This window comes from Lactuca virosa, chromosome 8 (assembly GCF_052849685.1).
Source record: "Lactuca virosa cultivar CGN04683 chromosome 8, Lactuca_virosa_CGN04683_v6, whole genome shotgun sequence".
In the NCBI taxonomy this organism is placed as follows: Eukaryota; Viridiplantae; Streptophyta; class Magnoliopsida; order Asterales; family Asteraceae; genus Lactuca; species Lactuca virosa.
Window position 1 is genome coordinate 205,500,551 of NC_136433.1, and position 72,089 is coordinate 205,572,639.

At 38.3% G+C, this 72,089-nt stretch overlaps 1 long non-coding RNA gene across 2 annotated transcripts; it reads left to right on the top strand.

Annotated features, from left to right (window-relative positions):
• The first annotated feature begins 19,861 nt into the window (after window positions 1–19,861).
• LOC145134235 (uncharacterized) lies at window positions 19,862–21,672 on the top strand. Of its 2 annotated transcripts, none has more exons than XR_013719022.1 (3): window positions 19,862–20,764; window positions 20,848–21,246; window positions 21,329–21,672. It is a non-coding gene; the product is annotated as an uncharacterized LOC145134235 (long non-coding RNA). The 2 variants fall into 2 exon arrangements; XR_013719021.1 differs by having other exon boundaries at window positions 19,862–20,532; window positions 20,700–20,764; window positions 20,848–21,672.
• Window positions 21,673–72,089: the final 50,417 nt, after the last annotated feature.

Genomic DNA, 72,089 nt, shown 5'->3' on the forward strand with positions numbered 1-72,089 from the left:
TCTACCCTTTGTACACATGAGTGTGCTGCCAGAAGAGGGTTGTGCAGCCGCACACCCATGTGTGCGGCCGTACACTCCTTGTGTTGGAGTGTAAGGCCCGGTTTTGATGCTAGAAGTGTACGCGATCCATTCCTATGTTCAATGCTTGAATGAACTGACCTTTGGACCTTTAAATGGACTCTAAACAAGGCTAAATGATAGAAGAAATGAGTTTGACACTCAGTCGAGTTGGCTGGCAGAGCTTTAGCAGGCAAAATTTTAAAATTTTTCAGGTTGTCACACAAATGCGGGTAGCGACTCATCATGTCACTCTCTGTTTCCCAGGTGAGATTTGGCCCATTCGTATGTTTCCAACGCACAAGCACTAAATCGACCATCTTGCGTCGCAACTTCTTAGTCTTACGGTCAACGATTGCCTCAGGTTCTTCAATTAACCTCTTGTTTTCATCCAACCTTAATTCAGAAATGGGAATTATGTCGGGCACATCTCCCGTGAACTTTCTCAAATAACACACATGAAAGGTATTATGAATACCCTCCAGTTCTTCCGGTAATTATAGCTTGTAAGCTTGATTCCCGATCCTCTGAAGAACTTTAAATGGTCCAATAAACCTTGGACTCAACTTTCCCCTTTTACCAAATCTTATAAGTCCCTTCCACGGCGAGACTTTAAGTAAAACCGAATCTCCAACTTCAAATGATATCGGTTGTCTTTTCTTGTCAGCATACTGTTTTGTCGATCTTGAGCTGCCAACATCCTTTCTCTAATCACTTTCAAATTTTCAGCAGTCTGATGGACTATTTCGGGTCCCACAAACTGCTTTTCCCCAGCCTCCAGCCAACATGATGGCGTTCGACACTTTGCTCCACACAAAGCGTGATAAGGTGCCATCTTGATGCTTGAGTGGAAACTGTTATTATAGGAAAATTCTACTAGAGGTAAGTGTTCATCCCAGTTACCTTGGAATTCCAGGGTACATGCTCTCAGCATATCCTCCAACGTTTGAATTGTTCGTTCGCTCTGACCATCAGTTTGCGGATGGTAAGCTGTACTCAAACACAACTTAGTACCCAATTCCTCTTGTAGACTTCTCCAAAACTTTGAGGTAAACGGCTGTCACGATCGGATACAATCGTTAACGGAACACCGTGAAGCCTCACAATTTCCTTCACGTAAGAATTCACAAGTTTATCCATAGACCATTTATCGTTGGCTGCTATGAAATGCGCACTCTTAGTGAAGCGAACAACGACCACCCAAATCATGTCGTGACCGTTCCTTGTTCTGGGCAGTTTAGTCACAAAATCCATAGTGATGTCTTCCCATTTACCCATGGGTACAGGTAAAGGTTCTAAACTCCCGTACGGTTTCTGATGTTGTGCCTTAACCCTAGCACAAGTTACACACTCGGCCACATACTTAGCAACATCGAGCTTCATCGTCGGCCACCAGTAATAGGGTTTTAGATCCTTATACATTTTTGTACTGCCGGGATGAATCGAGTACATGGTCTTGTGAGCTTCTTCCATCAGAATATCTCTTACTCCTCCCGTCATAGGTACCTAAATCCTATCTTTGAATACCTTCAGTCCTTGATCATTTGTATCAAACACCAACGTTTTACCGAAACGTTCTTCCTTTCAGTCATTTTTCTCTAAACCTTCCTCCTGAGCTTTCTTTATACTTTCCACAATTGTCGAGACAACTTCAATTCTCAACGCTCTTGGCCTTTTCTTTTCAAGATTCACCTTCCGACTGAGAGCATCAGCAACAACATTTGCTTTACTAGGGTGGTAAAGTATCTCACAGTCGTAGTCCTTGAGTAACTCTAGCCAGCGGCGTTGCCTCATGTTCAATTCCTTCTGATTAAAGAGATATTGAAGACTCTTATGATCAGTGAAAAGTTTGCATTTAGTACCATAAAGATAGTGTCTCCATATCTTTAAGGCGAATACTACCGCTGCCAACTCCAGATCATGAGTGGGGTAAATCTTTTCATGCTCTTTCAATTGCCTCGATGCATACGCTATCACTTTATCCCTTTGGGTCAGAACACAACCTAACCCAACTCTAGAGGCATCACTATAAACTGCGAAGTCATCAACTCCTTCAGGTAACGAAAGAATCGGTGCTTCACATAATTTCTTCAACTTCTCAAAGGCTTCCTTATGCTTTTCATTCCAAGTATAAGTAGCTCATTTGTGGGTCAAAGCTGTTAATGGAGTAGCGATCGAAGAAAAGCCTTGGATAAATCGGCGATAATATCCAGCTAATCCTAAAAAGCTTCGAGTCTCCGTAGGACTTTTTGGTTGTTCCCACTTCATCACAGCTTCAATATTTGCTGGGTCAACCATTATTCCTTCTTGGTTAACCACATGACCTAAAAATTGGACTTCTTGAATCCAAAATTCACATTTGGAGAACTTTGCATACAACTTCTCCTTTTTCAGAACTTCTAGCACTTCACGCAAATGCTTGTCATGCTCCTGCTTGCTTTTCGAATAAATCAAGATATCATCTATGAATACTATCACAGATTTATCAAGGTATGGTTTACAAACCCTGTTCATCAAATCCATGAATGTTGCTGGGGCATTGGTTAGTCTGAACGACATAACCAAAAATTCATAGTGTCCATATCTTGTTCTGAACGCAGTCTTTTCGATATCCTGCTCTCTCACCTTTAGTTGATGGTATCCTGACCTAAGATCGATCTTCGAAAAATAGCTCGAACCTTTCAACTGATCGAACAGGTCATCGATCCTCGGCAACGGGTACTTGTTCTTTATTGTCTCTTTATTTAGATCTCTGTAATCGATGCACATTCTCATGCTCCCGTCTTTCTTCTTTACAAATAACACCAGGGCTCCCTAGGGTGATGAACTAGGTCGAATGAAACCATTGTCCAATAATTCCTGAAGTTGTGTCATAATTTCTTTCATCTCTGTTGGTGCTAATCGATACGGTGCTTTTGCTATCGGTGTCGTTCCTGGTAACAAGTCGATACGGAATTCTACTTGTCGATCAGGGGGTAATCCGGGAAGATCTTCGGGAAAGACTTCCGGATAATCACACACCACCGGAATATTCTGCACCTCCTTCTTTTCCTTCTTAGAATCGATCATGAATGCTAGATATGATGTACATCCCTTGGCCAAACACTTTCTGGCTTTCATTAGGGAAATGATTCCAGAGTTTACTCTGTGTTTGTCTCCATACACCATAAACGTCTTTTTCCCTGGCGGGTTTACTTTTACTATCTTCTTCCTACACAATATTTCGGCATCATTGGCGCTAAGCCAATCCATTCCTAAAACTATGTCGAAACCATTTAACTCGATAGGTAATAATTCCTCGTGGAACTTATTCCCATTCAAGTCAATGAGGATGTTTTTCATACGATGGCTAACAGGTACAAACTTGCCACTAGCAATCTCGACTAATAAAGAATTAACTAGTCTATCAACAGGCAAAGCTAGTTTTCTACCAAATTCATGCAAAATAAAGGAGTAATTGGCTCCAGAATCAAACAAAATTTGGGCAGGCAATTCGTTTACGAGAAAGGTACCTAAAGCGACATTGGCTTCTTCTTTCGCAGCTTCAAGTGTCATTTGAAAGGCTCTCGCCTTCGGCTTTGGTGGAAGATTCGGCATTGCCACATCCTTCTTCTTCGGACAGTCTTTCAAAACGTGCCCTTATTCGTTACATCCAAATCATACCCTCTTGTTGGATGGACACTTGTTGGCATAATGCCCAGTCTTTCCACATTTGTAGCAAGTCACCCCCACTACATTTCCCAGAGTGCTTTTTCTTTCACTTCTCACACCATTTCACTTCGCCTCCTCCTCCTCCAAACTTCTTAGACTTTGAAAATTTGTTTTTCTTGTTGGAACCTGAACTTCCTTCAAACTTTCTCTTTTTTCCAACTTCTTCCCTCTCCAGACCCTTCTCTCTGATCTGAGTCTCAACGTTCTTAGCAGCCCAGATGGCGGCTTTCAAAGTGGTTGCCTGCTTGACCATCGGACCAAAGTCCGCTGGTAATCCGAGGGAAAACTTGTTAACCTTGAAGATTTCAGTTAGAACTAGATATGGAACAAGCTTCATCTTTTCCGTAAAACTAGCAGCGTATTCAGTAACGCTCATCTTTCCCTTCTTCAAGTTATGGAACTCATTATTGATTTCCAGAAGATCCTACTCAGAGCAGTATTGCAATTTCAGTTGTACCACAAAGTATTCCCAAGACATCTTGCTAGCTTCTCCCTTGGGCATCAAATCAGCTAGTAACTTCCACCAGCTCAATACACCAGATTTTAACAGAGGAATTGCAAGTGCGGTCTTTTGTTTGTTGCTGCACTCACAACTTTCAAACATCGTCTCCATTTCGAAGATCCAATTCATGACTTCCACCGGTTTCGGACTTCCAGATAGACACGGTGGTTTGGATGCCATGAAATCTTTGTATTTGCATCCACGTCCATCAACTCCTCCATCCTGGTTGTTTTCTCTAACTATCGGTGGGTTGGCTTGACCAAGAGTCTCACTGTAGTTCCCTCCTACTGATTGCCCTTCATTCAATTCGGGTTGTTCAACAGGTATCATAGTTTCTTCCTTATTATGTTGTAGTAATCGCCTTGTCTCCTCCATTTGGCGATCCAATATCATCCGCATCATTGGTTGTACCCCAGCCATCGTCATTGGCTCAGGTGCAGCTCCTACAACAGGTACTTGCTCAACTACTTGGGGTTGAGGTTGTTGATTCCTGTTTCCGTTTGCATTTGCAACTCCACTACGAGTTCTTGCCATTATAATCTATATACCGAATAAGGCGAATTTAGTTCTTTATCCTCGATAGGTATTTAAATTCCCTTATCACTCCGAAACGTTTACATGTTAGTTCTAATATCGTAATCGTACACTTAGAATCCTACACACATAAGGTTTCCAGATCCGGTCGGCAACAGACCATAGATCCGAACAAATAATGACATATATGGCAAACATATAACATTTAGCACATAAAAGCATTTTAGGCACGTTTCCTATAATAAACTAGTGCTCGTGTCTAAAATATGGTAGACACTCATCTCACAATCATCACTTGGCATTCTAAGTTTAAGTTTAGAAATCCTACAAATTCCTAGTTCGCTTAAACTAATGCTCTGATACCAACTGTGACATCCCCTATTTTCTTGGCCAGAAAAGACCGATTTAATTTTATGCTTTTTAAAATAAAGTCATAGAAATCCTTTTAAAAGATGTTGCGGAATTGGTCCCCAAAACAAAACATGATAAAAGTTTGTCAAAACCTTTCTTTAAGAAATATACAAATTCATTTCATATCAAAACCTCGGGATGTCATGTTCCGATACAGATTAAAAGCATAAACAAGACATTATAAGCCTTTCAACAGTTATTTACAACTACTGGCCTATAATGCAAAAATCTCTCATCATCCTCCGACTATGCTCGGGGTCCACTACCTGTAACATAAAAAGCTGAGTGGGTCAGGCTTGGGAGCCTGGTGAGCATATAGGGTTTTCAACCCACAATAATAATAAAGTTATTAAGTTCATCAATCAACAATAACCCTGATTACCCATTCCCGTTATCCTCACTTTACGTCCCTAAACACCTATCACAAGGGATCTAGCCTAAGGATTTTCATCGGGGCGACAACACTGCTTTGGGGGTTTCGCAGCAATTTATGTCAAATAAGGCAACCATGTGGGGGATGGAGTACAACAAATGGACACCCAAGCTCATTAACACCTATAGGTTGCGAACCTTCCAGCGTTCCACTGGACTGTCTAGAAAAGTCTGTGGTCGTCATCCATACTCCGCAAGATGACTGGATCACTATCACATCGTGGCCTCTCATCATTTTATTTCATCACACATCAACTATCTAACCATGTTTTACCCAACATATTTGTAGATAAAAATACATATACAGTTTAAAACTTGTATAAAACATCTATTCAACAGTCACCTCAATTAAACAGTTAATATAATTACACATAGCACGTATTTTATAGAAAATACTTCATATCAAGGTGTAAGATGAAGGTGACTACACACTCACATGATTTAATGATAATCGGGCAACACTTTGTTTCCTAAAACGATTGTTTCTAATAAAACTGGGAGTTTTATTGAGAAATCGGGCTCTGCGAAGGTTGGGCTTCAAAAACGAAAAGATAAATTTCTCGGGCTTCTCGGGCACTTCGAGGCGTATTTCGGGGGTTTGGTATAATACTGGAGCTTTGGAGGAAGTTGGAATGAAAGAAATATTGAAAAGGGGGTTAAAAATGACAAGTTTCCAAAATATACCGGGGAGGTCTCGCACCCTTCTATTTATAGGGGCGAGGCTCCTGATCCAAGGGCTGAGAAGTCTCCACGCGTCAGCAGATCCGAAGAGGGAGCACATGGCTCGCACGTGCGAGGGTCCTGGTGTCGCCTCCTGATTGGACCGAGGTCTATGGTCCGACGGTTCGATCGTGGCACTTGGTGCGAAGCTCGGACACCTAATAAGAAGGCACGCGTCGGATCGCTACTGGGTCGCACGTGGGCGAAGTCCCCCCATGCGAAATTTCTCGGATTTGGTATTTTTTTGTCGATTTTTGTGCAAAAACTTCTAAAATCCATAACTTTCGCATACGAACTCCGTTTTTGACGTTCTTTATATGCACGCGTAGGTAAAATTACGCTCTACAACTTTCGTTTAAACTTCGTCGGCTAATTTTGAACTTAATTTTTATATTATTATTTTTAACAGACCGGGACAGGAAATTTGTTAAAAATTCATAACTTCTTCATCCGACGTCCGTTTTCGTCTGTCTTTTTACCGTTGTACTACTATTGACGAGACCTTCGATTCTCGTTTAGGTTGTGTCGGCTAAAAATCACTCGATCTAAAATTCGAGTTTTTAGCTGTCTACCGCTAAGCTGAAACTTAGAAAAATCATAACTTCCTCATACGAAGTCAGATTTGGGCGTTCTGTTTATACATACTCTCGGTTTCACGAACACTACGACTTTCGTTTAGATCATTAAGGCTAAAAAGTAGTTTATCAAAAACTCACTTTTTACGACATTCGGCACCGTGCCGGTTTTTTCGCGAGACTTCGACAGGTCATAACTTCTTTGTTATAACTCGGATTTCGGTATTCTTTATATATTCGTAATCCTTATCACGCCCACTACAACTTTCTTAATAGATATCGGCTTTATCTAATATTTATTTTTGACGCTCATTTTTATTCTTAATTAATTAAACCCTAATCATTAAGCATAAAACACATAATTTTCACATAATATTCACATAATTCCTTTTCATTTCTTCAAAATGAGTTACAAAGGTTAACCTAGACTATAACGTCAATATTAATGCTTAGCCTAGAAACACGGGCGTTACAATTTTCATCGGCTACTCACAGAAATCCTTTGGATATCTCTTCTACAGACCGAGTGACAATGTTGTCTTCGTTGCAAGGAGAGTAGTCTTTCGAGAGAGAGAACTCATAGGCCAAGGAAACAGTGGGAGGAAAATTGACCTTGAAGAGCTTCAAGAGTCAAGCGGTGAAGGAACCTCAAACACAAGCAATCAGCCTGAGGAGGAAACTCCTGTTGAACCAAATAACCATTCCGTACCTCTGAGACATTCTAGTAGAGTTATTGTTCCACCTGTGGTATATGGTTTTCATATAACAGCTGAAGGTGATACATTTATTTGTGATAGCACACTGGTAAATCTGGATGAACCTAATAACTACAAGGAAGCCATGCCAGGCCCCGAGTCTGCAAAATGGAAAGAGGCTATGGATAACGAGATTCAGTCCATGTATGACAATCAAGTTTGGAACTTGGTTGACAATGTATCGAGTCGTAAAACAGTCGGGTGCAAATGGATCTTCAAGAAGAAGACCGACATGGATGGGAAAGTACACACATATAAAGCGCGACTGCTTGCGAAGTGATTCACTCAAACTCCAAGAGTTGACTATGATAAGACCTTCTCACTAGTAGCGAAGATTAAATCTATAAGGGTTATGTTGGCCATAGCTGCATTTCATGATTATAAAATATGGCAGATGGATGTCAAAACCGCTTTCCTTAATGGAAAGTTGGCTGAAGATGTTTACATGAGTCAGCCAGAGAGTTTTGTCAATGCAAAGTACCCTAATAGAGTGTGTAAGCTTGAGAAATCCATTTATGGATTGAAACAAGCATCTCGCAGATGGAATCTTTATTTTGATGGGAAAGTCAAAGAGTTTGGATTTTCGAGAAGCGAGGATGAGTCCTGTGTATATGTCAAAGCTAGTGGGAGTATAGTGAGCTTTCTAGTATTGTATGTAGATGACATACTGCTCATAAGAAAAGACATCCCAACCTTGCAGGAGGCTAAGTCCTATCTTGGAAAGTGTTTCGCTATGAAGGACCTCGTAGAAGCTGCTTATATTCTGGGGATAAGGATATTGAGAAAAAAAAAGTAAAAGACTGATAGGACTTAGTCAAACTACCTATTTGGACAAGGTGTTGAAATGTTTTAGCATGGAGGAGTCCAAGAAAGGTGACTTACCTATCTACAGCAATACCAAACTGAGTAAGACTCAGAGTACGAGTACAGAGGCTGAGATAGCAGAGATGAGTCATATAACATATGCATCCGCAGTTGGTTCGATCATGTATGCTATGACTTGTACTCGCCCTGATGTGGCCTTTGCTTTGAGCATGGTCAGCAGATATCAAGGGAATCCTGGTAAAAATCATTGGACTATAGTTAAGAACATTCTTAAGTACCTGCAGAAGACTAAGGACTGGGTCCTTACCCTCGGTGGGAGTGGTGACTTGAGAGTGACAGGGTATAGTGACGCGAGCTTTCAAACCGACATAGAGAATTTCCTTTCTCATTCGGGTTGGGTGTTTACCCTGAATGGAGGAGCAGTAAAATGGAAAAGTTCCAAGTAGGAGACAATATCTGATTCAACGTGTGAATCAGAGTACATAGTAGCAAGCGAAGCGGCGAAGGAGGCGATATGGTTGAAAAACTTCATCGGAGACCTTGGAGTCATTCCATCCATAAAGGATCATGTAGAAATGTTCTGCGATAATCAAGGGGCGGTTGCCTTAACCAAGGAACCGAGAGATCATGGTAGATGTAGGCATATCGACAGAAAGTACCACTTCATAAGATGTCAAGTAGTAGAAGGACACCTCGTGGTGAAGAGCATATTGTCAGAAGACAACCCAGCAGATCCCCTTACAAAGGGACTGACTAGGGTTAAGCACTTGCAGCATGCGAGGGGCATTGGGCTAACAGATGATATTAGTTTTAGTAATTAGATCAATCGAAACTTGTAATAGTTAAAAGGAGTTTTATTTATAAGTAAAGTTACTGTCTTGTGTCAATTATTTACTATTGTTTCACTTTTCATGTTTTCACTTCCAGAATAATAAGAATTATTCGAATTATCCATAGCCGATCATACGTTGGAAGTAAGTATGAAAAAAGACTGTCATGAGTTGCCTTGTAGATTGTCTAAGGAGTTAGACATAGCAAAAGTTTGCTACACCATTCATGAGTTCTCTTGAAATAAAATTTGAGTATTGGATTCAACCCGCGCTCACCTGTTACTTCATGGAATTTATCACGAGTAATTGTGAGACGATAATATCATATAATCTTCAAACCAAGATATATGAGTTGTTGACTACGAGTTGGTTGTGCATTGATGGCATGAAAACACATCAGTAACTTGATGTTATAAAATGTGTTGGTGTGCATGATTTGATGAGTAGTTAGTACAAGCATATAATGTCAAAGTTTATATGTACCTTTTATCCTAAGAGGATTAAAAGCGATATCTTGGGCCCCTTGATGATTCTGTTTTGACTATGTGCCGGGCCCGGGCAGAACTAAATTAATGTGTTCAGTTATGTTCTATGTCAGACGAATCGGAAATCGGGAAAGAAATTGCAGGAAAATAAGTATGACTATGTTGCATGTATTTGTCCGCATAGATGTCTTGAGAACAGAGGAGTATATGATCCCTTATTGAAGGACGCGTCACTGACTAGGTAAGAGTTCGACAGCGGCTTTTGAAAGCTTACGATTGTTTAGTCGGATCCTGAAGTCGCATTGGCAGCTGTAGTTATTAGACTTATCCAAGTGGAAGACTGTTGTATTTGGTGTCTAAGCCCATAACTATAACTGGGATGTACTTGACCCGATTGTAGCATGGTCCTTTTAGGTTGCCTTTACCACTTCAATTTGATAAGATGGACTTTTGAGAATAAGGTTATTTATGATTTATTAATATATTACAAGTATAATATATTCATATGAAATCATATTATTTAATTAGTAATGATCAAGAATTAATTTGGAATTAATTTTGTGATCAAAAGAGACTAATTAAATATATGGGGATTGATTGTGTAAATCAATGATTCTAATAGTGTGGGCTAATGATCCATGGTTATTTAGGATGGGCTAAACCAATGAGATAATCCATGGATATTTCATGGAGGTTAACCCATGGATCCTAAGTAATATGAAAGGTCATTAGGGTTTACAAAGTGTAACCCTAGCATTTGTCACACTATAAATAAACCCCCTAGAGCCAAAATCGGTTGCCACAACATTCTTGGAGAGTGATATTGATTTTGTGCAAGTAACTTATTCTCTCAAGTCTCCTCTTGCATATTGGTGTTTCTGAACCATGAGAGGCATCACACTTGGGGTGCTCAAGCTTTCAAAGGTCAAGAACTACAAGTCCTTCTAAGAGGTAAGTCATCTAACTATTTGTATTGTTCATTTGACAATTTGTATGCTAGTTAGGAGAATGCTTTGGAAAAATTGAAAATGAATGTATAATTAGAGAAAACATACATCCAAAGCATTTAGGGTTGCATGTGCACCATAGGAGTGTTATAATGCTTAAAACCCAACAGTTTTTGCATAAGTGTGACATTCACACTTGAAGAAGAGAATTTTGAAGAATTTCACTGTAACGACCCAATTTTTCCAATTAAAGTTTTCATTTTTAAATAACCAAAACATTCCCATAAAATATGAATTCTCAATAACAAATCTTTTCAAAATCCATAACATCAATATTTTATTTCAAATATCAGAGTGTCCCATATAAAATGTCGGAGAGTGCACGTCGCACCATCAAGCCTTGCCCTTGCCCTTGGGCTCAGAAGTACATGAAACAATCAACAAACTGTAAGCTATTGCTTAGTGAGTTCACCAGATCATACCCCACACAATCCACATAATCACATAATCCATACTAGCTATATCAGCTACATAAAACACATAATCCATGCATACAAAAATATAGGGATGCCGTGGAAACCCTCCAAGGTCTTACTCCAGGATACCGTGGGCTCCCCCTAAGGTTTTATACCTTCGTGTCATGGGCTCCCCCATGGTCTTTACCTGGAATGTCATGGGCTCCCCCATGGTCTGATATCCAACTGCCACGGGCTCCCCCCGGGGTCTTCCATGTAAATGACACAGAGTCACAAGAACACTACATATCACGGAAAATAACTATCCTACAACATAATTGTAACGCCTGTAGATTCGGGCTAGTCAATTTAGAGACAATGAGCGTCAAAAATGACTTTTTGATGGAAGATTGTTAAGAAGTATTAATATTAACCAATTTATAGTATACGTCACAAGGGTTCCGTACAAATAAATAACACCGAAATTCGAGTTATAACAAAGAAGTTATGACCCTTCGAAGTTTTACGGCAAAACCGGCACGACACCAGAAATCGTAAAAAGTGAATTTACGATAAAATACTTTCTAGCCTTAGTAATCTAAACGAAAGTTGTAGTATATGTTAAACCGATAGTGTGCATATAAAGAACGTCCAAATCTGACTTCGTATGAGGAAGTTATGATTTTTCTATGATTTAGCATAGCAGTGCACAGCCCGAAATTCGAATTTTAGATCGGTCGATTTTTAGCCAAAATAATCTAAACAAGAAATGAAGATATCATTAATACGAGTTAAATGATAAAAAGACAGTCGAAAACGGAGCTCGTATGCGAAAGATATGGACGAACACTACATATCACGAAATATAACTATCCTACAACATAATTGCAACGCCTGTAGATTCGGGCTAGTCAATTTAGAGACAATGAGTGTCAAAAATGACTTTTTGGTGGAAGATTGTTAAGAAGTATTAATATTAACCAATTTATAGTATACGTCACAAGGGTTCCGTACAAATAAATAACACCGAAATTTGAGTTATAACAAAGAAGTTATGACCCTTCGAAGTTTTACGGCAAAACCGGCACGACACCGGAAATCGTAAAAAGTGAATTTACAATAAAATTCTTTCTAGCCTTAGTAATCTAAACGAAAGTCATAGTATATGCTAAACCGATAGTGTGCATATAAAGAACGTCCAAATCTGACTTCGTATGAGGAAGTTGTGATTTTTCTATGATTTAGCACAGCAGTGCACAGCCTGAAATTCGAATTTTAGATCGGTCGATTTTTAGCCAAAATAATCTAAACGAGAAATGAAGATATCATTAATACGAGTTAAACGATAAAAAGACAGTCGAAAACGGAGCTCGTATGCGAAAGATATGGACGAAGCTTAGTCTCTACTCTTCATGCACGGCGAATTCGACGCAGTTTTGTAAATTTGAGATAGAATGAGAATTAGCCGACGTGGTCTAAATGAAAGTTGTAGTACTCGTAAATACCAACGTCTGGATATAAATAACGTCGAGAATAGAGCTCGTATGTTAAATATACGCCTACCATAATTTAAATATAGTTTATATATAAATATAATATCATTACTATGAACCTATAAATAAGATTTATCAGTGATTCAAAGTCGTTATACTGATTGATCTACTTACGGGAATGATGTCTAGGCTATGATTTAATGAGGTGTAACATCCGGAATCCCATGTATATTAATTATGTTTTTATTTTGATATTTATTGGGCGACTCGACGAGTTGTGAGTCTAACTCATCTAGTAGATTCGCGGATGGCCACATGGGATTAGTGGTCTACTCGACGAGTCCAAGAGTCGACTCGTCGAATAGACGCTGAGTGGTGAAACCCTAAGTCCCCGGGTCTTGGGGACTATTTAAGGGCACTTATAGCCTCCTTCTAGTCTCACCAGCAACCTTTCACCCTTCAGAGAAACTCTAAAGACCATTTGAGCTAGAGAGTGGGAAAGGAGCTAATTTTGTGGTCTTTTGGTGCATTTCTTTTGAAGAGGAGGAAAGGATTCATCAAGGAACAAGAAGGGGGCCAGTGGATCAGTATTATTATGTTCAAAAGCTTCTAGAGAAGGTAAAAAGTTCTCACCTTTCTCCTTGTGGTGATTAGATCTCATGTTTATGATGATTAGGGATTTCTACCACCTTTTGTTGAGATATGAGTACATGAAGTCCTTTTCTAGGTCTAGACTTCAGATCTGGACCTTGCGAGGTCTAGTTGGTCCAAACGCTATAGCTTTATTCAGTCTCTTAAGGAGTGGTTGTGTTCTAGGACCCTTATTGGAGTTGTATTGGCATTTAGAGCAATATATGCCATGTATGGTCATCAAGATCAAAGCTTTATGTGACTTGTGGGCCTTAAGCGACTAGATCTAGAGTTTGGAGTTGTGGATCTGCCTTAAAACGTCTGAATGAGAAAACAGGCTGAAGGGACTCATCGAGTCCATGAACTGACTCGACGAGTCGGTTAGGGTTTGTCCCGATGAGTTTGATCATGAGATAACTCGGCGAGTTGGGGGTCAACTAGACGAGCTGAGCTGGACTTTCTTGAGACTTCTGAGGAACAGAGGAGACTCGGCGAGTTGCATGAGTGCACTCGATGAGTCGAGTCAAACAAGGACTGTTGACTCGAGTTTGACTTCTAGTGGTCAAGCCTGAGTAATGGAGACCATTGAAGGGTAAAATGGTCTTTTACCCACTTCCGGAGTTAGAGAGAGAACGAGTAACCTTTGGTTTACCTAGAGTTGAGAATCGAGTATTAATTAGAGAATATTTACCCTATGTGTTAGGCGGTGGCTAGTTCGAGATTCGAGTACAGGTATAATTGCTTGCATGCATCAGGTGAGTCTTCTCACTATACATAATTGAGTGGTGATTTGTGTGACCGGAGGGTTTTATGTGCTTATATTGAGTATTGTGATATCCTGCATTATGTCTTTGTGATCTATGTTGTGTGTTATGATGAGCTTTATTGAGTTAGGACCGGAGGGTCCACCCGAGTTGTGGGACCGGAGGGTCCCACTGAGACACATTGACCGGAGGGTCTTATCTGAGTTATAGCCATGAGAGGCTAATGGGATATGTGTGGTATTTTGGGGAACTCACTAAGCTTCGTGCTTACCATGTTATGTGTTATGTGTTTCAGGTTATTATCAGGATCGCAGGAAGGCACCGGCGCGATTGTACACACGTCTGATTAGAGATATATTATTTGAGGATCCTGGATTTGTGATAAACAACTTTTGAATTATGTTGATAAATTGATACTTGTCATTTTTGAGAAAATATGGCATGTGTTTTATTGTGTTTTTAAATGAAAATTTTAGTTGAAAATTTACGGTGTTACATGAGGTGTTTAAAGTGGGATTTCCAAGCAGTATACTTCGTATTACAAACGGACCCTACCTCCGATATGATCCTACCTGGTTGTTCCTTACTTGATAGATCATGATAGTAGACTTTGAGTTAATGATTAATCTAGACTAATAATTAGTCGCAATAAAGATTAGACTAAAACTTAGCGATAATAATGTTAGGTTTCGTCGAAGGAAAATAGAATTGTTAGAAGTGAAGCGCTGCCCGAATTTGGATTCATCACTTTGACAAGTGAGTGCATAGTTACTTTCATCTTACACATAGATATGAAGTATTTTATATAAATTACGTGCTATGTGTGCATATTATTTGAATACTTTCTTTCTATGCTGGATGAACGATTTTATACATGTTTTAAATAATTTAAACTGTATACGTATTTTATATCTACGAATATGTTGGGTAAAACATGGGTAGATGAATGATAAGAGATGAAAGATGATATGAGTGAACATTGGCAGCTATAGACATAGTGCCTAACAAATAACATCAGCAACTATGGACTTAGTGCCTATCGAATAATCATTGGTAGCTATGAACTTAGTACCTGTTAGATAAACGTTGGTAGCTATGGACTTAGTACCTGTTAAATAAACGTTGGTAGCTATGGATTTAGTACCTATTAGCTGAACACTGGTAGTTATGGATTTAGTACCCAATGAATGAACTTTAGCATCTATGGAATTAGTGCTTTACGAACAAGCATTGGCAGCTATGGACTTAGTGCATATCATATAAACCATGGATGCAATGGGCTTCGAAATGAATGAATGCGGGATAGATGATTCTTAGGCTAGATCCTTAAGATTAAGGAAGATAATGGGGATAATTGGGTTGATTGTTTGATGTCTAAACATAATAATTAAATTATTGTAGGTTGAAAACCCTATGTACTCACCAGGTTTCCCAACCTGACCCACTCAAGCTTATTTGTATCACAGGTGTGGATATGAAGCTACTTTACACTGAGGGATTTAAAAAATATGTAGATGACTAGTGTAAATGAACGTAATTTCTGTTTATGCTTATGTTTCTGTATTGACGATGACATCCCAAGGTTTTAAAAGGAATAAAAATACATTTCTTCAGATATGCTTTGATAACATATTTATCATGTTTTACTGGGAATAAATTTTGCAACATATTTCTTTAAAAGATACTCTGATTTTCAAAATAAAGCATAAACAAATCGGTGTTTTCTGGCCGTGAAAATGGGATGTCACAGTTGGTATCAGAGCATTAGTTTAAGCGAACTAGGAATAAGGATTTATTTCTAGACTTAAACTTAGAATGCTAAGCGATGATCAAGAGGAGTGTGTCTAATATATTTTAGGAAGTACGCTTGAATAGACATAAGCACTAGCTTAATTAGGGAAGATGCCTAAGATGCTTTTATATGCTAAATAATTTGTGATGCTTTATGCTATCGTTTGATCGGATCTATGGTCTGTTGCTGACCGGATCTGGAAATTTTATGTGTTTAGATTTCTAAACGTTTAGTTATGATATTAGAATTGGCATATAATTTTTCGATGTAATAAGGAAAAATACGCGTCTAAACCTTCCTCTATTTATATTCTCGTCTCGATACACCAAACGACTGCTTTGGTGTGCAAAACATCATGGTCAAGACTCGTAGTGAATTGAGAAAATGGAGGAAATGAGAAGGCTTACGATACTTAGTGGTACCTATCGGAAGATATCGTAAGAGTGATATATTGCATTTAGAACGCGTCTAAGAAATAATACATCTAGGACGGGAGAAGTACACTTTCGATTAGCAGAAAGAAAGATTTTTTGTATAATCCATGAAGTTATCCCATCGTCTGACATTTCCATCACCAACCGAGTTGAAGCAGAATTGCTGATTGAAGATACGCATGGAAGAAGTCCTAGTAGAGTCTAGGGAAAATTATATGATTGTTTGGACACATTTGTATGTGTTAAAATTGTTTTTGTTATAATGACTTGGAGAACTGCGAGAAAATACTTGGGACGAGTATGAGTAGGTGTGAAAGGTGGTAGAGGCCTATACTACCGGAAGCACAGGACTCACGCTTGGATCAAGGAAAGTCACAAGGTTACCAAGGCGCTAGTAATGGATTCCGTTTTGTTCATGTGTCTTGTTACCATCGTTTCGGTAATGACTAGAAGATGATTATTATTCTGACCCTAATGGTCATATCATGTCGAGTCTGACTAAGATGAGTATGTTACATGGTTCAGAGAACCAAGATCGATGTAGCATCTGATTTAAGTCAGAAGATTGAAGTGAAAGTTAAACGAAGCAATCAATAGAAGTATCGTAACAGTTGTTAGGATTAGAAGCTTGTACCTAGAAGTGCTACATGCTAGAATGAGATTATATCACATTAGAACATGAAGGAAGGTATATTTCGTTCTGGAATTTGACTCTAAAAGACCCGAGTCTAAGCGTTGCATCATACGACGACATGTCAATAGAACATGTCCCATCGGTCTATTACAGTAATCGAAGTATAGACTGTTTTTGAAGGAGCAGGAGTCTCCAATAAGGATCGAGATTGTGACTTTAAGGTCACGATTGAATGTCCAACATGAGATAGAGAGCGGGTGCTAGATCGAGCACGGCCTGCAGTCCAGAAGTCCAAGAGTCATATACTTATTCGAAGGAACATAGGAGTTACGGTTGTTACCTAGGATAAAAAGATAACATATGGAGTCATTATACAAGCCCTATTTCGTTTATGATTTCGGGACATAATCATCCTAAGGGGGAGGTAATTGTAACCCCGCAGATTCGGGCTAGTCAATTCAGAGACAATGAGCGTCAAAAATTACTTTTTGATGGAAGATTATTTAGAAGGATTAATCTTAACCAAGTTATAGTATATGTCACAAGGGTTCCGTACATATAAATAACACAGAAATCTGAGTTATAACGAAGAAGTTATGATCCGTCGAAGTTTTACGGCAAAACCGGCACGACACCGGGAATCGTAAAAAGTGAATTTATGATAAAATACTTTCTAGCCTTAGTGATCTAATCGAAATTCATAGTATATGTTAAACCGAGAGTGTGCATAAAAAGAACGTCCAAATCTGACTTCGTATGAGGAAGTTATGATTTTTCTAAGATTTAGCATAGCATTGCACAGCCCATAATTTAAATTTTAGATCGGTCGATTTTTAGCCAAAATAATCTAAACGAGAAATGAAGATATCGTTAATAGGAGTTAAACAATAAAAAGACAGTCGAAAACGGAGCTCGTATGCGAAAGATATGGACGAAGGTTAGTCTCTACCCTTCAAGCGCGACGAATTCGATGCAGTTTTGTAAATCTGAGATAGAATGAGAATTAGCCGACGTGGTCTAAATGAAAGTTGTAGTACCCGTAAATAGCAACGCATGGATATAAATAACGTCGAGAATAGATCTTGTATGTTAAAGATATGGACGAAACTTATTCTCTACTCTTCAAGCTCGACGAATTCGATACAGTTTTGTAAATCTGAGATAGAATGGGAATTAGCCGACGGGGTCTAAATGAAAGTTGTAGTACTCATAAATACCAATGCGTGGATATAAATAAAGTAGAAAACAGAGCTCGTATGCGGAAGATACGGGAGAAACTTAGGGACTACTTTACGATAAAACCCCTATAAATAAAGGGTGAATCCTTCATTTTTCTCACACCTTTCACTATCTCTTTCTCTCTCTAACTTCTCGCTAACCTCCCTAAACCCCCCAAAGCCTAGGAAACTTCCCTAGCGCTAGAAAAAAGCCCCGGAGCGCTCGACGGCTCCGAGAAGAAGAGCTTTTCGGCTCGGAAACGCTGCTCCAGCGAAGCCCGGTTTTTTTTATAAAAACCCGTTGTAAGTGAGATACGCCTACCATACTTTAAATATAGTTTATATATAAATATAATATCGCTATTATGAACCTATAAATAAGATTTATCAGTGATTCAATGTCGTTATACTGATTGATCAACTTACGGGAATGATGTCTAGGCTGTGATTTAGTGAGGTGTATAAAGTGGGATTTCCAAATGGTATACTTCGTATACCAAACAGAACCTACCTCCGATAAGATCCTACCTGGTTGTTTCTTACTTGATAAATCATGAAAGTAGACTTTAAGTTAATGATGAAAATAGACTAATAATTAGTCGCAATAAAGATTAGACTAAAACTTAGCGATAATAATGTTAGGTTTTGTCGAAGGAAAATAGAATCGTTAGAAGTGAAGCGCTGCCCGAATTTGGAATCGTCACTTTGACAAGTGAGTGCATAGTTACTTTCATCTTACACATAGATATGAAGTATTTTATATAAATTACGTGGTATATGTGCATATTATTTGAATACTTGCTTTCTATGCTAGATGAACGATTTTATACATGTTTTAAATAATTTAAACTGTATATGTATTTTATATGTACGAATATGTTGGGTAAAACATGGGTAGATGAATGATGAGAGATGGAAGATGATATGAGTGAACATTGGCAGCTATAGACTTAGTGCCTAGCAAATAACATCGACAACTATGGACTTAGTGTCTATCGAATAAACATTAGTAGCTATGGACTTAGTACCTATTAGATAAACGTTGGTAGCTATGGAATTAGTGTTGGATTAGTGTCTTAGACCATAACTATAATTGGTATGTACTTGACCCGACTTGGCATGGTCCATTTGGGTTGCACTTCACCGGAACAATTTATATGGATAGTCTTTTGAGAATAGTATGTTTATGATTTATATTAATATATTATAAGTTCTAATATATTAATATGGAATCATATGATTTAATTAGTATTGATCAATAATTAATTTAGTGATCAAAAGTAACTAATTAAACATGGACTCTTATATATATATATATATATATATATATATATATATATATATATATATATATATATATCATTACCTATACGTTAAAGAGTTCTACTATCCACGTCGACCAACTCTTCTCTTCTCCAATAAGGAGGCTGGGGGCGGCTATTCTTAACGTATATGGTGGAAAGGTCCTTTCCTGCATGCTTCCTTCTCCGGTCATCCTGACCTCATGCTGAGCAGAAGACTTTGGAGTTTATCTTTCTTGGCGGCGGCATTTCCCCCAAAGTTGTTTGCCGACTCCATCTTTGTTCTGTATTTAAGGTACGTATTATTTAAGATCTTTTATTTACAATTTCCATAACCTAGGTTTTCTATTGATTAATTTTCATTCTCACTATGCCCGCTGGAGACTGAATTGATTTGTGAAGCCTTAAATAAAAGTTTTTCATCTTCATATATATCTTGAAGCTCGAAATGTATTTGTGATTTACATCTCCAATCAGAGTTCGTTGGTCCCTCCTTTCTCTGACCTGATTTTGGGGTAGATGACATCATGTTGTCATCCAAGCTTCATGGTTCAATGAGTTGTACGCTTAAAATACATGTACACAAGTAATTAAGGCTTGATTATGCTCTGTTTCAGGCGCCTAGCTCTTAACTCTACAGGTTTATAGACCATATCCAATGTAAACTGTGTCGCCTTTGTCCAACATGGATTCAATTTATTTTGCCAATTAAAATTGAAGATTCAATGATAGAAGGTGTGGAGTCAACGTAGGTAAGGGGCTTGTTCGCTAATTTTATTCCTTCCTATATGTTAAAGACTTCTGTTTTAGGGTACGTCATTGAGCAGCTTCCCTCCTCAAATAAAAAGGTTATGGCAGTCATTTTTAACGTATACTCTGTTTCACACCGCCTCAAAGACATAAGATATTTGATGGGGGCTTTCTTTCTTTGTCGGTGTTTGCCCCAAAGTTGGTCGCCAATTGTTGCTTGGTTTCACTATCATCTGAAACCTGTTCATTCATCTCTGCTTCAACAACTAACATGGAAGGTGAGTCATCACCTTCTATCCACAAAACATAACACCTATTTCTGCCATGTCTTGTTGTACATCTTATTTATAATTATGTAAAATATATATTACCGTTCTCAATTTTATTTATTAATGGTATTATTGAGAACCGTATGCCCTTCTTCACTTCTATCAGTGCTTTTCAGCTTATGTATGTTGCTGCCCAGGTTTGGAGATAATGAACGGTGGTGTATTGGAAAAGCTATAATAGGTAATGGAGTACATCGTTGCTATTACCTAATGTTTAGCTGTCGCATTCATGTCCAATTTTGAATAAATTCTTGTTTTTTGCAGTCCCAATACCCTTCCATCAGACGCATGTTTGCCAACTGTTCTTAAAATGTTTTGTCTCTCTCTCTCTCTCTTTACAAAGGAGAAACTATCAAATTTGATGTTGGAATACATTAATATAAAAAGTAAAATATCGAACTTTGTCTTCTTGAGGTGGGTGTTACATAATCAAACCTTTTGGTTTGGTTGACTAGACAAGATACCTTGATATAATTCGAGGGTTTTATTGTCTTATTGAAGGCATAATATCAGAAATTAACCAAACTAACCAAAAAAGTTGAAACCCCGTAGATCAATATGCCGCTTTTTGGGAGAAAGAGAAAACAACGATCAAAAGTTTGAGTCAGCTAGAGATGAAGAGAAAACGATAGCTAGGGACTTTGAAACTGTGTAGACCAGAAGGTAATTTTTATGTTAAAAAAAACCGTTTATTTTAATACTAGGTGATGAACTTATTTTTATAGTCTTACTCTTTTTATGGAAGCATTCAACCATATATGTGGTTACAATTCACAAAGAGCATTACACATTCGCTAAGTGGCACTGCATATTTCAGCTTAGAAAACGAGGATGAAGAATTTTACATTGCATAAAGTACACTGTTATGCCACCTACAAAGCATTTCCCCACCTGATAGTCACTCTATATCAAAAAAATGCTATGTTTTTTTTTTAAAGGCAATTTGTTATAGACAGCTAGCCAGCCATAGACCAGCACAAACAAATCAATTGTTGCTCATGAAAATGTTGTTTTCTTATAAGTATGGACATTGGTTGTTGAAATAGCTATGCCAAAGTTTGTATGTTTCATTTCATGCAACAGATGTTATAAACCAATCACTTCTTCTAAAATTCATAATGTTTAGGGAAAATAAGCAAGTATTCTCATTGGAAGGATAGCAACATAAAGTGGTGTCTAAGAATTCATTTATACAACACTAATTAATAAAAAACTAGCATGCCATGTAAACTGTACTTAGATCACATTTTCTTGCCATAAAATGCATGGAATTGGATTGTTGGTGCTTATCTTTATTAGATAATGATTTTCTATTGTATACTTTCTGTTTACACTTTCAACCAACTGATAACTTCATTCTCTTCTTTATAAATATTTCAATCTTACTTTTGCCTGATCCTAGGTTCTGTTATGACTAAAGTTTGTCTTAATAACCATATTCGTCAAACATGTTAAATTGACTCTTGAAATTATATTATCTTATTGACAAAAAAAAAACAACAATAACAACCGTTATATGTGTATGCATTTTTCAACAATAATTGATCGCCTTTCAAATATATGAAATTCAAATATATTACTCATACCAATTAATATCACTATAATAAATAGTATTCCCTAATGCAATAGATTCTCGAAGATTTTTCATACGAGTTAATTTAAGCTTGTTTACGTTACTTGCTTTCGAGCAAGTCGATACATAAAAACTTGTTACTCTTATGGTTGGGCAACATATAAAAACAAATGTATGATAGATTTTAGATTCGATTTATGTTTTCTATTTCCAATATATATTGATATTTCTCTGAAATCACTTAAACATTAGCTTACTAATCAATTCTTAATCACAGCCCAAATAAGTTTACTAGTGTATATATATATATATATATATATATATATATATATATATATATATATATATATATATATATGGACTGGGCCAAGTTCATTTAGGTTGGGCTAAGCTTGCATAGATAGTCCATGGAGTTTTTAACTCATGGATCCTATAGAAATGAAAGGTCATGGGTATTAGGGTTTACATGAATGTAACCCTAATCCTCCATACTATATAAAGAGGTCTTTAGCACATGAAATGGCACTAGTGTGTGTGTAAACAAGAGTGGGCCAATTTATACTGTGCTTACTATTCCCTCAAGTTTTCCAAGGTGGTTTTGCTGGTTTGTGATTCCACTTGAGGCTTCCACACTATTGGGGCTAAGCTCTTAAAGATCAAAATTTCAAGCTCCATCAAAAGGTATGTTATCTAACTAGGCTTTTGTAGTATAGTTGCTTCATATTATGCTAGTTGGGATGAAACCTTGGAATTTTGAATATTTGCATGTATAATAGAGAAAACATAGACCCAAGGTTTATAGGGTTGCATGTACACCATAGGAGTGTTAGAATGCTCAAAACCCTTCACTTAGTACCTATTAAATAAACGTTGGTAGCTATGGATTTAGTACCTATTAGCTAAACACTGGTAGCTATGGATTTAGTACCCGATGAATGAACTTTAGTAGCTATGGAATTAGTGCTTCACGAACAAGCATTGGCAGCTATGGACTTAGTGCCTATCATATAAACCCTGTAAGCAATGGGCTTTGAAATGAACGAATGCAGGATAGATGATTCTTAGGGTAGATCCTTAAGAGTAATGAAGATAATGGGGATAATTGGGTTGATTGTTTGATGTTTAAACATAATAATTATATTATTGTGGGTTGAAAACCCTATGTACTCACCAGGTTTCCCAACCTGACCCACTCAAGCTTATTTGTATCACAGGTTTCGATATGAAGCTACTTCACACTGAGGGATTTAAAAGAGATGCATATCACTACTGTAAATGAATATAAGTTATGTTTATGCTTATGTTTCTATATTGACGATGACATCCCAAGGTTTTAAAAGGAATAAAAATACATTTCTTCGGAAATGATTTGATAACACATTTATCATGTTTTACTGGGAACAAATTCCGCAACATATTTCTATAAAAGATACTATGATTTTCAAAATAAAGCCTAAACAAATTGGTCTTTTCTGGCCGTGAAAATGGGGATGTCACAATAACACATATATATAAACATATGAGGATGTTGTGGACTCCTTCATCCCTAATGGTTATAGGGTTTCTCTGAGTAAGGAGGCTAGTAAGGATGTCATCCCTAATGGTTAAGTTCTGGGTACAAAACCCGGAAAATTAGGGTTTTCGCTTACAGCATCTACTCACCAAGTTGGGCCTTCCAACTCGTCAAGTAGACCCTAAGTCCCGCGTCCCAAAATGATATCTACTCGACGAGTTGGAGCTCCCCAACTCGTCGATTTCCAATCTAAAACCCTAAAATCTTGAGAAATAAATGATACCTGAAGCGAGCATTACAAATCTCCCCCACTTGAACTAGAATTTGTCCTCGAAGTCCGCTGACGCAAAAAAAATCCAGGTAGTGGTCTCGCATCTCATCTTCCGGCTCCCATGTCCATTTGGAGTCCCTTTCGTGCTGCCATTTCACCTTCACCAACTTCACTTCCTTGTGACGAAGGACCTTAGTTTTCCTATCCAATACCGTAACGATCCTCTCAATGTAGTTCAAGCTCTCATCCACCTGAGTGTCGTCCAAAGAAATAAATGCGGCCTCGTCAGTGACACACTTCCGAAGCTGAGACACATGGAAGGTGTTGTGAATCTGGCTAAGCTCGTCCGGCAGATCCAAGCGGTAAGCCACATTGCCCACCCAAGTAGTAATCCTGAATGGACCAATATTTCGGGGCCCTAACTTGCCCCTCTTCTGAAACCTAATGACACCCTTCCATGGTGACACTTTTAGTAAAACGAAGTCTGTCACACCCCAAAACCGGAACGGCGGAAACGTTCTGGGGTGGAGGACGTCATGTCATGTATCACAACATATGCAGTATAGTAAAATCAAAGTAAAATAACCATTGCATTAATAGTAATAATTTTACATAGGTTACATTTAACAATAATATAAAAAGTAGATATAGGAAATAACATAAGCTGCAGCTTGGTACTAGGCTGACTTCGCAAAAGCTCCCGGAGTGTACCTGTCTACTGACGACCTGAGAATACAAGTTATTTTGAAAGAGAGTATCAGCATTATAATGCTGGTGAGTTTATAAGTATTTTAATGACATTGGTGTAAATACATGTTTTCTTCAAATTAATCACATTAGATGATGGTGATTTGAGTTTACAGAGTATTAGAATTCCTTCCAGAAAATCCCATATTTCCTAATAAAAGTAGTCTTCTACCAAGACCCGATTGTTTTATGTTTAAACAAATGTGTTTCTCTACTAAAAGCAGTCGTCTACCAAGTCCCGAATGTTTTATTGTTTAAGGAGTATTTTCCTCCAAAAGTTACTATCATTATCAAAATATAGTTTATACTTTAATGAATATGTGAAAAGATCACAAGTAAAAGTAATAGGGAAAATAATGCTTTACTTCAGCAATGACGTTGTTGTTTATAAAGTAATAAAATAAAACTCTAGGTGGTATTAAACGGACAATACACCTCGGGGAGTCTAAAGTAATAAAATAAAGACTCCAGGTGGTATTAAATGGACAATACACCTCGGGGAGTCTATAGTAGTAAAATACAGACTCCATGTGGTATTAAATGGACAATACACCTCGGGGAGTCTAAAGTAACCTTTAATCCTAAGTAGGTTAGTTTAAAGGTTTAAAATGTGGCCTAGTGTATAACTAGGAAAATATATTATGATGGTTTCATATGTAGAAAATACCGTGATAATACTTACCTTAAAGCCATGAATTATAAGGTAATTGTAAAGATACTCGTAACCATACTGATTGACAGATGTAAACACGACGACTTGTTGGCGTCGAAATGAATGTGACATTTGTCACCCCTTGGCTTGGTCGGCCGGGACTGTAGCTAGTAGTCAGGATGTGGGATGGTCTGTCCCGTATAGATCTATACACACAATGCCCGCTCTCCCCCCAGGAGACTCTGGCTACCAACTTGACAACGGTGAAATCCGCGTCATGAGGATGTATCTCGTGTTTTGATTTCTATAAACCTTTCCTTTTACTAAAAGTACAAGTTTTTAGGATATAGATATAATTAAGTTCTCCTTCATGAAAGTTATGGTTGGTTTCTAAACTATACCTATTATAGTTTACTTGAGAGGTTATCTAGGTGCCTTTGCTACCCAAAGGTGTTGAACTGGAATAAGAGTTTTAATATCTAACCAGATATACATAATATATAATTAGGACTTCAACGACACTCGGACAAATAACCGGATGCTCTAAGTCCACAACCAAACAAGGAACAGGAAATAAAGAGGGTTACAAGTCCTAAGTCCTTCAAACCCTACTTATATAACTATATCTATATAGACATGAATTAAACAAGGAATTTAACTCTAAAAGACTTTGATAAAAGTTTAATAAATTAAAAGGAGATTTTACTATTTTCAAAAGAGATTTGAAAACAAGATTTGAAAACCTTTAGCTGAATAAAACGGTTTAACATGCAAAAATCTATTTGCTAGACAGTTATTAATCACATGTGATTGATATAATTACTTATCAGTTCAACTTGTATTCCCCCCCCCCCCATAAAAGCATTTAAAATCATTTAAAAGGTTAATTAAGGGGTATGAACTCACCTGTGGTGGGAGATTCGGATGAACGGATGGTATAGGATGCTAAGTGTCAAGTGAGGACTTGAACACACACGTGGATCCTATTGAACATGTAATGATACATTTATGTATCTAATTAGTCATTTAATAACTAATTAAGCAAGTAAATACATCCTAATATATGAAAACACTTTGCTACAAGTGCTAGGAGTACTAAAGGTTGCATCTAAAGAGATTATGGCCTCACATTGGAGTTTACTCCCCATATGGTAGCACCATATGGGTTTACGGTTCTGGGACCATTTCCCCCATGAGTTTACGGTCGTAAACTCATGGCAATGGTGTCATTGGGTGTTTTAAGGTCCTAAACCACACAAGCAAGTAAGCTAGACTCGAATCCAAGGCTTAGGAAGTGACTAGGGCTCGAAATGGCCCTTTGTTGGAGTTTACGGTCCTTGGACCACTCCTTGGGAGTTTACGGTCGTAAACACATGAGTTTACGGCCGTAAACTCTTGGTCACTTCTACATTTTCATGTTTTGGGGTTTCTAGTTCATGCATGCAAGGCTCTAGTCCTTTATACAAGCCATAGAAGGTGTTAGGGGCACCTAAACCCCACTTGAAGGTGTTTACGGTCCAAGGAGATCTACTTGAACCGTAAACACACATGTTCTTGGGGATTTTGATGTTCTTCAAGGTTTTAACATGTATTCTAAGCAAACAACTAGTTAGGAGGAGTGTACTTACCTATAGGAGGCTTGTAGGAGTGTTTAAGGGCCAAGAACACTAGTGTGTGTTCTTGGTGTTCTTGGTGTTTTGAAGAACACTTAAAGATCTAAGAAAAGAGGAGATTTACATGGATGAAATCGAGTATAAACACTAGATAAAGTGTTATATGAACGAATCAAGGAAAGAAATACTTACATTTTTGGAGGATTGGAAGAAATGTGATATGATACTTGAGAGAGAATCTTGGGTGTTCTTGAGTTAGGAAGTGAAAAGTGAGCCAAAAATGACTAAGTGTCATATTTATACTCTTTAGAGTTTACGGCCGTAAACTCCATGTTTGGGGCCGTAAACTCCAAACTCTTGGAGTTTTGAGACTTACGTGATGCACGACAACCTCTAAAGTATACTTCCTTTTATTTGTTCGCTTGACGAGTATTAAATAAAACACTCAAACGAACTTCAAACCGGCTGAAAATGTACCGGGATGAATTTGACTATTATTTGATGTGCTTGACTGCGGAGTTTATACAAAATGAAAATTTCGGGTTGTCACAAAGTCCCTCACTTGGAACTCGAGGTCCGATCAGCGCCAGTCAGCATAGCTTTTCTGACGGCTCTGCGCGACTCGCAGCCTATTGCGCACCCGCTGAATCAACTCGGTAGTCTTGAGAACCACCTCGGTGCTCCCCATTACTCGGTGCCCTACCTCACCCCAACAAACAGGGGTCCTACACCTCTGACCATACAACATCTCAAACGGTAGTTGGTCGATACTAGCATGATAACTATTGTTATATGAAAACTCTGCTAGTGGGAGGTATGTATCCCAACTCCCTCCGAAGTACAATACACATGCCCGCAGCATATCCTCAAGCATCTGAATCGTCCACTCACTATGGCCGTCTGTTTGGGTGTGGTATGTAGTGCTGAAGTGAAACTGCGTGCCTAGTTCCTCATGGAACCTCCTACAAAATGTGGAGGTGAATCGAACGTCTCGGTCCGAGACCACCGATACTGGCAATCCGTGTCTGACCACCACCTCTCGTACATAGATATCTGCCAATTTCTCAGCAAAAATACCCTCGAGGATCGGAATAAAATAGGCGATCTTCGTCAACCTATCCACGATGACCCAAATGGAGTCCACGCCGCTCGTCGTCCTCGGTAACTTCGTAATGAAGTCCATGGTGATCTCTTCCCATTTCCACATAGGAATGGGTAATGGCTGAACCTTTCTGTGAGACCTATGATGTTTGGCTTTGACCTTCCTGTAGGTCAAGCATTGCTCCACAAACCATGCAACTGCCCACTTCATGCAGGGCCACCAGTAACTTAACCTCAGATCCCTATACATTTTTGTGGCCCCCGGGTGAATTGAGAACTTGGATTTGTATCCTTCCTCCAAGATCTTCTGCCTCACACCCCCGAATAACGGTACCCACACCCGACCACACTGTGTCAGAAGATCTCGATAATCCCGAACGAACAAGGGAAACTGACCCCGAATCCGCTCTGTCTTCTAGTTCTATTTCTTCACACCCTCCACCTGATCTTGCTTGATCATATCCAACAATGGAGAGATCACCGTCATCCTCTAACACACATCACGAATCGGAGCACCTGCCGCCTTGCGGCTCAAACCATCAGCCACCATGTTGGCCTTCTCTGGATGGTACAAGATCTCGCAGTCCTAATCTTTCAGTACATCCAGCCACCTCCTCTGCCGCATGTTCAGGGTCTGCTGATCCATCAAAGACTTCAAACTTTTGTGGTCAGTAAAGATGGTGCACCGAACTCCATACAAGTAATGCCTCCAGATCATGAGGGCAAACACCACTTCCCCCAATTCTAGGTCGTGAGTGGGGTAGTTCGCCTCGTGAAGCTTCAGCTGCCTCGAGGAGTATGCGATCATATGCCCCCTGTGCATCAAAACAACGCCTAACCCTGCGATAGACGCACCACAATACACTGACAAATCATCCAACCCATCGGGTAGCGCTAAAATCAGGGCCTCACATAACCTATGTCTCAGGGTCTCGAAAGCCAACTGCTGATCCGGGCCCCACCGAAATGTCACATTCTTCTTAGTCAAACGAATGAAAGGTACAACAATCTTGGAGAAATCTTGGATGAATCTCTGATAGTACCCAACTAGACCCATGAAGTTACGAATCTTAGATGCATTCTTCGGTACTTCCCACTACATCACTACCTTAGTCTTGGATGGATCAACAAATTTACCCTCTTGGTTGATGTTGTGCCCCAAAAACTGCACATCTCTCAACAAGAAATCACACTTTGAGAACTTGGCATAAAGCCTTTCCGTCCTCAGTGTATCCAATACCTCCCTTAGATGCTGCTCATGTTGCTCCTTGGTCTTTGAATAGACCAAGATATCTTCGATAAACATGATCACCGACCAATCCAACATCGACCTACACACCCTATTCACGAGCTCCATGAACACTATTGGGGCATTGGTGAGCCCAAATGGCATCACCACAACCTCGTAGTGTCCGTACCGAGTCTTGAAAGTCGTCTTCGATATATCCTCGTACCGAATCCTCATCTGATAGTACCCTGACCAAAAATCAATCTTGGAAAACCAAGATGCACCATGCAGCTGATCAAATAAATCATTGGTCCTCGGAAGCGGATAACGGTTCTTCACTGTTAGCTTATTCAGCTGCCGATAATCAATACACATCCTGTGTGACCCATCCTTCTTTTTCACAAACAGGATCGGTGCTCCCCACGGGAAACTACTCAGACGAATAAACCCTCGGTCTAGCAGCTCCTGAAGCTGCGTAGACAGCTCCTGCATCTCGGGCGGAGCTAGCCGGTATGGTGCCTTGGCTATTGGAGCGGCACCCGACACCAAATCAATGCGAAACTCTACTTGCCTCTCCAGAGGCACCCCAGGTAACTACTCGGGAAAGACATCCCAGAACTCATGTGCAACTGGTACACTAACCAAATACGTCGGGGTCTCAACCCTCGTATCCGAGATATATGCCAAAAATCCCAAACAAACCTGCTAGAGAAGTCTCCTAGCCCTCTCAGCTGAACAGAGGGTTGGCCTCTAAGATGCCATGTTTCCATGAATAACCAGTTCTCCCGCACTTGGGGTTTGAACCGTCACCAGCTGGTGCTCACAATCTTTTAGGGCCATATTTGCCCCCAACCAGTCTATCCCGACCATCACTTTCAGACCTCGCAACGGTATCGGGAATAGATCAATACGGAACCTCTCACCAAGCACATTCAGGAAACAGTCCCAATACACCCTTGCAGCACTCACAGTGTGTTCATCCACAATCTCAACCTCAAGCGGGGAATCCAAAGTCCCCAGCGCATACCGGAACTTCTTGCTAAGCGCAAGAGATATAAATGATCGGGTAGCACCCGAATCGAAAAGAACGTGAGCCGACATACCATTGACCAAAAAGGTCCCTGTATATGAGCACATATATACACATAAGAAAGACAAATCAATATTGACCAGCAGAATAAAATACGTACCAGCCACAATGTCTGGCGCTGCCCGAGCCTCCTCGGTAGTGAACTAAAATGCATGAATCTTCACCATAGGGGCATCCGCCTTTGCAGGGCACCCATCAGTGATCCTTATCGTGGCGGCCGTAGGGGCCGCCACCGCTCCCTCTCCTCCCTGCAACCTCGGACAATCGGCCTTTTTATGGCCAGTCTAGTTGTAGTGGAAACAAATCAAGCCCTTCTTGGGGCAGTCCCTGATCATGTGGCCCTGCTCGCCACACACGTAACATCCTGAGCCCGCTGATCGACAAGCCCCACTGTGCGGCTTGCCGCGATTGGCACACCGGCCCGACCCTGCTGGCCCCCACTGGACGAATCGGAGGTCTTAGGCTTTTTATCCTGACCTACAACTGTATGAACCTGCTCTAGCTTTCGCTTAGTGCGAAGCTCCAACTCCATCTCCCGCTCTCGGGCCTTCTCTACCATCTCATTCAGGGTTTTGCACCCTGTGAAGCTCACGAACTCACAAATATCATCCCTCAGCTAGGAATGATACCTCGTTTTCCTAATGTCCTCATCTGCAGGATACTACAGGATCAACAATGCTCGCACCCAAAGCTTGGCGGTGATCTCCGCCACAGTCTCGATGGTATGCTGGAGCTCCTGGAACTCCCTCACCAACCGTTGCACCTCAATAGATGGGGAAAATTCCATATCAAAGTGTCTGACAAACTCTGCCCATGTCATCTCAACCTACCGGCTGCTCCCACCTGGCTAGTCGCCTCCTCCCACCAATCCCTGGCTCAGTCCCTCAACATACACGAGGGAAATCCCACATTCTCCGCGTTTGGGCAAAAGCTCATGTGCTGGTCATTCTCCATGTCTGCCACCCAGCGTCGACTAGCTATGGGGTCCCTAACCCCAAAGAACTCAGGCGCTCCGCACGCCTTGAACTCCAGGAACGAAGGAGTTTAGGCCCCAACCTAGCCCGCATCAATCTCGGCTCGGAAAAACATATATCATGGGCTACTACATAAATCAAATCCTAGGCTATCCTAAGATCTGCTCAATCCCATCAAACCAGAACTCAGTCAGTCATAACAGGTTGCCTTATGCATGAAAATTATACACAGAACAGGATCAAATAGACTTTCGAATAACAAACTCTACCCTAGGACCACAACCAAACGAGGAATGGGAAATAACGCCAAAACAATTATTCTAAGGCTATAAGATCCTAACCATATACAATTTCTAAAGCATACACATAGGAAAATCCATCCGACTATCATAATCCAAATATTAGTATAACATGGCTAACATATTGGGGAACCACTTACTTCAGCTCAGCCGATCACGCGCATTGCACTCTCCCCTTTTTCCATTTTAAGAAGTTGTTAACTTTTGATTTTTGAAAACAATTTTACCATTTCCTTAGTTTGAGTCCTGACACACCCGAGAGTGTGCCCGAATCCCTCAAACCAAGGCTCTGATACCAACTTGTAACGGCCCAATTTTTCCAACAAATTTTTTTCATTTTTAAATAACCAAAACATTCCCATAAAATATGAATTCTCAATAACAATTGTTTTCAAAATGCATAACATCAACATTTTATTTCAAATGTCGGAGAGTACACGTCGTACCATCAAGCCTTACCCTTTCCCTTAGGCTCAGAAGTACCTGAAACAATTACCAAACTGTAAGCTAATGCTTAGTGAGTTCCCAGATCATACCTCACACAATCCACATAATCACATAATCCATACTAGCTATGTTAGATACATAAACATCATAAGCCATACATACAAACATATAAGGATGTCGTGGAAACCCTCCAAGGTCTTACTCCAGGATGTCGTGGGCTCCCCCCAGGGTTTTATACCTTCGTGCCATGGACTCCCCTATGGTCTTTACATGGAATGCCATGGGCTCCCCCCATGGTCAGATATCCAACTGCCACGGGCTCCCCCGGGGTCTTCCATGTAAATGACACAGAGTCACAAGCACACTACATATCACGGAACATAACTATCCTACTAGATAACACATATATATAAACATATGAGGATGTTGTGGATTCCTTCCAAGGTCTTACACCTATGTTCCATGGGCTCCCCCACATGGTCTTAGCTACTTGCCATGGTCTCCCCCCATGGTCTTTACCTGGTATGCCATGGGCTTCCCCCATGGTCTAATAACCAACTACCATGGGCTCCTCCTGGGGTCTTCATATATCTAGTCAATAACATACTAGCACATCCACATATACATGCATATCAGACATATCAGTAGTGAATCCAAAATAACACTACAACTAACTGAATGGGCCAACCTTGGTGCCTTAGACCCATTGGTATGGTGAGGAGACTCACCTCAAATGCAAACTATGGCTGAATAGGTCCATGCTCCGAGTATCAGCTCTGCCAACTCCCTAATCATAAACAACACCTTAGTAAACAACTCAACCCTTAAAACCCTTAAAATTTACACTTGGTCAACCATGGTCAAAGTCAAAGTCAACGGTCAAGGTCAACAGTCCATGTTGACCCAACTCGTCGAGTGCATCTAGCACCTCGCCGAGTTCCTTTGGTGTTCGGAAAACAAGGGAAAACCCTAGCCAACTCGCCAAGTAATCTTATCAACTCACCGAGTTGCTTAGCATCTAGAATAGTGGAAACCCGTCCCAACTCGTCGAGTTTTCACGGCAAATCATCGAGTTTCCCCTGTCTTAACGTATTCAGTCCTTTCCAGTCAAATCTAAAGCCCCATACTACAGATCCTTAACCATAGAGACGTCTAGAAGGGTCAAGTTTCCAATATTACCCCAAAAGACCATCTAATATGCTTGAAACCAAAACCCTAGCTCCTTTTAGGAAGGTCTTGACTCATTAAGCCCTTAAACTCTCATCTCATCGACCCAAAACACAGATCTAACGTCCAAGGGTGGATAAAACATGTAAAGTTTCTAACATTATGTCCATGCATGCGTGAAATACTCTCCAGGGTCCATTTTAGTCTTCATTGTGGACATAATGCATGAATGGGACATGGAGGCTATTAAAGTTTGGAACTTTAATCCACTAAAGGTCATATAGAGGCCAGATCTACACTCCTAACCTATGGAAACCCCTTATCTTGGGACATCCAACCCAAAGTCCCAAAACAAGCCCTAAACTGTCACACCCCAAAACCGGAATGGCGGAAACGTTCGGGAGTGGAGGACGTCATGTTTAGTATCACAAGATATGCATTATAGTAATCAAGTAATGAACAACCATTTCATTTGAAAGAAAGTGTTTACAAAGTGTGTGTTCACCAAACATAGAATACATAAGCAAATAACAAACAAGACTTGAAGCTATTATGCTCCATCTTCCAAATTCCCAGCACGAGTACATGTCTACTAGGTTCCTGAGAATACAAGTTATTTGAAAGAGTTGATCAGCAATTAAGCCGGTGAGTTCATAAGATTTCAGTGATGTAAGTAAGTTGTAGAAAGTTGTTGTGAAATGTTGTTGAAAATGTAGTTGTAAAATGTATTAATTTGTAAGTTCTGTTTAGAAAAGTTCGCCTGTTCCTCTAGAAAATCCTATATTTCCTACTTTAATGAAAGATAAGTAAAAATGACTATACAATCCTTTATATGAGTACTAAATGGATACAAGTTATATAAAACTCAGAGTAAACAAACAATCGACTGTGCGCATCTGCCCTAAGCCCATAACCAGACAAGGAATAGGATTTAAGGCGGATAGCACACATCCCATTGGTCGTTAGATCATTGTTGTATATAACCCTGATGTATTCACTTGTTACTCATGGAGTTAATTGTAATGGTTCCTTTATATTTAATGAAAAGATTCTTTAAGAAAACCCTTATTTCTTATAATAAAATGGTGACCACATTGATTACTTCTATAATAACTTAGTTTATACTGGATATATATGATCTAATATCGGATAGAAAGTTAATTGGGTGAATCTGCCCTAAGCCCACAACCAAACAAGGAACAGGAAGTAAGGCGGAAAGCACACATCCAACTACCTATTGGGTATTAATTATATATAACCATGATGTATAAACTCATGTATTATAGAGTTAATCACGTAAGGTCCTTTAAGTTTATATTTGTTTAATAAAATGGATTAAACCCTTAACTGGTAAGTTTCTAGTTTTGTATACCAAAAGTTCTGATTTGGAAAGTATGTTTTGAACTAGAAAACTGTGCATTGACTTGACCCATACCTGGTACCCTTATGATGACTTAATGTATACTGAGCATATATATATCTAGAATCGAATAGAAAATAGACTGGGTTTATTCGTTCCAAGCCCACAACCAAACAAGGAACAGGAAATGAAGCGGAGAGCACACATCTTATTACCTGTCGGATCCTATTGATATATATATCCTTTGATGTATACATTAAAGAATCATAAGGTTAGCATTATGGTCCTCTCTACTAAACGTAGCCTTCTACCAAGGCATCTAATGTTATCTATGTTTGTTTCTTGCATGAGTTGTGTAATTTCCCAAGTGAGACTATCATTAACCAAAAATATAGTTTTTACATTACTGTTTATTGTGAGAAGATCACAATGTGAAGGAAATAGGGAAATAATAAAGTACTGTAGTGTTGTATTATAGTAACTACTACTGTACTTTCTACCTTAATCTGGCCGTTAATTAAGGTTAAATGTGAAATGGTTGCACCATACTATCGACTAATAACACGACGATGAAAGACGTCAGAAGAAATGACATTTGGCACCCGTAGACTTTCAAGTCCCACTGTAGCGAACAGCAAGGTGTAGGATAGTCAATCCAGTATAGATCTATACACAAATTCACGCTCTCCCTCCAGCAGATTCTGGCTACAAATCGAGCCATGACAGGTGATGCAATGCCCCGAACGATGGTTCACATTTATGTTATTGTATACTTGTATATGTAATGTATGTACTAGCTGTATTGTATGTTCTCTCTGTCTAGTATGTGTGTATGTTATGGTTGTTTCTCATCATAGTATGTTTGACTCATGTATGAACTGACTCTTTGTATGCTTCATTGTACTAGAAGTAATGAATAGTATCTTCCTAAACTATACCTATTATAGTTTACTAATGTTTTTACTTGAACTATTATTGAAAAGACTCATTTTACTACTAAGTTATGCTTGTACTTTAAAAACGGAGTTTGATTAACTATAAAGTAACATAACTTTAAAAGAGTTTTTGAAATGTTTTGATCACTTATAAAAGACATAAGCAACATTTTGAAAGATGTTTATAACAAACAATTACACAATTATCATTGTGTTCAACTTGTATTCCCCCCCCCCCCTTAAAAGCATTTAAAACAGTTAAAAGATTCAATACGGGGTATGAACTCACCTGATGTGGGTGATTCAACGAATACTAGTGTAAGGATGAGAAGTTCCACGAATGAAGTCCCGAGACACAATAAGTCCTAAATGACATATATTGGCATGAATATGGTGTTTATAAGCAACTATATGAAAGGAAACACCTTCCGGGACTAGGTAACACTTTGACCAAGTGTTGGAATCACATGTGATTCATCATAGGAAAGTGGAATGGCACTATCATGAGTTTACTACCATGGGTTTACGGCCAAAGGGAGTTTACAGCCGTAAACCCATGGTCATTATGCATTTGATAGTAGTTTAAGGTCCTGTTCTCATCAATGAAGGGTTCTAGCTCACAAGCTTTGCATCTAGGAGGGTTTATGGCCAAAATGGCACCCTTAAAGGGGTTTACGGCCATGGGAGATGGGTTGGCCGTAAACTCCTTTTGTTCTTGTGTTCTTGATGTTTTCTAAGGCTCCATAATGAGTCCTAACTAGATATCAAGTGTAGGGAAGAGTACTTACGATATAGAGGCTTGAAATGGTTGATTTTGGCCAAGAACACTAGTGTGTGTTCTTGGTGTTCTTGGTGTTTCTTGAACATCTAAGAAAAGATGATTTATATGGATGAAATCAATGGATGAAACTATATTAGGAGATGTATCAACTAATCAAGGAAGAACACTTACAACTTTTGAAGATCTAGGATGAAAATCGGGACGAGAGATGAGAGAGAAATGGAGTGTTCTTGAGTTGGAAATGAGAGAATGAAGAAAGTTGAAGGATATGAGCCTATATGAGGGGATTTTACGGCCCACCTTGAGTTTACGGCCATAAACTCAAGTGTTGTGGCCGTGAACTCTAAATGAAGAGGGTAAGGCTTGATTTGTTGAATAGTGTCTCTAGCAGGTACATTCTAACACTCATTCCTTAAGTGTACTAGGCTTAAAACTCCTTAGAATGACCTTTAACCAGGCTAGAACTCATTATCAATGAGTCTGATACTCAGTTGAGTTGACTGACTGAGCTTTCAAAACAAAAAAATTTCGGGTTGTCACATAAACTACCAAAAGATGAGATCTAATAAAATACATGTCAAGGTTATGGCTTTATGCCTCCAAAATGCAGCCCTTGATGTAGAGTTTTTGGATCCAAGATCACTCCTCCAATATTGCTACTTCTCTCTACAAGGCTACCTTCAAGAATCACACCACAACACTCAAAACTTCAATGAAAAGGGGGGGGGGGGAGGCGGTTCTAGGTTTTTCTGACTATTGAAGACATTTTGAGAAGGCACCACGATGTGGCATCCCTACACCACACCATGGCGATGTTATATTTCGCGACCAATATGACTATTCGCATGACACCAAGACATGGCGTTACTATCCCATGTCGTAACAGCAGATCATCACACTTTTTAAAGATGGTTCTTTGGTTTATTTTGATCCGACATAATTGCATTCACAAGAGAATAGCCCAAAAGTACTGTTTCCAGCCATTATATATGAAATCCAAGATTTACCACACAAATTTTAGAATCTGATCTCGCCACTACTATCCCAGAGGAGTATGTTCCATTCTACCTTTTAGTTTTATGTTCTTAAATTGTTTAAATAAGCAATGGGGACATTGTATCATTTAAATGTGGGATAGGGGTTGAATTTAGGAATACAAGCATTTTGATTAAATAATTGAAAAAATGACTTGGATTTAAAAAATTATTAGAAATATTTGAACTAATAATCAAAAATTGAGTCTATTTAAAAAAATTGTTATGTTGAGTTCGAGGTTGCTAGCATTGTGTGGGGCTATCCGATACGAGTTTTAATGTTTATTTGAGCCAATATATGTTCTAGTGTATTTGTGGCTCCCCTATCCTAGTGAAATCATGGAACAAAAACATGACTTTGCTTAGTTTGAGCTCCTTTATATGTGTAGCAATGTGTACCAGAAATGTATCCATGAGAGCTTATGTAGCCATTACTCTTTAGACTAATACGTTAAATCAATAAGGTTTGAAGTTAGGTTCCCTTGCTTAAGTATATGTTTTTATTTTTAGGATTTTATTTTTAAGTGAAACAAAAAAGTTGCAAAGTTTAAGTGAATAAGAGTCTACAAATCTATGAAGATCAAGAAATGTCATAAAGAAAAGTTCCAAAAATCGAAGACTCGAGAATAAGGAAATTCGCCAAGTTATTTGTAATTTTTGTTTCTTATGTTATTTTTCCATATGTATGCTTGAGGGAATAACCAAAAATTACCTTGAGGTTAAGAAAGATTTATGAGAATATATTCGGAGGGATTCATCAAATAAGTGTTTTTCAAATGAAGTGGGTAAGTGTTTATGAAGATTGTGAGTGTTTAGGATTTGGGAAGTTCTTAGGAAAATATAGACACAAATACATGCATTGAGGTACTGATGTAATGGAGAGACTCAAAATGGATTTTCTTGTGCGATGTGGGTAGCTAATGTCTTGAAATAATAATAATAAACTTAGTTTTGCTTGATGGCAAGTAAAAGCCACGTGTGGGGTATTTTGATATGTGCATATTTATTCATATAATGTATGCATATTTCTAATACTTTTAGCTATAATTATGATTAAAATGGGACAAAAGATACTTATTATGTTTGAAATATGATTTGTAGCTGCAAAGACATGCTTGGGACAAAAACGAAGGAAACAAGGAGTAGGAAGCAAGAATGGATGGGCTAAAGCTGGAATGAAAAAAATAAGGTTTGAATATATAAGACCACGACATGGTGATCTCTAACACGACGTGGTGAAAAGAAGATTCGCGGCCATGAAACCTAACTTGGAGAATACAGGATACACTCGAAGACCACATTGTGGTGGCGGTTAGCCACGAATTGGTGATCAGAGTTTGGCAACTATAAAATCCCGAATATTAGGTCGAATTTGGAAGGAATGCAATCGGTTTTCTGAGGAGAATTACGATTGGAAACCCTTGGAAACTCAGGAAAAGATCTAGAATCAAGTGAAGCTCAAGGATTGAAGAAGATTTAGAAAATTTCAGCATAGATCCTTTTGGTTTTCTAATCATTACTATGTCTAGCTTATGTTATATGGATTTGGTGTGCTTTTGTGCTAGAATGAGAGGTTAAAACCCTTTTATTTATGTTTAGTCAAGATGAACCTAATTTATATGTGTTGATTTTGAATTTTGGATGATTATTATTGACTTTACGTGTGTTTGATAATTAAACCCTAGCATGTTTTGGTTCTAGTTTATATTGCTTATAAATCAGATTCTATGTAATAGTTGATCATATAATTGCATGAATTTGTCTCCTAATTGTTTATGATCATTAAATAATTAGAGCTAGAATTAATCACATCTTAGATATAGTAATAAAAGTTAGTAACTTTAACTGTGTTAGAGAACATAATAAATCTTAAATTGTGCTTGGTTGTTTAACTTGATCATAGGAAAGTAGCTACGATCATTCATAGTCCAGTTTGTGATTATTATCAATGTGGTGTTTAACTTGTGCATGCTCATTAGTATAATCCATCCGTTAGAAATCAACCATAGGACAACGTGGAATCAAATCTAAGTAGAAGTATTCTTTTAATTTTGAAGTTACTTTGTTTTCTTTGGTTTCTTAATTGATAGTTGATATTAAGTTCTTCTGATCTTGAAAAATCAGTAAAACCCCCAACCATAGCGTGTTTCTTACTTAGAAGTAGTTATTTTATTTAATTGAATTTTGTTTACTATGTTCGACACCCGACTTGCCTAAGCTATTCTATAATCTGACTAGGTACACTGCCTATAAGTGCATAGTTAGTAAAATTTTGTTAGGTTATAAATTTAAAGCTAGATATGTATCAATTATGCAAATTAATAGGTGTGGATGGTAGTATTGGACCCGTACTACTAAAATCATAGGACCCGTACTCGAATAAAAGAACATAGTGGAGATCCCAAGGAACTTGTAGTGCGAGAGTTCCTTCGAGTCTGTTCTAATTGTTTTTATGTTTTCATTTTAGTATGTTGGTGAGCACTCGAGGAGGAGGTCCTGGTTCAGGATTTGGCGCTAAACCAGTTGATGAAAGAAAACGCGAGTTAATAATGTCATAAATCACTCGTGGTATTTTGGATGCGACTCTTGTGATGTTTGGTACCATCAAGGAGGGGATCATGGAGCTACTGGATGATCGTTTAGGGTCATTTCATGCTAAGATTGCAGCTAGTCAGTTAGGGGCATGTACTCTCTCTTTTCAGGAGTTCAAGGCTTGTCGATCCCTAGAGTTCTTCGAGAAGAAGGGCCCTATTGCCAAGGATAGAATGGATCACTGATATGGAGAATGCTCAGTGGACGAGTTTCTACCCTAAGAGATCGAATGTGGTATTTTCATCTTGCATTATGACAGACTGAGCTCACAACTAGAGGTAAGAGGTTGACCATGATTTTGGGGTTAAGGTTGTCATGGCCATTACCTGCACCAATTTTGTGATGAGATTCACGGTGGAGTTTGCACCTGCTATTGAGGTATAATATTTGGCGATGGAGTATCAGGTGCTGCGCCAGACGACAAAGATTGTGGCGGAATTCACCGCCAAATTCAGGGAGAGGGCTCTTCTGGTATTACAGTATGTTTTTGATGAGGAGATGGGGAAGACGAGGTATGATGACATGATCAGGGACGAAATATGAGAGTTTTTTAGCGTGTCGCGCTGCAAGACCCTGGATGGAATGATTGCTAAAGCCTAGGAACGGGACAGTTGAGTTGGAGGTTACGGACGAAGCACAAGCCAGAGCAGGTTTAGACAGTGGTGAGATCAAAGAAGAGGCCCAAGGATCGGGGTCGTTATGCCAAGTGTGGGAGGTCTCATGTGGGGAGTTGTCGTGAGAAGGGAGGGAGTTGGTTCACTTGCGGCCAGAATGGTCATTCAGTAGGGATTGCACTCGTGGAGCACTTATATGTTTCCATTACAATCAAACGGGCCATAAGAATTCCGATTGTCCGAGATTATCTGATGGAGCGGCAAAGGCCCCCGTTCCACGAACGATGTGGATTACTGATGGTTAGGAGGTCAAGGTAGAGGCTCCTGTGCTGAGGAGCAGATCTTTTTAATTGACATCGAAGGAGGACCGAGCAGCGCTATATGTTGTCACTGGTATGTATCTTTAGCATTTCTTTTACTACTTTCATTGTTTATGTTTATGTTGTGTGTTTGCTTGCATCTACAGATGTGTTTAGTGAATGGGTTTCTGGCTCATGTTCCTTTTTATTCGGGTGCAACCCGATCATTTGTGTCTCTTGTACATAGCATGAAGTTTAGAGAAACTACAGGACCTTTGGATTATCTTTTGGAGGTGGAGATTGTCGATGATCGTTCAGTGAGCGCTTAAGATTTTATCGGGGATGTGTTTTGAATATTTTCAGTGAGAAATATTTGATTGATCTGGTTCTGATTCCTCTACGAGGCTCAAATGTTATAGTGGGTATGGACTGGTTGGGCCATAATAGGGCTAAGATTGATTGTGAACACCAGTTAGTGAGAGTTTAAACCCCAAGTGGGGGAGAACTTGTTATCCATATCGAGGGTGCTCAACATAGACCGGATGTCTATTTAGTTGTGAGATCTAGGAGGTATATTTAGAAGGGGTGCTTCGGATTAGTAGCTTATGTGGTGAATACATGAGTTGAGGGTAAGAAGACTATGTATGACGTGGCCATTGTTCGGGAGTTCGTCTATGTGTTCCCCAAGGATTTTCTAGGAGTGCCTCCTGAGAGTTAGGTTGAGTTTCAGATTGTTCTGATTCCGGGTGCGGCGTCGATAGCCAAGGCGCCCTATCGCCTAGCACCTCTGGAGATTCAGGAGTTGTCTACATAGATACAACAGTATTTAGACAACAGATTCATCAGTCTAAAAAAATGTCCATGTGGAGAATTGACTATGTTCCTGAAAAATAAGGATGGGTCGTACATGATGTGCATTGACTACTACGAGTTGCGTAAGTTGACAGTGAATCTGTTTCTAGTTCCTCGTTGCTAGGGATGCTGCCCAATCATCAGTTTCCATAAGGGTTAGGGCCTTGGGAAAGGGAGGATTTGGCCCATTTCGGATGTGGGTGTTAGGATATACGTGAACCAAGTGTTTGATTGTGTCTTCGGAGGCCAAGGGTATAATTATAATTTGAAATCTCAGTCTTCTAGGGATTTTGGGTTCTTGTTCGAAAAAATTTTAGGTAATGTAGAGTTGTTAGGAGCGTAGGGCTTCTCGCCACCTTTTCGTGGATATAAGGTTCGTTGGAAACGGACCTCAGATAAGGAAGTTATAGCACTTTGAAGGTTTTGACAGATTTAGCCCCTGATGGAAATGTTTGGCAGATAAGTCCCATGCATGCAAGAGATGCATGCACGTGTCCAGCTGGGAACGCCCAGCGTATAAAGCTACATGGTCGCGTATGGTTGGTGAGTACGTCGGGCGTACTAAGAGGTAAGCGGGGTGTACTCCCTTTAGACTAAACCCCTAAATTTTAGGGTATGGCACTACAAAAGGAACAATATGCCTTAAAGAACAGCCTCCCTCTCACCTAAAGAAACTGCTACGAAACCCTAACCCATACTTGAGTTATTTTTGAGCTTAGAAGGCCATTAGAAGAGTATTTTGGTGCTTTTGAAGAAGGTGTTCATTCTTGAAGACCTATTGGAAAAGATATAGCTTTTAGATCCAAAACTACACCAGCTTTTGGCTCTCATTTGAGGTATAAAGTCTTAAACTTGGTGGTCATTTCCTTAGATCTTTTGTGTTAGGTTTTGGACCTTTTGGTCCCAATGATGAACCTTTGGACTAGAGAAGCATCATTGGGCCTTAGGTTGAGACCCATGTGAAGGGATTGGGCCCAATTGGAAATTGGGCCATATATAGGGCTTTGTAGGTGTGTTATCTTTTTGGGCCAAGGGTTGAGTAAAGCTCATTTTGGGACAAGAGTATGTGAGGGGTAGAATGGTATTTTACCCTAGTGAGGGCTTATGGTTAAGTCATGAGAATCCCGAACTTAACTAGTTAATATGATGATTAATATCTCGGGGAGTCGAGAGATTAGCAATTCGGGGATCTGCCAGTCAGCAGCCGAAGGATTATCCGTGAGATTTTGCATTCAGCTTTGCCAGGTGAGTCTCCTCTTGTAGGGACGGGTCGAAGGCACCAATGATGGCCCGTATGTATGATTGTATGTTTTCCGAACCAAGGTCCGATGTCGGGCGGTGCCCGAGGAATATTTATATGTGTGCTTCCAGACTACGGTCCAATGTCGGCTGGTACCCGATGATTATGTTCATTTTGATTATACTTGTTGTCTGTGTGATACATGTATGTGCCTGGTAGGGAGGTGAGTGTGGGCGAGGTCCTGTATCTCATCACTAGCTGAGTGTGGACGGGGTTCGATATCTCATCATTAGCAGAGTAGGGGCGGGGCCCATGATAGGCGAGGCCTTAAGACTGGAGAATATAGTACTGTGTATGATTCTTTATGTGGTAGTATGATTATATGATATTGTTTTATGTGTATAGCGGGCGAGGCCCAGAGACAGGCGGGGCCAGGGAGAAACAGATTTGTATACCGGAGCTCGATGCGAGGCGGGTCCTGATGCCGGGTAGGGCCCAAGGAAGGGGCGGGGGCCCAGTATATGAGTTATATGTATGTTATGTGGTAGTATGGGGAACTCACTAAGCTTCGTGCTCACGGTTCTCTGTTTTGGTTTCAGGTACATCCAATTGCAGAGAGAAGCGCTCGGGATGACTGCATAGCACACACCTTGATGCTTTCCCTGGAATGTTTACTCTGATATTTTGTTATGGATACCCTGATAATAATGTTTTGAAATACTTTGACTCATGTTTTGATGGAATGATTTGATAAGTATGATCTTATTCAATGGTTTCAAACGAAATTTTTGGTCATGATTTTTGGGATGTTACAATCGATGACTTATTTGAACAACTTTAGAGTGCATCTTGGCTCTCCAAGATTTATTTGAGATCGGCTTAACATAAAATGAGGGTCTGGGACGAGGATATGGAGAAGCCGACCTTCAGGACTCGTTATGGTCACTATGAGTTTGTGGTGACGCCATTCAGGCTTACCAACCCACCGGCATCGTTCATGGGTCTCGTGAACTAGGTGTGTAGGTGAATGGTGGAGCGATCTATGATAGTGTTTTTAGATGATATATTGGTCTACTCTAAGACCAAGGAATAGTATGAGCAGCACATGCAGGAGGTTTTGGAGATCTTGAGGAGGGAGAGGCTTTATGCTAATTTCTCCAAATGTGAGTTCTGGTTGCGCGAGGTGCAGTTTTTGGGGCACATCGTCAACTAGAAGGGTATATTGGTCGATTTGTCCAAGATCAAGGAAGTGATGCAGTGGGAGGTTCAGAGGACACCATATGAGGTTTTGATTTTCCTTAGGTTACCGAGTTATTACCCGAGATTCATTTAGTATTTTTCCAAGATTGTTATTCCATTGACCGGATTAACGAAGAAGAATATTACTTTTCGGTGGGGGCCTGAGCAGCAAGCAACATTTGAGACCCTAAGATAGAGATTGTATGAGCCTCCGATTCTAACCATTTACAAGGGTATGGATGACTTTGTGGTTTACTATGATGCATAGATTTTGGGTCTAGGCTCAGTGCTTATGCAGAGGGGCCATGTGATTGCCTACGCCTCGAGGCAGTCGAAGCTTCACAAGGAAAATTACCCTACGCATGATCTGGAGCTAGGGGCTATGGTATTTTCCCACAAGATTTGTGGACATTATTTGTATGGGGCCAAGTGCACTAATTATACGGATCACAATAGTATGAGGTATATGATGGATCAGCCGAACTTTAACATGAGGCAAGGCAGCAAATACACCCATCAGAGATCTATGTTTGAGGATGGTTCTTGTTTCACCACTGTTAGATCTGATCAAGAAGTCACAAGTAGAGGTATTAAAGAGAGAATTGGAAAGAAGAAAAAATCATGGGCCATATATCATTTTTTGAGATTGAGCTACTGGTGGCCCTGCATGAATAAGGAGATATCATGGTTTATGGAACGGTGCTTGACTTTCCGGAAAGTCAACGCCAAACATCATAGACTCCATGTTAAAATGCAGTTGTTACCCTTTCCCATGTGTAAATGGGAAGAGATAACCATGGACTTTATCACAAAGTTTCCATGGACGACACGTGGGGTTGATTCTATTTAGGTCATTGTTGATAGATTAACCAAGAGTTCTCATTTCATCCCTATTGCTGAGCCGGGCAGCTGTCAGATGAGGGAGTTTATTTCAGCTGAGATTGCGCGCAAAATTATTAACTAGACTCCTATGATCTTCGGTACGGTCAAGGAAGGCATTATGAAGACTCTTGATGAGAGGCTGAGCGCATTCTGCACTTAGATAAAGGCCATGATGGGGACGCGTTCGTTGACGTTTCGGGAGTTCAGAGCTTGTGGAGCTCCAGAACATCATAGGGCTAGGGACCCAATTACTAGCAGCAGATGTTGCCAAATACCGCCAACGCTTTTCATACCAGCTGTTGTCCCGAGGGGGATAAGGTCCGACTTGCTTCCTGCCTCCTGAAGGATAGGGCACGTGATTGATGGAAGAGGTTGATAGTGAGTTGGGTGATGGTGCGGTTGATGCTATGTCATGGGATGACTTTTCGACTAGATTCCAGGCGGATTTTTCCCAGGCGATTGAGGCGCAGTAGTCGGCGTAGGAGTTTCTAGATCTCTGCTAGACTACTGAGACTGTGGCAGAGAGCGCTGCCAAGTTTCGGGAGAGGGCTTATTTGATACCGCAGTATGCAACAGATGTGGAAATAAAGAAGGTGAGGTATCATGATATATTGTGAAATGATATCAGGGAGTCCGTAAGTATCTCGGGGTGTGAGACCCTGAGTGATATGATTTATAGAGCCTGAGAGCGGAAAATTGATTTGAAGCACATTGGGAAGAGGGGACCCAATCAGGTGCATATATTGGAGGGTCCTAGGAAAAAACCCAAGATTTCGGATCAACTTTTGAGGGGCCAGCAGGGCCGGATTCAGTTTAGCACTTGCAGGAAACAGCATGATAGAGTTTTTCGTTCCAAAGGTTTGGGTGAGTGGATCTTTGGGTTTGTTTCCCTGCTTGTGTTTGTGTTATATCTTCAAGTGATGTCATATGCCATTTGCATACCATAAATCTTAGCATAGTAGTTCGAGATCATCTCCTTATATAGTGAATTCTCAGGATGCGATAGCTGTAGCAAGTGTGATTGGAACTCAGGAAGTGTTCCGCTAGTCTTCACAAGTTGTACTGCTTTAGTATTGGTTAGTTTTGAAACACTAACAGTGGTATGCGTTGGTTTCAAGCAGATTGATCATTGGATGGTAAGAACGATTGGGAAACCTTCCAGTCTTGTGTGTTGTAAGATGTTAGTTGAATCAAAGTGGGGGAGAATCGTTCGGGTATTCAGGAACAGAAGTAGGTGCGGAACTAGGATGAGTTCACATTCCCGCTGGGGAGGAAGACGGCTTAAGTGGTTGTTTGGGTCGAGGAGTGTGTGAGTTGGGAGTTTGGGAAACTTCCTAACGTTGGGTTCGCGTCTTCTTGGTGTTTGATAGTTGGTATTGGGAAACCAAGTTGGGGAATTCCCGTCAGGACGCGAGTTCAGTCAGGATGTTAAGTCGTGTGTGCTCGACGTGGATGTGTTCTAATTGGTAATCAGTTGTAGAGACAACATGGAAAGTGTTGTAAGGCTGCGGGATAGTCGTAGGATTCACCATTAATCAGATAGCGGGGGAAAGTATTATACGACTGCGGGGCAGCCGTAGCATTCTTAATGTGGTCAGATAGTGTGAGAAAGTGTTGTTAGACTACGGAATAAGTCGTAGCATTCATATATTTAGTCAGATAAGTTAGGCCAGGGTGGGTCATATCGTAGGATCGTGGAAAGGACACGGCGTTATCGGAATCAAGAAAGGATAGGTCGATGGGATTTGAGGTGGAGTTGGGCCTGAATAGCCCTAGATAGGTGAGACATGTGGGCAAGGCCGCTCCGTGATATGGTTTTGGTGAGACCTGTGGGCGACGCCCGTGTGATTATAGCAATGCAGGTGGGACCTGGCAGAGACCGTAGGGTCAAGGTATGGGATCGGGGATCCCATGATTTATGGAGCCAAAAGTGGAAAGGTGGATAGGGTAGTTTTCGATAGCTGAAGTTTTCTTCGAAAGTCGCTGGGAGCGACTGAAAGGGTGTTCTTTGGTTCAGCAATCGGGCGGAATCTGGTATTTCCATATAGTTAACAGATAAGTTGGGACCTAGGAGGTCTCGGATCATTCAGACAGTGAATAAGAGACAACAGGATGTTCAAGCAAAAGTAGTGATGTGAGGATTCTTGTGTGGAGTAGCTTGTTGATCGAAAGTGATAAGTCACTTGCAACGACATTAAATAATATCATAGTAATTGATTTGACCCTGTTGCACAGCTCTCGTCTGAGTCTAACCGTTTCAGGGATGAATCTTCTACTCGAAGGATTATTTGACCCTTCTGTCAAGTATAATTGTCCTGCAGATGGTTATGCGTGGGCGGCCTGTCAGGGAGACAGACCAGTATGGGATTCTGACTCTGGGGAGGCAGAAGTGGTTTGCGGAAGCTCGAAGTTTGTTTTGTTCGGGATGGAAGTTCGGTTTGGTTTTTGGTTGTCATGAGGAGATTATTTATGCGTAGAATCATCGGTTGCATTCCTCAGATCATTTTTGGGATATGGGTGTTAATAAGGAGAGATTTCGAGGACGAAATCTAATTTAAGTCGGGGAGAGTTGTAACACCTAGTTTTGAAAGTGCCTCGTTGTTAGGGGCTGCGGCCCAATCATCAGTTGCCATAAGGGTTAGGGGCCTTGAGAAAGGGAGGATTTGGCCCATTTTGGAAGTGGGTGTTAGGGTATACGTGAACCAAGTGTTTGATTGTGTCTTCGGAGGCCAAGGGTATAATCGTAGTTTGACATCTCGGTCTTCTAGGGATTTTGGGTTCTTGTTCGGAAAGTTTTTAGGTAATGAGGAGTTGTTAGGAGCGTAGGGCTTCTCGCCAGCTTTTTGTGGATATAAGGTTCGTTGAAACGGACCTCGGATAAGGAAGTTATAGCACTTTGAAGGTTTTGGCAGATTTAGCCCCTAATGGAAATGTTTGGCAGATAAGTGCCATGCATGCAAGGGATGCATGCACGTGTCCGGCTGGGAACGCCCAACGTATAAAGCTATATGGTCGCCGATGGTTTGTGAGTACGCTGGGCGTATTAAGAGGTATGCGGGGCATACTCCCTTCAGACTAAAACCCTAAATTTTAGGGTTTGTCACTATAAAAGAAACAATATGCCTCAAAGACCAGCCTCCCTCACACCCTAAGAAGCTGCTACGAAACCATAATCCAGACTTGAGTGATTTTGGAGCTTAGAAGGCCATTAGAAGAGTATTTTGGTGCTTTTGAACAAGGTGTTCATTCTTGAAGACTTATTGTAAAAGATAGAGCTTTTAGATCCAGACCTACACCAGATTTTGGCTATCATTTTAGGTATAAAGTCTTAAACTTGGTGGTCATTTCCTTAGATCTTTTGTGTTGGGTTTTTGGACCTTTTTGGTCCTAAGGATGAAGCTTTATGCTTCAAATCCGATTCCTAGGCTTAGGGTTGCCACCCTTGGTGCTATTTGAGTCCCTAAGACAGAAAGTTTCCATCTTGAAGGTCTTAATGGGCTCATGCAAGAGTTAAGACCATTTTCATGGAAGTAGAATGCCAATTTTGGAGTTTGGGCTTGTTTGGGACATGCAAAGTCACCAATTCAGTGACTTTATGGGTTTAGACGTTAAGTAGAGCTCAGATCTGTGATTTGGTCCCTTGGTTTGAAGAATTAAGTGCTTAATAGCAAAAAGAGCTTAACATGGGACTACGTTGGGCGTACAATCAGGTATGCGCAACGTACATGTCAAAAACCTAGTATGCGCTACGTACATCTGAATACGCCCTGCGTACTCAGTCAGAGTGGGCTTCGCACATATGGGCCTCGGTTTGGGCCATTCATTGGACTTTGCTACTTTGGGCCTTAGTGGGCCATCTAGAAGTGAACATTTGGACTACAGAAGCATCATTGGGCCTTAGGTTGACACCCAAGTGAAGGGATTGGGCCCAATTGGAATTGGGCCATATATTGGGCCTTGTAGGAGTGTTATCTTTTTGGGCCAAGGGTTGAGTAAAGTTCATTTCGGGACAAGAGTATGTGAGGGGTAGAATGGTCTTTTATCCTAGTGAGGTCTTATGGTTAAGTCATGAGAATCCCGAACTTACCTAGTTTATATGATGATTAATAACTCGGGGAGTCAAGAGATCAGCAGTTCGGGGATATGCCAGTCAGCAGTCGGAGGATTATCTGGGAGATTCTGTATTCAGCTTTGCTAGGTGAGTCTCCTCCTGTAGGGACAGGTCAAAGGAACCAATGTCGGTCCGTATGTATGATTGTATGTTTTCCGTACCAAGGTCTGATGTCGGGCGGTGTCCGAGGAATGTTTATATGTGTGCTTCCAGACTACGGCTCAATGTCGAGTGGTACCCGCTGATTATGTGCATGTTGATTACACTTGTTCTCTGTGTGATACATGTATGTGCTTGGTAGGTAGGTGAGTGTGGGTGGGGTCTCGTATCTCATCACTAGCTGAGTGTGGACGGGGTTCGATATCTCATCATTAGCAGAGTAGGGGCGGGGCCCATGATAGGCGAGGCCTTAAGACTGGAGAATATAGTACTGTGTATGATTCTTTATGTGGTAGTATGATTATATGATATTGTTTTATGTGTATAGCGGGCGAGGCCCAGAGACAGGCGGGGCCAGGGATAAACAGATATGTATACTGAGCGGGGCACGATGCCAGGTAGGGCCTGATGTCGGGTGGGGCCCGAAGAAGGGGCGAGGGCCCAGTATATGAGTTATGTGTATGGTATGTGGTAGTATGGGGAACTCACTAAGCTTCGTGCTCACGGTTCTCTGTTTTGGTTTCAGGTACATCCAATTGTAGAGAGAAGAGCTCGGGATGACTGCATAGCACACACCATGATGATTTCCCTGGAATGTTTACTCTGATATTTTGTTATGGATACTCTGATAATAATGTTTTGAAATACTTTGACTCATGTTTTGATGGAATGATTTGATAAGTATGGTCTTATTCAATGGCTTAAAACGAAATTTTTGGTCATGATTTTTGGGATGTTATAATCGATGACTTATTTAAACAACTTTTAGAGTGCATCTTGGCTCTCCAAGCTTTATTTGAGATCGGCTTAACATCAAATGAGGGTCTGGGACGAGGATATGGAGAAGATGGCCTTCAGGACTCGTTATGGTCACTATGAGTTTGTGGTGACGCCATTCAGGCTTACCAACTCACCGGCATCGTTCATGGATCTCATGAACCGGGTGTGTGGGTGAATGGTGGACCGGTCTATGATAGTGTTTATTGACGATATCTTGGTCTACTCTAAGACCAAGGGGTAGTATGAGTAGCACCTGCAGGAGGTTTTGGAGACCTTGAGGAGGGAGAGGGTTTCTGCCAATTTCTACGGATGTGAGTTTTGGTTGCGCGAGGTGCATTTTTGGGGAACCTCGTCAACCAGAAAGGTATATTGGTCAATTTGTCCAAGACTGAGGAAGTGATGCAGTGGGAGGTTCAGAGGACACCATCTGAGATTTGGATTTTCCTTAGGTCACCAAGCTATTACCGAAGATTCATTTAATATTTTTCCAAGATTGTTATTCCATTGACCGGATTGATGAAGAAGAATGTTACTTTTCTGTCGGGGCCTGAGCAGCAAGCAACATTTGAGACCCTAAGATAGAGATTGTATGAGCCTCCGATTCTGACCACTTACAAGGGTATGGATGACTTTGTGGTTTACTACGATGCATCGATTTTGGGTCTAGGCTCAGTGCTTATGCAGAGGGTCCATGTGATTGCCTACGCCTCGAGGCAGTCGAAGCTTCACAAGGAAAATTACCCTACGCATGATTTGGAGCTAGGGTCTATGTCGCACCCCGAAGCCGATGGCGGAAACGTTCCGGGGCGGATGTGACGTCATGTAAAGTATCACAACCAATGTACATAGCAAGCATAGTAAACTCAACCATTACATTAGAAAGTTTTACATTTGTTTGAAAATAAAGTACTACAAGTTTTCATAGATACATTAGTTAGAACAAAAGTAAAGACGAGTCTTCTATAAGCTCCGTCTTCTCAAAAAGGTTGGTAGGAGTACCTGTCTATGGATGCCCTGAGAATACAAGCAGTTTTAAAATATCAGCATAAAGCTGGTGAGTTCATAAGCGGTTTGTTTTCTGGAAAAAGATTCAGTTTCCTTTAGTTTCATGAAAAGTTGATATCCAAGAAAATCCCGTATTTTCTTATAAAAGTAGTTTGGTTATCCCTTTTGTTACATAGTTTGAATCAAGAAAATCCTGCAAATTTCCTTATGAAAATATGGTTTGATTTCTCGTTAGATGTACCATACAACCTTGTTTATGAAAAGTTTCGTTATCCCAAGAAAACCCTATGTTTTCTTATGTAAAACATTCGTTGGTTATCGATTCTGAAATGATGTGTACAAGTATCTACCATACTTGTATCGTTTGAGTGAAACATACTAAATGACTAGTATCCCGTAGTAAGCATATTAGTTTTGACACGTACACAAAACTAATAAGTAAGTAGTGAACTGGTAGTAATCAAAGACAGTTATTACTAGAAGGTTAGTTCACTGGGTTTGTTATTACTTTATCAGTAAAATTCCATTATCTAAGTTGCGAGTTCCATAACCATACAATAGACTAGACATGGCAATAAGAAGTCCATCGTCGTTTTATGACTTTTGTCACCCATGGACCTGACGATCCAACTGTAGCTAGCAGCAGGGTGCGGGGTAGTCAGTCCCGTATAGATCTATACACTCAAGTCACGCTCTCCCTCCAGGAGATTCTGGTTACGGGAGTAGTCCTCCACTCTCATATCCGTTGTGGAGTGTTACCGAGGACGTGTCTCCAATCATGAGATTAATGAATTTTACAAGTAATAGTATAGAAAATCCCGTTTTATGAAATGTCATGAAATCCTTGTGAAATGTAAAAATGTAACATTTTATAATGAGTTTCACAAATGGTTTTGAAAACTAACTCCACGAGTTAGATAGTTGGTTAAAACGGATTTTCAATGTTTAAAAACATATTGAACATGTAGTATTGTTATACGAAATAATAGATTTGAGTACAAGTTTTCCTTGTACTTTTGCTTGTATTCCCCCCCTGAAAACATGAAAAAACACTGAAAATGGTGTAGGGGTATGAACTCACCTGACGAGAATGTGCTGATTTAGATGCTAAGTATTCAGTTTAGGGCTTGAACACGCGTGAGGTTCCTAGGTAACATGAAGAGATACATAATTGTATCTAATTAGACTTTGATTTACCAAGATAGTAGGACAATACACTCCGAGGCACGAAAAACACTTCAATTCAAGTGTTAGGGATGGTACGGGTTGCATCTAAGGAGTGTAGGACCTAGATATGGTGTTTACTCTTCAAGTGTAAACCCTTAGGGGAGTTTACGGTTTAAAGACCATATTCCCCATGAGTTTACGGCCGTAAACTCATGGGTGTGGTGGTTTGAGCGATCCAAGGTCTCATCTTGCACATAGGAAGGATCTAAGGTTGATTCCATGGCTTAGGAAGTGATCGGGACATGAAATGGCCGAGGAATTTGGGTTTACGGTCCTTGGACCACCCTTGGGGAGTTTACGGTCCTTGGACCACCCTTGGGGAGTTTACGGTCGTAAACTCATGGGTTTACGGCCGTAAACCACCCTTGGGGAGTTTACGGTTGTAAACTCATGGGTTTACGGCCGTAAACCACCCTTGTCCATGTTTGTCCGTTTTCCATGTGCTTTGGTGGTTTGTAGGCCATTCATGCAAGTTCTAGACTCAAATACAAGCCATGCAAGGTGTTTGGAGCATTAAAACACCCTTGGAAAGGTGTTTACGGTTTTGGGAGACGTTCCCAAACCGTAAACTCATGTTTACACTTCTTTGGACACGTTTTAAGGTTCTAAGATCATTCCAACAAGTTTCAAGGCCATTAGACATGCATTGGGAGGGTTAAGGAGCGTCAAAACCCCCTTAAAAGGGTGTTTACGGTTCTTGAATATTCAAGGACCGTAAACTCATGTTCATGGCCAAAAACTTATGATCTTGTGGTTCTAACTCCATGCATGTAAGGATCTAAGCACTAGAAGAGGTTTGGAAGGGTTTTGGGGCTTCAAAACCCCCATTGAAGGAGTTTACGGTTTTTGGGAGGCTCCCCCAAACCGTAAACACGAGTTTTTGGTGATGTTTGGGAAGTTCGATCATAGATTCGTATGCATGATAGAATGAACAACTAGTTAGGAAGGATCACTTACCAATTTGGAGCTTGAGAGTGATGATTCTTGAGAGAGTTCGATTTCTAGAGAGAGAGTAGAGAGAGAAAGTTCAAGTGTGGGAAAAGCTCAAATGGTGGTCACTCCACCCTTTTGTATATGACTAGAGTTGGTGACCCGGTGGGAATACACCCAATACGGACATTAAACGGAGTTTAATATTTTACCCGGGTAAATGACCATTACCCGTATTCGTCGTAGTCTAGAATTTCCCAAAAGATTATTTAGAGTGTTTTTCACCCAAATACATATTTCGTTTCTGACACATACGAAATTATAATAATAATTCTAAATGAATTATTTAATTTGAAAGTTAACGGAAAACCCAAAATAAAATAAATTTTATTAACGGCATGGGTTATGTTAACGGAAAATCTTTCGGGTTGTCACAGTCTATGGTATTTTCCCACAAGATTTGCAGACATTATTTGTATGGGGCCAAGTGAACTATTTATATGGATCACAATAGTTTGAGGCATATGATGGATCAGCCGAACTTTAACATGAGGCAACACAGATGGTTGGATATAGTGAAAGATTATGACTGCGATATTTTGTACCATCCTGGGAAGGCCAACGTTGTGGTTGATGCCTTGAGTCGCAAGGTAGCAAGTACACCCATCAGAGATCTATGTTTAAGGATGTTTCTTTTTTCACCACTGTTAGATCTGATCAATAAGGCACAATTAGAGGGGTTAAAGAGAGAATTGGAAAGAAGAACAAAATCATGGGAATATATCATTATTTGATAGGGATAGTCATGGGTTATTGACACAGTGCGGCAGAGTTTGGATCTCGGTTGCTAGTGGGTTAGATAGAAATTATTGGAGGAAGCTCACAAGTTGAAGTTTTCGATCCATCCGAGCGCCACAAATATGTATAGAGACTTGATATTGAGCTACTGGTGACCCTGCATGAATAAGGAGATATCATGGTTTGTGGAACGGTGCTTGACTTTCCGGAAAGTCAAGGCCAAACATCAGAGACTCCATGTTAAAATGTAGTTGTTACCCATTCCCATGTGGAAATGGGAAGAGATAACCATGGACTTTATCACAAAGTTTTCATGGACGACACGTGGGGTTGATTCTATTTAGGTCATTATTGATATATTAACCAAGAGTGCTCATTTCATCCCTATTGTTGAGAGCATTTCTGTCGAGAAGTTGGTTGACGTCTACATCAGGGAGGTAGTTGTTCGACACAGAGTTATAGTTTTAGTGATTTCCGTTCGCGATGTTCGTTTCACCTCCAGGTTCTAGAGGAAATTTCATGAGGAATTGTGTACTCAGCTACTTTTCAGCACAATATACCATCCTCAGACTGATAGACAGAGTAAGCGGACTATTCAGATGCTGGAGGATATCCTCAGGGAATGTGTGTTAGATTTTGGCGGGAGCTGGGATACTTATCTTCCATTGGATGAGTTCTTATACAACAACAATTATCATGCTAGTATTGATCTACCTCCCATCGAGATACTTTACGGGAGAAAATGTCGGACCCCGGTTGGTTAGGGCGAGGTCGGGCATTGAGTTATGGTTAGTATTGAGGCAGTACTTAAGACCACTGAGTTGATACAGTAGGTGCACGATCGGCTACAGATCGCACAGAGTCGCAAGAAGAGTTATGTGGACCGGCGACGATTGGATCTCAAGTTTTAGGTTGGATATTTTGTGCTTATGAAGGTGTCACCTTCGAAAGGTGTTGGTCAAAAGTTATGCAAGATGTTTTATGTACAGTGTAGGTCATTCATCAATTTTTCCACAATTTATTGACTAGTGTAAGTATTTTATATGCTTTAACACTCTATTTTCTTATTATTTTATATAAAAATAAAGAAAAAATATTTGGAGCTGAGAATTTCCAGAATGCATCTTCATACAATTTATTAACAGTGAAAAACCGTTTTATCATTTTGGATGTCGAAAACATGCCTAAAGGCTTAGATTATAGAGAAAAACTTAGTTCTTATGATTTTGGTAAAAATGTTGATGTCACTTTGAGAATTATTATAACATTTTCTCACTACTTTTAAGTTAAGATTTTTTTTCCCTCTTTTCTTATAATGCTAGGAGTTCAAAAATAATTTTTAAAGGATTTTTAGTGATGATTTACTCTCTTTAATATGCAACTTACAACTAGTACTCCCAAGAAAAGAGCTTTTGGAGCAACAGTTTTGTAAAAATTGTTAAAAATTGAAATCTTAATGACTTTCAGTGAGGCTTTTTGGTGTAGAAGGCTAACTCAAATTACTATATCCCAGAAAAAATAAATATCGATTTTTGGTTAAAAATAAGTCAGATGTGGCAATTTAAAGTCAAGTAAATAAATCTGCCAGATTGCATACATAATGATAGGTTATAGTGAGTTTTCATCATTACTTTGAGTAAATCCTTTGAATTATTTTAAAGATATCATGATAAATTCATGTTCTAGTCATGTTTCCAAAGATCAAAAGATTTAAAATCATCAAAATTCATACATGCATTCATGAACAAAATTTTGTTTCTCAAAAACTCTTAACTTGAGTTTGATGTTTTGATCCTTAAAAATCGATTATGTGCTAAGATCATGAACATGCAACCTTTCTTTTCATACGTGCATGGTGTGAAAACACATCTATGATATTTTAAAAGCTATTTTAACGATAAGAAAATAATTTGAAGAAGATGAATAAACAAAAGTCGATTTTTGGTGTTATATGCACATGCGTTGCTTAAATCAAGATGTTAACATAGTTTTGATAATGGATTTTCACCATTTTCTACACATGAAACATGTGATGCTACAAATATACAAACATTAAGATAGAAGAAAAGATTCTAGCCATGGGAGGGGCATAGAATCCGAAAACTGGTGATAAACAAGAAGAAATGAAAGATGTTTTGAAGCAAGAGGAGTAAAATCATAAAATAGGGTTTGTCCTTCATACCTTGACTTTGATTTTGGCTTCAAATACATCCAAAATCTTTACAAACTTCATGGGTTGAAGGCTGATTTCAAGTGGGGGAGAAGGTGGGGTTTTAGAGAGAAGAAAAAGGCGAAAAAAAGATTCTGTCTTTCTGGATATCTCATCTCTCTCGTCATCTATTTGGGGTTATACTCCACCAAAACTGCACACCAAGCTCCTGAAATGTAACCTAATATATGAACAATAGAGTGGGTAAATCTCTCCCACATATTATTCTTCTAAGTTCGTCATTTCTAGAGAGAAGGAAAAGAGAAATTGTTTAAAGAGAAAAGTAGAGAGGTAGAGTGTGGGAGATGTTCTAATGAGTGAAGTGTTTTGCGAAGAGTGGGAGGAAATATGGTGAGAAGGGAGGCCAAATTTTTCAATGAGAGAGGCTCCCTCTCTCTTATTTTTATAAACTCACTTTCAATTTTATAAAAATCCTCATTTTTATAAAAAGCTCCTTAATTACATCTTGTTTTATAAAAGTCCTGGTATTTTAACTCGTAAAATATGATTAATGTTTTCATAATTAAATTTTTATATCTTTGATTATATCCCATAACTTAAATATTTTAAATTTTATGTAATGAGGTTCATACCAAAATTTATGGAGTTTTTAGATGATAAAGTTTATAAATTTGGGCTTTAGGGATTTTTAGAGTTTGTGATTTAACAAATCTTTGGGTATCAAAATAAATTGAATCCTTGAGACTTCAAATTATTTTTATGTTTCCTAACTTTTATTCATGTTATAAAAAATATTTGTAGTTCTTTTTGTTTTTTGTTTTTTGTTTTTTGTTGGTTTACTGGCATTTGTATGTAGTGATTCTGGGATTCTAGTGAAATTGAGGAATCAAATATACTAGTCCTAGATCTCAACTTTGACTTAAGGTCCTATGAGACACAAACCTAATTTCTACTACTAGGTCAAGTGCATGATGTATCTACATGAACGTACAAAAATGCTCGAGTCACGAAATGACCCGAATATGGAAGTCATTACAGTTAAAGTAGTTGTAGAATTCACATATCAATGTGAATTCTAAGTACAGTATCCTTCGATTCTAATTGTTTCCAAGTTTCTAGTAGGTCATGACTTAGCTTCTAGCTACTAAATCTTCCATGTTTCGTGCCTATACGTGCAACTGAGTTTATTCAAATCTAGAACTGACTCAAATTTTGACGGTTGTCACATACAAATTTCTTAATATTTTTTTTATAATTTCTTACAACATTTTTATGATAATTTTTATAGGTTCTTCCTATACAATATTTTAAACTTTGCTTATAATTTTTTAAACTTTTTTTCTACTTTCATATGATTTCATACAAGTACTTTTAAACCAAATACTTTCTAAATGTTTTATAATTTTTCTTAGAAGTTCTTAGTTTTTTTTTTACATTTTCATATATTTTTTTATATAAAATATTTCACAAAGAAGCATATTTATTAATTTAAAAGTAAAATTTAGAATTAATCAGTATTTAATTAATATTTATGATAATAACTTTTTTCTAAAATTGAATTAGTAGAAAACTGATTTGTCAAATCAAAAGACTATAAACATGATAAATAATCAATCATTATGGATACTTTAAAAATAATGTTTGGAAAATTAATACAAACAAATATGAAAAATAAAATTGTTATTAAAAGTGAGGAAAATGATTTATCATGATAATTAGCTTTTTGTTTTGTTTATATTTAGGCAATTTCTGTTTTTTGTACACATTTAATTATTTAACTTGTTAAATATGTTCATATATCATCAATGTTATCTAAGATAGCCGGTAACAACGGTATTATGTAAATATTTTTAACAAATTAAATTATCAAATATGTACAAAAAAAATTGCTTAAATATGAGCAAAACAACACAAATGATTACCTACATAGGTACATTTTATGCGATATTATGTAAATTTTCAAGTATTGTTCTATTACTTTTTGCGATAAGTACATTTTATTATTCAAAAACCATTAACAACCAATAAATCATTATTAAACATAAAAATGAACACACTAGGAATGACCAACCTTTAATTTAATTTAAAAAAAAATACCTTGGATTGTTCCTTAGGATTCAGACTTCACTCCGGAATACACTGTTTTGAGCAAAGTGACCATCTTACCCAAAAAAAAATTAAAAAAAACATTTGTATTGGTCATATTACTTAATTCTTCTTTATTTTAATTAATCTTAAATTTCTAGATTAATTATTCTATTTTATATTTTAATAAAATTTAACATTATCTCAAAAAACCGAATGTTACAAAAACTAAAGGGATTTCGGGTTTTCGAAACTTATTATATCAAGACTTTTTTAAAAGGAAAGATGTTAAATACTTTAAAATATAGTATAAATTAAACTACAATCCTTATTTCGTAAATCCAAATAATAAAGATCATAAATCCAACAAATTCAACTATCAGCTGTTAGAATTACTATCCTAACTCAATATTCCTTGTAGATCAAATAAGCTTTAACAATTAACAACCCATTAGCTTTACTATTACAATTTAGACATTGTCACGTTGCACTAACTAAATAATTTTAATTCATAAATCTATCTTATACTTTGTAGCCCATTATATACGAGTACAGCCCAATCTACGAGACCATGACGGTCCATCAGACAATTTATGTGGTGATCAAAATATGCAAGAAAACACAACTAAATGTTTATGTACAAGTAAAAAAACATTTATATATTATTTTTATGTTCAGAAAACCCTTATATTAATAGTTATCATTTGAAATAGACAAAAATATGACTTTTTAGGAGAAAGTGACGGCTACAAATCTAATATTGCCTACATTTTCGTTTTTTAATATGACGTTGATGTTAATTATGATAAAAACGGTTAGTTAAGGAGGATCAATCGTATGCTTCCATATACAGAACGCATCAAGCAAAAGTAATCGAAATAAATGTAGATTTTGACATGTTTTCGCATACAATCAAGAAAATATAAAGGATTGTTGGTCATACTATATTTTTAGCCGACCATTTCTTTTAAAATTTCGCAATTTGGTTTTTTTGAAAAGTAAATAATAATATAAGGGTTTTTCTGAACATAAAAAAATATATATAAAAAAGTTTTTCTACATATACATATATAACTAACTGTGCTTTTCAGTATATATCTATTTACTTAATTATCTTAAAATCTTAATCTACACCTATAATTTATAGTTAATTTTAATTTTTAATTAAATTACATCTTCAATAAGTCAGTAGTTAATTTACACTACAGTTTACAGTAATTTCATTTTATCATTTTAATAACTTTAATTTTTAAGTAGAAATATTACCCCCGCTACGTGGGAGCTGGAAGCTTTCAATGTTGTTTGCGAATCGATAAATATGACAGACGTAGAAAGTGCAAGGATGAAAAGCCCGGACTTTGCCCCGGACCGTTTTTTTCATGTTTTTATGAAAAAATGTAAAAGTTTTGACTGCAAGGATCAGAAGTGTCAAAATGGCTAAAGAATTAAAGGGGTAGGAATTAACAACTTTTTAGAAAAGGGATCAAAGTTATCAAACCGTTAAAGTTTTGTGGCCAAACTTTAAAGATTAAAAGCTTCCTAAAAAGTGTAAAAATATTGATTGTAAGGACCAAAAGTGTCAAAATGGTTAAAGAATGAGGAGCAAAGTTGCCAAAAAACATCCAGTTTTTATGGAAAAATGTAAAAGTTTTTACTGTAAGGACCAGAAGTGTCAAAATGGCTAAAGAATTAAAGGGGTAGTAATTTGCAACTTTTTAGAAAATGGATCAAAGTTGTCAAACCGTTAAAGTTTTGTGCCCAAACTTTAAATATTAAAAGGTTCCTAAAAAGTGTAAAAATATTGATTGCAAATTCCCAACTTTGAAGCCCAATAATAATGCAGGGACCAATTCTGCCAAAAAAATGACAAATTTACTATTCCTTTTCTTCGTAACTTTAATATATATATAATAATTAAATTACATCTTCAATAATTCAATAGTTAATCTATACTATAATTTATAGTTATTTCATTTTATCATTTTATTAACTTTAACTTTAAATTAAATTACATTTTCAATAATTAACATTTTCAAATAGCTTTTGAAAAAATAACTAATCTAACCCTTATCAATTTAGAATTTTATATAAAACTCCCTCTAATTACATCATATTTTAATAAAAAACTATTTTAGTAAAACTATTTTAATAAATACACAAACTTGCAAAAATGATCCCTATAGTTAGGTGGAAATTATCATTTTGGGCCAAAAATGTTTGGCCAGACACTTATGGTCCAAAGCTTTTCATTTTCTTGTCACTTAGGTCCAACTTACAATAAACATTTTTGTAATTACGATTTTGCCCTTGGTTTTTGTTTTTTCAATTTTTTTAATTATTTAAATATTTTTATAATTAAAAGAATATAAAAAGAAAATACATCTCTCTCTCTCTCTATCATTTCAAAAGAGAAACTCGCAACTTAAAAATATACCAAAAATTGATTTAAAGAACCTCAACATAAATTCCAATCAAAGATAGGTTATGTATTTTTCCTTCTTCCTTTAGACCACCATCATCAAACAAACCACCACCGTACACTACCTTTCAACCACCAAATCAACCACTATCTCCACCCTTGGTCTTCCTCTCGGCATAACTTACCCATCATCAACTCCTAAGAGACCTTTATCATCTCTGAAAAATGTCTATAAAAAGCTCAATCTTTGTCTCTAAAATAGATTTGTGTGTATGTGTTTTTATCTTTGTACACATTGTAGCAATGGAGTCTTATTCAGATTCATTCACATAAACATAGTGGCGGAACCCTAACCGACAGGGGTTGAGGGTGACGATCCTTCTTTTCCGGCGTCGATGTAAGATATGAGAAAAAAGGGTCGTCGACGTAAATATAAGAAAGGGTCGGAGGTGGCCACAAAAAAACCCCAAATCATTGTTAATCGAGAAGCACTGAAATCTTTAGTAGGTAGAGATGTAAGTATTGATTGTGAACGGTCTAGGTAATGATTTGTGGTGGTGGTGGTGGTAGTAATGAGGTCTAAAGATTTGGACGTCGGCGATTGCGGCTTCACAGGTGGCGAAGAAGGTGGAGCTTCGACTGAGGGTTTGTTTTTCTTCGCTGGAAAACGATTCTTTTCAGATCGGAGGTTTTCTAGGAGGTGGCGGTTGTAGCATTCATCTTTTCCGATGGTGGTGGTGGTGTTCATCTTTTCCGCTATGATGTTTATACTTTTCGGTGAAAGAGAATATCAAGGGATTCATCAACTTTGTCGGAGACTGTGGGGCAGGTTGTCTTCTCCAGTGGCGGCATAGGGTAAGTCTGAATCGGAACTTCTTCATCCCAAAAAGTGTGTGTATGTTTTGCTACAATGAGTGTGTGTTGTGTGTGTGTTTTGCTGCAATGAATGTGGGGGTTGTTTTTTCAGATCATAATTCATTCTGTTAGAGCGAGAGCGGGAGAGAGAGAAAGAGAGAGAGAAAGAGAGAGAGAGAGAGCGAGAGAGAGTGTGTGTGTGTGTGTGTGTGTGTGCGTGTGTGTGTGTGTGATATATGTATTTTCTTTGTTACTTTTTTTAATTATAAAGTATTTAAATAAATAAATAAACTGAGAAAACAAAAACCAAGGGAAAAATCGTCATTACAAAAAAGTTTAAAGTAAAATAGACCAAAGTGGTAAGAAAATGAAAACCTTTGGATCATGAGTGACAGTCCAAACCTTTTTGGCCCAAAGTGACAATTTTCACCCGAACAGAGGGACCGTTCTTGTAATTTTTTCTAATAAATATTATCATTAGACATTACTATGAAAAAACTGCACAAATGGTCCTTGTGGTTAGCTGAAAGTTGTCATTTTGGTCGAAAAATGGTTGGACTAGCACCAAAGCTCCAAACTTTTCATTTTGTTGTGAGTTTGGTCTAATTTGTTTTGAACTTTTTGATAATGACAATTTTCCCTTGTATGTTTCTTTTTTATTTTTTATTTAGTTAAATATTTTTCTAATTAAAAGAAATTAAAAAATGACAAATATATATATATATATATATATATATATATATATATATATATATATATATATATATATATATATATCTTACACATATACACATAGAGACACACTATGACCGTGAGTGTGTGTTCTTCAAATTTATACTAAGTTCTTGATGAATTTTGAGTATACATAATCTAATTCAATCAACACATATACGTTGCATTTGAGCATGTCAGATAAAATATTATTGAACTTTTAGATGCTTGTTCATCTGTTTCACGTCAATTTCAATTGAGCGGATTTTGTGTTTCTCCTAAATTAATTTGATCCGGGTATAAATATAAGCTAATTAATGGCTTAAAGGAAGAATAAAGAAAACGTTAGGGCTTCCTTCAATCAATCCAACTTGCAACTGTCACACCCCCAAACCAGAACGGCAGAAACGTTCGGGACGGAGGACGTCATGTACAGTATCATAACAATTCATAATAGTAAAACAAACAACAACATCATCCATTGCATTAATAATATAATTTAATACAAGTGTGTTATGAATGTATTTGTAAGACACCAAAAATATATAATGAAAATAATGACGAGTCTTGAACATGCTCCGTCTTCTCAAAACCTAGTCATTTGTACCTGTCTACTTGTGACCTGAGAATACAAGTTATTTTGAAAGAGTAGATCAGCATTAAAGCTGGTGAGTTCATAAGTATTTTAGTGTCAATGTTTGCATTAGTTTGATGAAAATGTTTGTAAGTGTTTTGATGTAGTTGTTTGTATACTTCCAAGAAAATCCTATGTTTTCTACTAAAATGGAAAGTAGTCTTCTACCAAGACCCGACTGTTTTGTATGTTTGTTCTTTTGTAAGAATGTAAGTTTTCCCAAGTTTATGACTATCTTTACTAGAAAATAGTCTGCATTACCTTTTATGTGAGAATATCACTATATGAATGTAATGGGAAAATGAAAGTGTACAGTAGTATTGTATAAAGTAACTACAGATGTACTAACTACATTAAAAACCAATGAGTTTATGTTAAGGTAAAATGTGATGAGGTTATAACCATACTCGATTGACTAGTATAAAACACGACGATCAAAAGACGTCGAAATGGTATGACATTTTTCACCCGTAGACCTGCAGGTCCCACTGTAGCTAGCAGCAAGGTGTAGGATGGTCAATCCCGTATAGATCTATACACAAAATCCCGCTCTCCCTCCAGAAGACTCTGGTTACAAAACGTGACACAACAGTATATTGCTATGCCATGAAGTAGTGGCTCACATTAATGTTACATTATTCATGTTATAGTATAGTATGTTCCTTTCTGTTATAGTGATAATATGTTCCTTCTCGTTCTAGTGATAGTATGTTCCTTCTCGTGTTAGTTATAGTATGTTCCTTCTCGTTCTAGTTATAGTGTGTTCCTTCTTATTCTAGTTATAGTATGTTCCTTCTTGTTCTGGTTATAGTATGTTTGAACTGACTCATGTATGAACTGACTCCTGTAAGTTTCACTGTTGTAGAAGTAGTAAGTACTAATCCTCTAAACTATACCTATTATAGTTTACTAGTATGATTGTTTGACTATTACTGATGTGTAGAAAAGACTCAATTACTAACCATAAGCAATTAAGTTAAGTATGTACCTTAAAATCGGTTTAATATTCACATATGTATTTAATAAGTATAATATGTATCTAGCATTAGTCCTAAGTCTATTAAATCATACTTATACGTAAATAGATAGACGAATATAATTTGATATAAAAGAAGTTTATAAAATATTTATAAGAGTTTTCAACAAGTTTGAGTATAAGAAATCATTTTTAATGTTGTTTTCACATGTAAATGATTAACACAATTTCATTGTGTTATACTTGTATTCCCCTCCCCCCCCCTTAAAAGCATTTAAAACATTAAAAGATAGATTATAGGGGTATGAACTCACCTGTAGTGATTGATTCGAATGAAAGATCGATATAGGATGCTAAGTATGCCAAGTGAAGTCTCGAGCACAAACGGATCCTATTAAGCATATAATGACACATATATGTATCTAATTATTGTATATAACAACTAATCATGTAAGGGAACAACCTTAGGTACTAGGAAACACTTGTAATGAAGTGTTACAATCACATATGATTGTACGAAAGCGTGTTCACGACCACACTATAAGTGTTTACGGCCATAGAAGAGTTTACGGCCACACATGAAGTGTTTACAGCCCAAGGCTTGATACTATGAAGATTTTACGGCCAAGGAAGGAGGGTTCACAGCCATATCAAGATCTTATGAAGGGTTCACGGCCACATGAAGGGTTCACGGCTGTGAACTCTTAAAGATCTTTCATTTTGGTGCTTGATTCATGTGTGGAAATCAAGTGTTTCTAGGTATGAACAAGTAAGGGATAAGATACTTACTTTATGGAAGTCTTGAAGGTGTTCACGACCCAAGAACAAGTATGTGTTCTTGGTGTTCTTGGTGAAAAGATAAAGATTTGAAGATCTTAACCACTTACGATTTTGGAAGAATCACGTGAATAAGAAGGATATCAAGTAAATATGGAAGAATCACTTACGATTTTGAAGAGAAAGGAGAGTGTTCTTGATGATACTTGAGAGATTTTTGAGAGTTCTAGACTTGAAGATGTCAGAAATGAAGAAATAATGAAGGGACACCATACATATGGAGAGATGGAGAGGGGTTCACGGCCAACATCGGTTCACGACCGTGAACCCTAGCTTGCGGTCGTGAACTCCTTGTGAAGGTGTTTCCGGCTCGATTGCAATTCAATGATCTTAAGTTAATACTTCCTAAACACACAATCCTTGAGTGTACTAGGCTTAGAACTCTCAAACAGACCCTTAACAAAGCTAAAAGTTAACAGAAACAGGTCTGACTTTTGATTGAATTGATTAGCTTTACAAGGTGGAAATTTCAGGTTGTCACATCATCCCCCCGTTAAAGGGAATTTCGTCCCGAAATTAGAGTTTAAGCACATACAGATAACCAAGTGAATTCAGGTCCCCGTTTGGCTTTCCAGCGAACCTTCACTATCAGGATACGACTTTGCTTCGTTTGCTTGACCTCACGGTCCATGATCTCTACTGGTTCTTCCACGAAGTTGAGGCTCTCATTGATCTCGATTTCATCGAGTGGAATAACAAGAGTCTCGTCGGATAGACACTTTTTCAGGTTCGAAACGTGGAAAGTAGGGTGTGTTGGGTTTTGAGCATTCTAACACTCCTATGGTGTACATGCAACCCTATAAACCTTGGATCTATGTTTTCTCTATTATACATGAAAATATTAAATATTCCAAGGTTTCATCCTAACTAGCATATTATGAAGCACCTATACTACAAAGTTCTAGTTAGATGACATACCTTTTGATGTAGCTTGATGTCTTCAAGCTTTAAGAGCTTAGCCCCAATAGTGTGGAAGGCTCAAGTGGAATCACAAATCACCAAAACAACTTGGAAAACCTTTAGAGAATATGGATACTTGGCTTACACTTATGAAATTGGTTATTGCCCTCCTTAGTGTATGCACACTAGCCACTAGCCCCCAATTTCATGAACCATAAGACCCTTTATATAGTGTGGAGGATTAGGGTTAAACCCTAATACCCATGACCTTTCATTTCCTAGGATCCAAGGGTTAAAGCTCCATGGACTATCCATGAAGACTTAGCCCAACCTAAATGAACTTGGCCCACTACACATATATATCTAAGAGTCCATATTTAATTAGTTCCTTTTGATCACTTAATTAATTCTAAATTAATTCTTTATCAATACTAATTAAATAATATGATTCCATATTAATATATTAGAACTTATAATATATTAATATAAATCATAAATATACTATTCTCAAAAGACTATCCATATAAATTGTGCCGGTGAAGTGCAACCCAAATGGACCATGCCGGGTCGGGTCAAGTACATACCAAATATAGTTATGGACTTAGACATTAATCCAACAGTATCCCACTTGGATAAGTCTAAAACTATTATTGAGTATGACTTCAAAACCTAACTGGAAATCGTAGCTCTTAAAGCCGCTGTCGAACTCTGATCTTGTCTACGAACTCTGACAATTGTCAATGACTTGTCCATTAGATAAGGGATCATATATTCCTCCATTCTAGATATCATATGGACCGAGACATGGATTATAATCATTCTCTCTGTCCATTAGTTGTTTCCCGATTTCTAATTTATGATGACTGACTGATTGGACAAATCAAATCAGTCCTGGCTTGGCCAAGCACTCACATATGTCATCACTAAATCATCGAGGGGCCCACATATATCGCTTTTATCCCGAAGGTAAAAGGAATGGATAAACTTCGACTCATATGGCTTGTTCTGCTACTTGTTGAATCATACACAAAGTCACGTTTTATAACATCGAGTTACCAATGCGTTTTCGTGCAATCAATGTACTGTCAACTCATAGTAACAACTCATATCTCTAGGTTTGAAGAATATAAGATATTATCGTCTCATGATCACTCGTGATAAAATCCATGAAGTGATTCAAATGAGCGTGGGTTGAATCCAATACTCAGAACTTATGAGCACTCATGAGTGTTGTAGCACAACTTTGTCCACTAACTTGGACCTCTACAAGCCAACCCATGACAGTCTTGATTCATATCTACTTCCAACATATGACCGACTGTGGATGGTTTGAATAACTTAGTCATTCCGGAAGAATAACCTAGTTATTATGGAAGTCAAAACATGCAAAGTGAAACACAAGAATAAATGAATCAAATATGGTATCAAACCCTATGAATATAAATAAACACTTTTATTTATCACCATACTGATTACTCATTATACATTGTTTCGGTTTTATCAACTTTATACTTGAATTAAAAACACTAGTTGTCCCATGCTCCAAGCATGTACACTATGTTTTTCTAAACAATAGTTTTGCCATACACCAAGTATGCACTCTATGTTTGTCTATGATCCTTTTCTTTGTGAACTAGATCAATTGAACATAATTTCAATGATTCTCTTTTCACACTCCCAAATCCTTGTCTTAAATGTAAGAATTCCAAATTCCTATCATTTATCGAAATCTGTTTAGATTTTAAACTTATATGCACTGTTCCTCTTGTAATGATTATGCACAAAGCCACAAAGACTTGGCAACAATCATTACAGAGTATTCCAATGGAGAGCAATTCCATGGAAACGATGTCTCAAATTCAAAGCGCATTGCTTTGAACATGCTTCTTGCATTAAGTTTCTTTAACCTTACACAGATTGCTTCCACCTATGAAGACAACTCCATATTCCCATTTTGACTACTACTTCTGAACAAGAGTTGCCTCTTTTCAGACTATGTCAATATAGTCCTCCCAGAGTTAACACTATACTTCCAACTGTCCCTGATCAACCAATCTTTGGTAGAACCTTAGATTGTCCTCGACAATTGCTTAATCACTTTAGTCATATCCAATTCTAGACATTTTCCTCCTTAATGCCCCAAGGAATTTGGAAAATTTAGAAAGGATAAATATTATAGCACATGTAATCGATCTTGTACCCAAAGCAAATGGGACACGATTCATGATGTTTCACATAAAGACATGGTTCTAGACCAGTCTTTTGCCATAATAATTTTTTTTGCCATATTCTCAAAATTTGACTATGAAAAGGGATGCCGTAATCATAATCGAATTTTGAGAACGCAATATATATAGAATTTTCTTAAGTTCAACCAATCTAACATGAAATTCATATATATATTCTTGACTAAAGGTGATTAAAATCTCAATATAAGCTCTTTAGAATGATTATAAACTCAATCTAAGCTTTTTAGAATTGAAATGAAGTATAATTTCCTCTCCCTTAATTATAGCAAAACAACTTTTTCAACCCCTGCAACTTCACGAATTGAAACCTTTTGTTTTCTATAATTAACATTGCTAACTTGCAATGCTTATCATAATTATCATGTTCCCACTAACATGATGATTATTAGCATAACACTTATGCTCCCACTAGCTTTGACATGTATCCAGAAAACAGCTGGACCTCTAGAAGTCAATACTTTATTGACATTCTTACCAAAGTTCAGATTTCTGATACTAGATTGCTTTGATAAGACTTTATCAAAAAACATACACCTTATCCTAGATAGCTCACATGTGTGTCTAAACAATTTCAGAACTATGAAAAGGGATGTCGTAATCATATTCTTAATTGTTTAGACCTTTGCTATTTCTCATAAGTCCATGTTAGTGTGCTCTACTAATGACTTTGAGAATGCAAATATTGCTATCTACTTAAAATCTACTTGGTGGAAGTGTTTCCTCACCATCATTTTTCATGAATCGGAGAGAAACCTTATGACCCTTTAGATTTTTATGGTGTATGTGTTCTTATCCACGTGAATTTGTCAAAACCATAATCACAAGACTAGATTAGTGACAAATCCTAACTTATATGGATCGAACTTATGCATTCTTAACTTCTTGCCACCTGGCAGCACAAGGGCCTGCCATTGCTTCCAAGTAGTTATGTAAACAATTGAGAACATGTAGAACTCAAATGTTCTAGCCAACTTAACTGGAATGGGCACAGAAATGTCAACACAATAGGTTATAAACCTCTAGTTGTGTGCTAGTGATGAAATACAGGTTTTATTCTTTATTAGTTCTTGAAACTCTATCAGGATCTTTTAGACTTCCACTGTCTTCATGACCTATAAGAGTTTCTTGTCAAATATTCAAGAGATAGTGTGGATTCTAATCAAGACAGACACTTAACACAATTGGCCTTAGTTGGTCTTTGTTTTATCCAAAACATCACAAATTACCAATTTCAAATGTACAAGAGTAGAAAACTTTTACTCTTACATTTGACAAGTGTTTTAAACCTCCTTTAAGACGTGTCACTCAAGTTACAATCTTGGAGTATAACTCTAAGAATTGTTTTGGAACTAAGTATGACTCATCTTATTGATTTAACCACTTCAACAATTCACGATTCCTCTTCTTAGCTATCAGAATGCACTTAGAGGATGAATTGTGATAAGGTCTCTTAATCATTAAGATGATCATATATACATGTAACTAAAGTACTCTCCCATCTTTTCAGATTTGAGAAACTTTTATCCTTCTGCCTAATTTGATTCTTCTCATTCGCTCTGCCATACATTTGGAACTTTTCCAATGTCTCAGAATTATACTTAGGCTTGTAAGTATAATCATATTTACTAAACCTTAGTAAATCATGACGAATAGTCTTATCCATCTTTTGTGGTGGACTTTGGCTAGTGCACAAGAATGTGTACTTGATCCCTTAGTCCTTTACTTGAGTCACATATACATGTGAACAAAGAACTAGTCGTAATTTTCCAAAAATGAAAATTCTCATTCATCATACTAAACAACTTGCATGATTCCAAGTTTCGGTCCACTTGAGACTTGGGTGATGAGAATCTTTCCTTATTAGGTAAATTTAGACACTACCACAAACGAAAGAATCAAACTCATATTTCCAATATTGCTAGAAACATACAAACATCAAGTTTTCATGAATGCCACTGTAAGGAGATATAAAATAAAGTAAAACAAATTTTTATTTATTTTTCAAAATTGTGGAAAAACCTTTTCCTTACAATGTAACTTGAAATGAAAACTATCCTGTTACATGTTTCCTAGCAATCATCATAACTCCTAAGAAGTAGCTCAAGAATCTGATCTTCAACCAAGCGATAGAAATCTATCTTCACGATCAGATTCAACATACTCTTTCTTTAAGTTTCCTTCCCTTTGCTTGATCCTACTAAATATCAGAATGCAACCGAGTCACATTTTGTATTAAGAATCATCAACTGGGAGCTTAATAGAGTTAGATAGTGGACTTTCCTGAAGTAGAGTCAAATTTTTGATTCTTCTTCCTTTCAGGTAGGGAGGGCAGCTTCGATTCCAATGCCCCTTTTTCTTCACAATGAAAACATATAGACTCTTTGGGAATGGTACAAAAGGCTATTCCAGTCGTAGACTTTCTCTTTACCTTCCGGTCAACCGAGTTGACTAAGGTCGATCCCTTTCCATTGGGAAGAGAAAGTTTTCCTGGACTTCCAATGTTACCATTGTCCATGTCCATGGAAGTTTGAGAAATAGACCTTCCATCCATATTTGCTTGACTATTGTACCAAATCATTTCTGATTCAGCAGCAATAAGCAAATAAGAAAGATCCATTAGGGTCATGTCGTGACCTATCACATAGTAGTCTTTCTATATGACTCAGGAAGTGACTGAAAGACCCAGTCAATAGCCAACTTCCTTAGGACAATGACACCCAACATTCTCAACCTGTCTATCTGTGACTTCGGTCCTAAGACACGAATGCACACAGGACTTCCAATTTTATGTTTTATTGTGAGTAGGGATTGAGTGATCTTGAACTTTTCAAGTCTTTAAAATTGTGGGTCAGGGAGAATGATTGGATAGGGTGGAGGAAGAGAGGTATGACTTCCATGAGACAAACTCGGGAAGTCATATTTATTAGGAAAGCTTGATTTGAGAAGATCATTGTTGTCTAAACTAGACATCACAATGGGAGAAATTCAAGTAAAGTTGATTTAAGTCCTTAATATAACACCCAATATGAAATATTAAGGCTAGGACCCAACAAACTATTTTATAACTTGGAAGAGGGATGCCGTAATCGAAGCTATAAAATATTTGAAGGTAGGTGAATGATGATTCACTAATTTCCACTAAGATAAACGAAATGTATTATTAGGTTTTAATTGATTTTGAAACTCCTAGATTCTTTTGAGATTCATTGAACTTTTCAATGGCATGTTTCAATCTCGAGTGTGCCCTTCAGGTTTTGTGACTGGGATGCCGAGGATCACAAAACAAGGGTTGAAGTAACCATGCAAATATACTTGGTACCCTTAATATTTACCCCTCAATTGATGTGCCGGTTAACCACACACGCTCCACCGATACTATGATAAATATTAAGTTACCCTTTGCCTACCTTGTTAAATCCAGGTTAGTGTGCCGGTTAACCACACACGCTCCACTAACGGCTTAAACAAAGTGCAAAGTGTAATTTCATGGATTAGCACCTTATTCACATTTTCCTAAGTAACTAAGATTGGGAATTTATAAATGTTTAGTTACTTAGTATTTATCATTAATACTTTTAATGAAGGGAGAATTATAGTCCTTGTCCTACCCTTTCGACTAACGACCCTCCACCGGTCAAGGAAGCGGTGGGTGAGAGTGGACACCCATTAAACTGCCATTTTATAGGCAGTAACCTTATACCCCCCCTTATAGACCGGCTTCGTGAATGAGGCCTACTAATGGTAAGACGACTTTTGTTCTTATACATATATAAATATTATTAAACTTATAATATTATAAAGTATAAGGGTTGAATTTTAACTCTTAAAATTCTAGGGATTGGAACTAAAGTTTTAATTATGACTTTACATGTTCCAAAACTTGAGGGCAAGTTTTGTAAACTTTCAAAACTTTTCATTTCTCATAACTTATGAGTTAATGGCTTATTAAAATGAGTGACTTTTCATCTTATGTAACCATTGTGTTCTTTTAATGGATTTAATGACTTGTGACTTTTGGTTATCCATAACTTGAGGACAAGTTATGGAATCCATTAAAACACATAATGATCAAGAATTAAACCACCAAGAAGGTTACACATAATTCCTATGATCATCTAAGCTCATAACTTCAAGAACATGCATATCAACAATTTCAA